At 38.6% G+C, this 72,089-nt stretch overlaps 3 protein-coding genes and 1 pseudogene across 3 annotated transcripts; 1 reads left to right on the top strand and 3 right to left on the bottom strand.

The window, feature by feature from the left end:
• LOC148205236 (uncharacterized) overlaps positions 1–11,928 on the top strand; it is a 15,781-nt pseudogene extending 3,853 nt beyond the window's left edge.
• A 10,795-nt stretch (positions 11,929–22,723) lies between these two features.
• On the bottom strand, positions 22,724–29,485 carry LOC148205235 (uncharacterized). The gene is made up of 7 exons (XM_088103981.1): positions 29,291–29,485; positions 28,645–28,936; positions 28,253–28,382; positions 28,036–28,093; positions 27,705–27,936; positions 27,137–27,533; positions 22,724–23,189 (listed from the first exon to the last, which is right to left on the bottom strand). The coding sequence occupies exons 1-7, from the start codon at positions 29,483–29,485 to the stop codon at positions 22,724–22,726; spliced, it is 1,770 nt and encodes a 589-aa protein (XP_087960107.1).
• Positions 29,486–31,420: 1,935 nt separating this feature from the next.
• LOC148205234 (uncharacterized) lies at positions 31,421–33,264 on the bottom strand. The gene is made up of 2 exons (XM_088103973.1): positions 31,716–33,264; positions 31,421–31,626 (listed from the first exon to the last, which is right to left on the bottom strand). The coding sequence occupies exons 1-2, from the start codon at positions 33,262–33,264 to the stop codon at positions 31,421–31,423; spliced, it is 1,755 nt and encodes a 584-aa protein (XP_087960099.1).
• Positions 33,265–33,336: 72 nt separating this feature from the next.
• Positions 33,337–34,215, bottom strand: LOC148205233 (uncharacterized). The gene has a single exon (XM_088103968.1). It carries the CDS (start codon positions 34,213–34,215, stop codon positions 33,337–33,339), a length of 879 nt encoding a protein of 292 aa, XP_087960094.1.
• Positions 34,216–72,089: the final 37,874 nt, after the last annotated feature.

The raw sequence follows: 72,089 nt of genomic DNA, 5'->3' as shown, positions 1-72,089 counted from the left end.
AAATCTCCTTTCCACTCCCTTTCTCACTAGTTTTCCATCTAAGTTTGGGGTTGGGAGAGAGCATCATTGTTCTTCACAAGTTGAAAGCATTCTCTACTCATTTAGCATCTCCACCCAAGTAAGTCAAGCATTTTTCATTCTAGGGTTCTTGAGCATGAATTTGATTGTTGAAGCATGAAATTTTTAGGGGTTTTTATTCCTATGCATGATTTGATGAATTAATTGATATTTGAACCGATTAAACTGATTGATTTTGATCTGGAAGCATGAAAATTGTATGTGGGTGGAGTTAGGAAAGGTCAAAAGATTTTTTTCAAAAATCTGTAGAATCACCGCACATGGGTAAATTGCCGTTGAGCGGCACTCTGACAGACTTGGAACTTTTGCTGAATTGTGTACTGGATTGATGCACTGGTGGCGCTGAGGGGTGATTTTGACCCTCAACGGTGGTTTAGCATGGATTTAGGATGTTGTTTTTGGTTTCCTAATAATTAACAATATGTCTTGTGGTTTTGTAATATGTGTTTGATGTAGGAATGGCATCCTCTTTAGGCAAAAGAGTGAAGACCATGGCATCGAAAAGGAAAGAAAAGGAACCAGAACAACCCCACTCTAGTAGGTTCCTATCTCGCAAACATGAGAAGCATTTCAAGGTGGTCCAAGATAGGAGGCTTCTTATGGAGAGGAAAGATGGAATGATACCTAACTTTGCTCCTCAATTTGGAGAGCAACTGCTGGGAAGTGATTGGGGGAAGCTAGCCACATACCTTGCACCAGCCAATATAGCTGTGGTGAAAGAATTTTACACCAATGCAAGGAAGATTGGTGATTATCCGGCTGAGGATTACCTAGGCTATGACAAAGGCCACACTATTAGGTATGATCCTGACTCTATTAACAGCTTCTTGGGTACTATATGGGCTGGTGAGTAGTGCCAGTTTGCTCTATGTATGGAAGAAGGCATTGATTTTGATGATGTGGAGAGTGTTCTGTGTGTACCTAGAGGACATTTTCAGAGGAACAGAACTGGTTTTGTGGTGAACATTAGGAGGACTGACTTGAATCCTCTTGCAAAGTATTGGATGGCATTTTCTCATGCCAACATTCAGCCATGTTCTCATGTTTCAGACATCACTCTTAGAAGGGCACTCCTCCTTTACTGCGCGATCAGGAACTTGAATGTCAATATTGGACAGGTAATAGCTAATGAGATAAGGGTGTGTGCTAACACAACAAACAGCAAAGCACCCTTAGGACATCCGTCTTTGATCACACACCTATGCAAGATAGCTGGGGTGGATACTTCTGCTCCACCATTTGAGAGGCCAAGGAAAGCAATTGATGAGGCCTATTACAAACAACACTGTGGAGGTGAGGAGGCAGCTCAGCCAGTTCCACCACGCCGTACTCGTAGAGAAAGAGGACAAGCACAGAGTCAGGCATCTGCCGAGACACATGAAGCAGAGCCCTTCCAAATGAGGGACATGTATACGTCTCTTATAGGTGCACAGTTGCAGTCTATCCACAAAGAGTAGGTGGCCACACCTGAGATGATTGTTGGAATGTATGATACACCTCCAGCACACAGGTGGACTATGGATGAATTCCATAATGTGGTAGCTTGGCCAGAGGAGCAGGCCCAAGGCAACAGAGATGGAGCAGCTGAAGCTTCAGCCATGGATGAAGATGTTGCTGATGATGCTGAGGATGACGCATTTGAGTATGCTGAAGATGAGGAAGAGGAGGAGTTGAGATAGCATTTACTGATGGATGCTATCAGCACTAGAGCAGGATTTGTTTTTATCTTCTGTTTTGTTCTGAACTTATTTGCTTCTGTTTTTAGAATAGGGTTTGATGTACTCAATTGAAAACTTTGTCTGTTATGATGGTTTGATAAGTAATGCTTGATGATGCTTTGATATTGATTGATGTTGAGATTGTGCACATTATATGCTTATACAGGTGATTCAAAAGCTTTGTGAACAAATGCATGATGTTGTGATTATGATTATGATACTAAGCAGGATGTGTATATGTGGAATGTGAATGAGCTTATATGTGAGGTTTTGAGCTCCAGAGTTTTTGAGATTGAATGCTATTACTTTGAAAGCATGAATGATTTTGCCCAGGTTTTCTATGATTGAATCAATTGCTTGTTTGCATCATATGATCAAGGCCATTTGTTGGTAACCCTTTTATTAGCCAAATGCATGATTTTAGCCCACAAAAGAGAGCACTATGTGTTCTATCCTTTGAACCCTTAGCCTTGAACCTAATTTGAAAACCCTTTGTGAAAAGTTTTACCTTGAGTTAAGTAGAAAATATGTTGTGGTATTGATAAATGTTCAAGTGTGGGGTTGTTGAAAAGTTATGAAAGGGAAATTGAAAACATTGAGCTAAGAGCTTAGATATATGAAAAAGAAAAGAAAAAGAATAAAGAAAGAAAAGAAGAAAAAGCAAAGCTCAATGCAAAAGAAAGTTGGGAATAAATAAGAATGATTGTGTCTATATGATTCTCTTAACTCAAGGGTTTTGTGATCTAGAAAAACCAATGTTCTTGTTAGCCCAGCCACATTATAAGCCATTGAAAAGTCCTTGTGATGATGCATGTTTGTGAATGTATTTGATTATGGTTAAATGAAAGGCAAAGTCTATTCATGTAACATTGTGATAGTAGAATGAATGAGTGATGACCTCTTATACACTTGTGTTTGAGTGAAACACTTTATCTAGTGAGGAAAGATTCCATGAGCACATGAACATCCATACTTAGTTGATTGATCATTCATGAAAAGAAGCATTTGTTGGATACTAGGTGATTATATGAACACTAAAGCATGTGCATGTCTTGATTGAAGTTGTTGTCATCAGCTTAACTGAAGTACTTACTTATCTTGAAAAGAGGATTTTTGAATGGAGTGAACCATTGTATTGATTGGTAGAAGATTGAGTTACATCTTGTTTGCTTGACGACAAGCAAAGTTCTAAGTTTGGGGTTGTGATAACAATTGAAAAACTATTATTTTTATGCTTAAAATTGATACTAAAAACAACCTTTAACACTTAGAAACTAGCTTGAAATCATGCTTTTGTTTATATTTTTGGAAATAAGAGAGGTGGATAGGTTTATGCTTGATTTCAGTGTTTTATGCAGGTTTTAAGGTGAATTTGATGAAAAAAGTGAAGAAGGATAGAGATGGAATCAGAAAAGAACTCAAAAAGTGCAAAAGAAGAGAAGTCGCAAGTACTGCTCAGCGCCAGTTTACCACTGAGCGGCATTGATGAACTACCGTTGGCTCCACTGAGGGGTAAAAATGCCGCTGAGGGGAAGAGTCAACTCATGCACCTACCGTTGAGCGGTAGTTTGCCGCTGAGCGGCACTATTAAGGGCTTAGGCCCACTTTTCTGTAATATTTCTAATAGTATATAAGCTTTAGGACTTCCTAGGGTTTGTATCTTTGGCAGAGTACGAAGCAAACACTCACCTTTCCACCCCTTGGAGGAAGATTTTGGATGCTAAGGCTACCTACTCAACTTTCTAGGGTTCTATCTTTCATTCTTTCATTATTTGAGATACATGCTTTCTTTATTCATTAGTTAGGGTTTTTCCTCTTTGCTCAAAGCATGCATTGTTTAACTCATTCGATGTCATGATTATTGACTTTGTTGATATGGGAACATACGGGGAAATCTAGATCTGGGGAAATTCTCCCAATAGCATATTTCCTAGACATAGGGATGTGAGGATTGGTTGCCTTTAAGCTTCTGTGCTTCAGAATTTATTATTAGGGATGCCAGGAATTGTATGAACTCGTAATTAAGGATAGGCTTTCTTGCAAGGAGATTTAGAGAGTGGCATTAACATTGATGAAAAGAATGATGAATTCCTAAAATATATGAGAGTGGATAAGATGAAATTGATTACCCCAACAACATACTCATCCATCTAATTCGTTCAAGTGTTTGTGTTCCTCTTTTCCATTGATCAAAACTCATGCATACATGTTTACTTATTGTCTTTTGCATTTGGAACCTCAAGAATTTGTTCACAAGTCTTAAATAATCAAGAAATCATATAACTAACTAGGCCGTGAGTCCTTTAGGAGAACGATACTTGGTCTTACCATTCGACGTTTTCTCTTAAAACAGTGCGCCTTTTTTATTTATTTTATCTTATAAATTGGAAAGGTTACGTCCAATTTGAAGGGGCTTGGACGTAGTATTGGAAGCCACAAGTTTATACCTTTTTATTTCTTTTTAGTTGTTTCTTTTAAACACGAGGGCATTAACAGAACGTCGAGTTCTGTTGGAATTCGACGTTTTGTTCTTCTGCCTAAAAGTACCATACTTTCGGATCTTTTTTTTCTTTTCTGCCCTCCCATAGAACGTCGTAGGCTGCCGGGCTGGGACGTGAAGGGAATTGAAGTACTTACGAGCATTAATTGTGTGCTTAATAGAACGTCATATTCGATGGGGCTTCGACGTTTTATTCTTCCGACAATAGCAAAATGTGGCGCTCTTATGATTCTTTTTTCTTTAAAATCAGACATGAAATTTTTTCTTTTTACTTCTTCCTTAATCGATTCAAGTTAGCAGTGTACTGAAATTTGAACTTTTAAACCAGTGATCAATTTTTGATCAATATCAGAACAGCATAATCTTCTCTTTTCAACTGGATTGAGGGTTAGTCCACATAACAATGCAATCAACATTCACAATTCACATATCGTTTACTAAAATAAATCTTTAATTCATTTCAAAATAAAACCGAAGCAGTACATAAAACCAGAGGTGACTTAATGCCATGATTACAAAATATATAAAAAAAATCCACATAGAAAAGTAATCCTTATTCTTACGAAGAAGATTCCATTCAATCTTCAAAGCCAATGCCATTCTTGTTTCCCTTCTTCTGCCATCTGAAAAGAGTATCTTCAACTCTCTCATCCCTTTTTGACTTCTTCCTAAATTGATCAACAACATATTTCTCAAAATCAGTTTCTAGAATGAAGGCAATATGATCTACAGTAGGAGTAGGTGTACTTCCAACAGTTAGCTCATCTCTGAAGAACCATCCATTTACAGTCCTTTCTAGCCCAATAGAAAACAAACTTAGTATACCAATTTCTTGTGACTTGTTGCACATAAGTCTGACTTCTTGAGATACATCTACTCCTTGGAGTATCAACATCAGGCTGATAAATACTCCATATGGCAATTTGTGTGCATATTTATGACCTACAACGATCATACGGTCTTATAATACCGCAACCCAATTGGTTGGGATTCTAGTCTTGATAGCATTCAACAGAAATACATCTTATGTTGACATTCTGTCCTCGTTCAATCTTCCATGCAGCAGTAGCCAAGTTAGGACATAAGCAATCATTTTCTCCTCCTTGTTTAAGCCATCATGTAGGTACTGCTTATCCACCTTGTACCTTCCTGGATATCTTAAGCAGTTTATATATATAGCTCTCTTTGTTAGCCATCTGTTTGACTCAGAATCACGGATATGAGAATCGAAACCTTCAGCTTTCAGTCCAACAATATCTAACCAAACATTATCATTAATAGTAATGTTAACACCTTTGACCCTTGAGTGAATGACCACATTTACAACCCTCAGGTTTGTGTAGAAAACCTCAACCAAATATGGATAGAAATGTCCTTTCATCTGCACAAAATCAGTAAGCCCTTGATATGCAATCCATTCTTAAAAAAGGAACCCTTCTTTCTTGAACAATTGCAGGTCTAGATACTTGTGAGGAACTACTTTTTTATATCTTTCCAGTATAAAAAATTTGCTCACATGGCTCGATCACTTATCCATCCAGATGGGGTTGCGTTTCTTCTAACCCGGGAAACCTTCTCTTTTCCTCTTGATGATGGCGATGGAGAAGTCATTTCTGAATAGAATTCTAGGAACGTCTTTCACAATCTCGACTTCTTAACTTCATAACTTCTCTTCTTAAAATATATCAAGGAGACATTGAATTATAGAGGTCATCCACGTACTAATTGTCAGTCATAAGACAAAGAGTTAGAAAAAGACGTCGAAGTTTAGGGTATTCGACATTTTCTTCTTCATCCTCCCGCATCCTATTTTTCTTTTTTCCTTTATAAAACCACTCATGACCTCCCATTACCATTATATTTCAATATAATATTTACATTTTAAGATAACCTCCCATTAGAAATGCAACGTTATTGATATTCGAGGTTTTCTTCTTTTTCTGTGCTTTCGTCGCTGAAATTTAAAGAAAATAAAATTTTATTTGTTTAAAATATTAATTTAATTTCATATGAAAAATAATAATAATAATATTTTATGAGAATTGAATTTAGTTATAGATCACAATAATTAAAATCGTAATAAATATTATTATATTATTTAAAGTAATTTGAAATGAATGTTTTAGGTTAAATATAAGTATGATTATACTAAAAGACTTTGATTCATTTTTAAATTATAATACCTTAAGTTTGAGAAAAAAATAAGTTGACCGATAAACTAAAGGTGTTAAGATAGAATATTTTGGACAAAAATGAAGATAGGTCAGTTAGAAAAAAATGTTGTTAAAAAAATGTTGTCAAAGTATAATTATCCAAAAATATTTAGACAAGTTAACAACAAAGATGCATCATACCAGGTCAAATATCGAGAAGAGACCGTGTGTATGGGGAGTAGTTAGACAGATCTAGACCAAAAATTAAGCATAATGGGTTGGGTCAAAAATTAAGGCAGATTAAGTTTGACGGTGGAGACTAGTTGACCCAAAATGAATGTTCGGAGAATAAGAATAAAGGTGCCATAAACATTTAAGGTTTGTTAAGGACTTGGCAATGTTGAGAGAGGATTCTTTTGGTTCTTGGTTCTCTGATTCTTATCAAAGATTAACATCTTTGTGGCACATATTTAATTTAGGGTTTCTTAGGTGCCTTAAACATTTATACCTATATTGTGGCGTTTCCATCATTGTCTTATGAACCATAAGTAAAATTTAAAAAAAGGTTGAGACGGACGACAAGGTCATCAAAGAGATTTGTCAGAATTCTAGGAACAACAAAAATTTTCTTAGGGACCAACGATATGTTAACAAAAATAAATTGTATTTTTCTTATCAAAGATTAACATCTTTGTGGAGAATCTTTCTTTTAGGGTTTCTTAGGGTCCTTAAACATTTATACCTACAAATAGGGACACCAAATACATATGTAGACATTTTGGAAGTCATAAATTTGCATTTGCAATGTTGAGAGAGGATTCTTTTGGTTCTTGGTTCTCTGATTCTTATCAAAGATTAACATCTTTGTGGCAAATATTTAATTTAGGGTTTCTTAGGTGCCTTAAACATTTATACCTATATTGTGGCGTTTCCATCATTGTCTTATGAACCATAAGTAAAATTTAAAAAAGGTCGAGACGGACGGCAAGGTCATCAAAGAGATTTGTCAGAATTCTAGGAACAACAAAAATTTTCTTAGGGACCAACAATATGTTAACAAAAATAAATTGTCTTTTTCTTATCAAAGATTAACATCTTTGTGGAGAATCTTTCTTTTAGGGTTTCTTAGGGTCCTTAAACATTTATACCTACAAATAGGGACACCAAATACATATGTAGACATTTTGGAAGTCATAAATTTGCATTTGCAATGTTGAGAGAGGATTCTTTTGGTTCTTGGTTCTCTGATTCTTATCAAAGATTAACATCTTTGTGGCAAATATTTCTTGTAGGGTTGCTTAATTGGGTGCCTTAAAAATTTATACCTATATTGTGGCGTTTCCATCTTTGTCTTATGAACCATAAGTAAAATTTAAAAAAGTCAAGACGGACGAGCAAGGTCATGAAAGAGATTTGTCAGAATTCTAGGAAAAACAAAATTTTTTTAGGAACCAACTATATGTTAACAACTTTTTTGACAATATACTATGTGACTATTTTATTGGTCTGTACATTTGAAATGGAGTGATCACGACTCCCACATAAGCTTCTATAAAAAAACTCGAATTTAAAAGCGACGACGATCAAAGATCAAACGAACTCTCAGAACAACTTTTATTTGTCACATTGAGATAAATTATTCTGAATAATTTAATAATTAGTTATTAGTATAAATGATTATGATATAAAAAAATAGTCTGAATAACATTATTAGGAAAATATTATGAATAACATTCTTTGCATTTCTTAATTTATAACGCTTTGAATCGATTCTTTATTACTTAGAATCGATTATATTAACTTAGCAAAATTGAGAATGGAATTATATGAATATAGAGGGGCACATCAAACTTTTTAACTTCAAGCCCTCTAAATCTCACCTTCTTCGCGGATGATTCAAAAGTAGACAATTTTTGGGGAGCGGGACATCATTTTGTTTTTGAATGAATCAAACTAAATTTATTGAATGATGTTTGAACATCAAATTCGGCGGGGCTTCGATGTTCATACAAGAAGGTGGAGTGTGGCAGTTACTAAGCATAATTACACGATGTACGTCATAAGTTCATTTGTAAATATAGCTTGAATTTCACATAATCCCTGCCTCCTGTTTCCGTATTTGACATATTATGATTCATGTTTTTTATCTCCTTTCCATTTTCTTTTCCATAGATATCTGAACATGTATGTTCTTTAAATTGCAATTTGCTTAGTTGAATTTCAAAGTGCCTCATTCATGTCTCAGTTCATATGAAGGTGGCCTTTGATATTCAAGTGAACAAAATGCTTTTTACAGTAAAGAAATGATTAAGTTATCTTACTGAAAGGAAAGTGCTTGGGAAAAAGAAATATGGCTCACAATATGTTTAATGGTGAAACTATTTTATGATCTAAAATAATTATATAAAGAAGATGTTCAACTTCAACATTGAACTATGTATGAATCGGTTTTTAAATTGTCTTGGAGTTGTCTTCTACCATTAGATTTCAGAGCTATTTGATTTCTTATGGTTGAAACAACTCCAAAACAAATTATATTTATTATGTTCAAGTCGAATGTTGAGTGCATTCGATGCGAAAAACTATTGATGTTTGAACGTCGAATTCAGAGGGGCCTTGACGTTTAGACAAGATAGTCAGTAAGCATAATTACACGATGTACGTCATCGGTTCATCTATAAATATTGCATCCATCACGTAATCCCTGGCTTCCAGTTTCCGTATTGAACATATTAGGATTCATGTTTTTTATCTCCTTGGCCTTTTGCTATCCATAGATTTCAAAATATGTTTGTTCTTTAAATTGCAATTTTCTCGCTTGTATGTCAAAGTGCCTCATTCATGTCTCAGTTCATATGAAGGTGGCCTTTGATATTCAAGTGAACAAAATGAATTTTACAGTAAAGAAATGATTAAGTTATCTTACTGAAAGGAAAGTGGTTGGGAAAAAGAAATATGGTTCACAATATGTTTAATGCTGAAATGATTTTATGATCTAAAATAGTTATATAAAGAAGATGTTCAACATCAACATTGAACTATGTATGAATCATTTTTTAAATTGTCTTGGAGTTGTCTTCTACCATTAGATTCCAAAGCTATTTGATTTCTTATGGTGAAAACAACTCCAAGACAAATTAAATTTATAAATTTGACGTCGAATGTTGAGTGCATTGGATGCGAAAGACTGCTCAATGACATGTCTACGTTTAGTCAGCAAGGAGTTCATAAGAATCCAAAGAGATTTTTTACTTTTTCAATGAATGATGATTGAACGTCGAATTCGATAGGGCTTCGACATTCAGAAAGTTAATGTCAAATATTTGTGGTTGAGGACATCCTATATCATTACTCATCATAGAAATATCTACGTTTAATCAGCAAGGAATTCTTAAGAATCCAAAGAGATTTTTTACTTTTTCAGTGAATGATGTTTGAACGTCGAATTGTGCGGGGCTTCGACGTTCAGGATATTAATGTCAAATATTTATGCTCGAGGACGTCCTATATCATTATTCATCATAGTAATGTCTACGTTTAGTCAGCAAGGAGTTCTTAAGAATCCAAAGAGATTTATACTTTTTTAGTGAATGATGTTTGAACGTCGAATTGTGCGGGGCTTCCACGTTCAGGATATTAATCATGTGTACTGCTTTTAAAATGATTTAGTTTTGCTACGCGGATCATCTAATTTTTAGTATTTTTTTCTTTTTATTTTTTAATCATAAAATGGCACGTCCGACTCTGTGGAGCAGTGGGACATTAATGGTGTGCATTTTCCAACGATATTTTTAACGTCTTTTGTTGGGGGCTGGACGTCAATTAGTTCTTATGGTGGAAAAAACTACAATATAAATTAAATTTATACGATTAATGTCGAGTGGTGACTGCAATCGATGCAAAGTTATGGAGATTGTGTCAAATATTTGTGATCAATGACGTCCTATATCATTATTTATCATAGAAATGTCTTCGTTTAGTCAGCAAGGAGATAATATCAGAATCCAAAGAGATTTTTTACTTTTTCAGTGAATGATGTTTGAACGTCGAATTTGGCGGGACTTCGACGTTCATACAGTATCAGAATCCAAAGAGATTTTTTTCTTTTTCAGTGAATGATGTTTGAACGTTGAATTTGGCGGGCTTCGACGTTCATACAATGTGGCAGTTTCTAATCATAATTACACGATGTACTGTTTTTATAATGATGTTTGAACGTCGTCATTTCATCTATAAATATAGGTTAAATTTCGTGTAATCCCTGACATCATGTTTCTCTGTTGAACATATTAGGGTTCATGTTTTTTATATCCTTTGTGTTTTTTTTTCTTAGATTTCGAAGCATTTATGTTCCTCAAATTGCAATATGCTCACTTGAATTTCAAAGTGCCACATTCAGGTCTCAGTTCATATGAAGGTGGCCTTTGAAATTCAAGTCAACAAAATGCTTTTTATAGTACACAAATGATTAAATTATCTTACTGAAAGGGAAACGCTTAGGAAAAAGAATAATGGTTCACAATATGTTTAATGCTAAAACAATTTCATGATCTAAAATAATTATATAAAGAAGATGTTCAACTTCATCATTCACCAATGTATGAATCATTTTTTAAATTGTCTTGGAGTTGTCTTCTACCATTAGATTTCAGAGCTATTTGATTTCCTATGGTGGAAACAACTCCAAGACAAGTTAAATTTATAAAGTTGACGTCGAATATTGAGTGTGTTGGACGCAAAGGCCTAGTGATTGACGTCTTCTTTTTGGGATCACCGACGTCCTATAACTTAGAGGATTTGAAAAGGAAATCTCCTCTTACAAAACACTTAATCTAAAATGAAGACCAAAGATGATGGAAGACATTATAACCAAAACCAGGAAGTAAAAAAAACAAAGGAAAAAGTTAACATGAATTTGGTTGCGGAAGTAATGTAGGATAGGTTTTGAAAGGGTCTACTTGAAATTCATAAGTGTTAACTTTTTCCTGTGTTTTCCCCCATGCCTTCATGGTTAACAAAGAAATGTCTTCGTTTAGTAAAGGAAAAGAAGGAAAACACAAGAAAAAAGTTAACATGAATTTGATTACCGAAGTTATGTGGAACCAAACATGCACGACATCTACCATATGCTGTGTTTATCAACAACATCCTGACCCTTCAAGGTGTGGATGTTAGTGGTGAAAAGAAATGCTCTTGTAACTGCTCAAATGTGATAAATCGAAACACCTTGACTTCCATTGGCCTTGTGAAGACCACAAAGGAATGGTGCTTCAAGGATGAAGAGAATATGGTTCAAACTGGAAGCACACCTGTACTAAATGAAGACCGCACCAACTTCGTCCCTGAAACCAATTTTGAAAGATTTGTTGTTGAAAAACTCAGGAGACTCGAACAGACGATAGACGCTCTCCATGAGAAAAAGAATAAAAATGATTCTCCAACTGAATATTCAAGTGAAGAGTCTAGTGAGGAGGATTAAATGGAAATATTCTGAATTAGAATAGAGGCTTAGAATTTTAGTATGGAGTCGATTTTGTGTTTTTGTTTTATTTCTGAAATTGAACTACTTGAAACGAAATCCAAATCTGTTAACTTATTTCTTATGTCTCCTATAGCTCTTTCATGCGTCACCCTAACTTTTGTGACCTTGGAAGAGCTATGAGGAACCATAAAAAATATGATATCAAATGACAAGTTATGACTAAATTTTATGAGTGGAGGACTAGATCAAGGATGCGCAAGTGTATTTATAAAAATGGACTTGATCTTTGACGTCAACTTTTACAATATGCGACGTAACATTCATTTTTTCCTATTTTTTAAAAAAACCCATAATAACATTAAATAACGGAAAAATATGAAAATATAACCACGAAAAATATATATTAAAATTTCAAATAGGGTTCAAACATACAAAAATATACTAAAATATATTAAAAAATTACATTAATTTTAGAAAAATAAACTAAATGGACTCTTCTTCCTAATCTGATTCAGATGTAGCCATAGACTCAACTTCTGTTGTGTCGTCTTTATCATCAGATGCACTTGCTGAGGGAGTTATGAGAGCATTGTCTTCATCTTATTTCTTGTGAATCATGATCAGAGATTTTTCAACTTTTGAAATTCTTGTTGAAAGCATTCGAAATTGATCCACAACAAATCTTTCAAACTCAGTCTATGGAGTGAAGGTAGAAGGACTTTCGTCAACATCCTTGAACACCCAACCATCTTTTGTTTTCTTTAGACCATTATGTCTCAATACCGCTTTTCCTATTTCATTTTATTCGGTGCACCAAATTGTTTTTTCACCAGTAAGATCAACTTGATGATGCTTCAATACACGGCTGATAAAAATACCATATGGCAGAATATGTCCATGACTACTTGCAATTTCAATCATGTGCTCACTCATGACAGCAACCCAGTTGGTTGGTATCCTGGTTTTTATGGCATGAACCAAAAATAAATCTGCAGTAGTTAGACGATCACGTAAACATCTTCTAGGTAGTATTACCCAAGTAAGTACAAAAGCACACATTTTTTTCTTCCATTTTCAAACCATCAAGTAGATACGGCTTGTATACCTTTAGCCTTGTTGGACTTCTCAGATATTCCTTATAAATTTTCTTCTTGTTGATCCATTGGTTAAGTTCAGAATTTCTTTCATGAGACATGAAGCCTTCTGCTTTGAGATCAGTAAAAGATCCATATTTCGTCATCAATTTTAATATCGACACCTTTCACCAGAGAGCATATAACACCATCGACAACCTTCAGATTGTGGTAGAAGACCTGTACCAGGTCATGATAGCAATCACCAGTCATTTCTACAAATTTTAGAAGACCAACAACATCCACAAGCCATTCTTGAAAGATAAACCCCTTCCTTCTGAATAATTCCACATCCAAGAACTTGTGAGGGACCACCTTGAAGAGTTTTCTATAACATCCAAATTTGTATCGTTCTTCGTCATCATTGATCCACCCATTTGGACTAGCATTTCTTAGAAGGTGTGCAGCCTTCTTTCCACGCCGTGAAGATGAAGAAGCCATCTAAGAACAGGATTTAAACATTTATAGGAAGGGTTTAAGAATTTTGTTTCTGACAATGATACATGATAGATTTAATCAAACTATATGACGGTTTATTTGCTTGTAGAAGTATTCATTTTTAAACCTTGAAGTTTATTAACTTTTAATTTCCCTGTTAAAGTTTGTCGTCAAATTCGATTTCTATTCGACGTCCTATATCTATTACTTGAATAAGAAAATGTTGGGAGCCACTAATGCGCCCCACTACTCCAGTGCCCATCAAGTCAATTCTTATTTTGTCATAGTTCAATTTCAACCGCATAATAAAATGTCGAACCCTTTAGAAAGTCGTCGCCCATCAAGACAATCCTTATATTGTCAGAGTTCAACTTCAACCGCATAATAAAACGTCGAACCCTTTTGACATTCGTCGTTCATGAAATTATTTTAATGGGATATATAAAATTAAAAATTTTAGTTGGGCCTGAAACTGATAAGAAGTGAGTGAAGAGTTACAAACCCTAGAAATGTGAAAGACATTCCAGAATCTGATCAGAAATGGCTTCTTCATCATCATCAAGAAGAAAATGGAAGGTTGCCCGAATTGCAAGGAATGCTAATCCTACAGGTTGGATTAGTCATGAAGACATTCGACGAAAGCTTTTTAGTCTAAGGAAGATTAAAATCATGGTTTCTCACAGATATCTGAAACTGGTGAGCGTGTTCTACTCCAACTTAAAGATGAGTGATGAAACATTTTGTAACAAAGTCAAGGGGGTTGATATGAAGCTGATCAAAGAGATTTGGATTGGGATTGTCGTTTATCAATCGATCAGCAAAGAAGGCTTTCTCTTTCAAATTTGGATTGGTCATCAAGGACATTCTGGATTCACCAAGATAAAAAATGATGATCATCAGCAAGTCTATCCCATATCTGATTCTTGGAGTGCAAACTAAACAGATTCGACAAAAATTGAAGAAGATGAGTGGGCTAGATGGTTATGCGGTGAAAATAGATTATATGTCAGAATCGCTCAAAAAGATTCTTTGGCTCAAGTAAATTGAAAGCTGACTGCAACAAAAGAATATGGATTTTCATTCTTTGATTTTAATTTTGTAATCAGTGACTTCTTAATCCATTTTTTGTTTTGCTGGTTGTAATCACCTTTTCTATGTCAGCATTGCTAAAAAGATTCTTGGGGCTCAAGTAAATTGAAAGTTGACATAATCATTGACAAAAGACTCTAAGGATTGAAAAATCACCGACAAAATGGAAAGGAAGGTGATGTGAACAACCAGAAAGGGATCAACAATAATTCTGCGACAAAAGAATATGGATTTTCATTGTTTAATTTTAATTTTGTAATCAGTGGCTTCTTAAGCCATCTTTTGTTTTGGTGGTTGTAATCATCTTTTGAATATTAATAAAATTCTCTTCTGGCAATAACATTAGTGAATGGTGATTGAATTGTTTAAATTGATTAAATCACTTGTATGATTGTAATTGAAATTTTTAATGTTACATCATTACATTGAATATACAATTGCACTAATTTTGAATGTTTATTCTTTTAGAACACCAATAGTACGTCGATTAGTAAAGCTACCCGACGTAATATTAATAGAAAAGTTATGACACGAAGAGGTTAACGTCATTCTTCAAACTTCGACGTATTATTGTCAGCCAGATTACTCCCTTTCTATTTCTTTTTCATTTAAACCAACAATAAACGTCCAATTTCTTGGGCATGTGACGTATTATTCGATAACCAAACCCAAAGATCGCTCCCTTTTTCTATTTATCCTTTTTAAATTCAAGTAGAACGTCCAACTTTATATGGGAAAATGCAGTTGGTTGGGCTTGATAAATGTTGTGTTAGAAACGAAGAGATCCACGTCATATACTTACACCACTCGATGTCCAGGTATATGGGAAAAGTCTGTTGGTAGGGCATGATAAATGCTACGTTAAAATAAAGAGATACACGTCCAATATTGACACCACTCGATGTCCACGTTGTTTGGGAAATACATAGGGACGTCATTTTGCCTTCACTATTCGACGTAAAATTATTTGAAGAATTTCTAAAAGAAATCCATTATTACGTAGGTTATAAATGGAAACGAAACAAAGGAAAAACATAATAACACTAAACATACGAAAAAAATGAAAATCAAACCACGAAAAGATCTGCAGGATTGTTAAAATGTAGAAGGATTTTGTTGAATGGAGGTTATAGCGTTTTGAAAGGGTGCAAAATCCAAATCTTTCAACCTTTTTCTTTGTTAAAATGAAGAAGGATTTTTTTGAATAGAGTCTGTTTTAAATTCATAAGTGTTAACATTTTCCTCTGGTTTGCTACCATGCCTTCATCATTAACAAAGAAATTTCTTCGTTTAGTAGCAGAATCGACAACAAACCAACGGAAAAAGTTAACATGAATTTGTTAAAGAAAGTTTTGTAGTTTAGTGAAGGAGGAGTAGCGTTTTGAAAGGATGCGAAATCCAAATCTATCAACCTTTTCGTTTGGTTTTCTATACTCCTTCAAGCTTTTTTGTGTCCTTGAAGGAGATAACAGAACACACAAAGAAAAAAATTAACACATGGAGTTCATAGCACAAATTTTATAAATGGATTTCTACATGTTATCTAAGGCTCCGAAACTGTATTTATAGAAAAAAAGAATGATTGTTGGGAAAGGCCTGATGTGGGGTGACCTTTGGCTTCAATAATAAAAGGTAGTCCCAAGGCAAAGGTTGCTCCTTTTTTTCTTTTTCCTTATTAAATTCTCATAGAATGTTGAACTCTAGGGACTTCGACGTGAAAGGTTTGTGAGTATTCATTTTTTGCTGTTACCCAAGGTTTTGCATTGACTCTATAAATATAATGCTTAAATCTATACACATCCACACTTTGATCGTTTTTGAATAATTCATTTGTTAAGTTTTCTTGAAGTTGTTTTGTCGGATGGTTTGAAAGAAAAAATTAAAAACATAATTTATGGCAAAAAATACGTCATTATACGCCTGACGTTGGTTGCTCCTTTTTTTTTTCTTTTTATCTTTCTTTATTTTCCTTTTTAACCTCCAATAACACGTTTATTTTGAAAATATTTGACGTCCCCTGTAGAGTTTGTTTTTGAAATGATTTGAAGGAGTTTATGAATTTTATGAATGTTGTAGCGTTTTGAAAGGCCTTGGAGTTGTTACAAGTTAACACAAAGAAACCTTGGAGTTGTTAAAAGAAATTTTATAAATGGATGCCTACATAAATAATTACTATTGGGAAAGGCCTGATGTGGGCCTGAAATGGGCTTCAATAATAAAAGAGAGACTACGTAAATGATATATGTCAATTTCTTCAGACTTCCAAAGTTTCTTTTTGGTTTAATTCTTTTTTTTTAATACAACAATAATCGTCGGATTCCTTGGACATCTGATGTATTATTCGTTATCAAAAGGAAAAGGTCGCTCTATTTTTTCTTTTTCCCTTTTATATTCCCATAGAACGTCTGACTCTAGGGGGCTTCGACGTGAAAGGCATTGGAGTCGTTGTGAGCATTAATTTTGTGCTGTTACCAGAGGGACATCCATGTTAATTGGGAATAACATAGGGATGTCTTTTCCTTCAGTATTCAGAGTAAATTTATTTGAAGGATTTCTAAAAGAAATCCATTATTACATAGGTTATAAATGGAAACGAAACAAAGGAAAAACATAATAACACTAAACATACGAAAACAATGAAAATCAAACCACGAAAAGATCCGCAGAATTGTTCAAATGTAGAAGGATTTTTGTGAATGGAGGTTGTAGCGTTTTGAAAGGGTGCAAAATCCAAATCTTTCAACCTTTTTCTTTGTTAAAATGAAGAAGGATTTTTTTGAATACAGTCTGTTTTAAATTCATAAGTGTTAACATTTTCCTCTGGTTTGCTACCATGCCTTCATCGTTAACAAAGAATTTCTTCATTCAGTAACAGAATCGACAACAAACCAACGAAAAAAGTTAACATGAATTTGTTAAAGGAAGTTTTGTAGTTTAGTGAAGGAGGAGCAGTGTTTTGAAAGGATGCAAAATCCAAATCTATCAACCTTTTCCTTTGTTTTTCTATACTCCTTCAAGCTCTTTTGTGTCCTTGAAGGAGATAACAGAAAGCACAAAGAAAAAAATTAACACATGGAGTTCATAGCACAAATTTTATAAATGGATGTCTACAGGTTATCTAAGGCTCAGAAACATTATTTATAGAAAAATAGAATGAATGAGGTTATTTGTGGCCAAAAATCATCGAATTGGTGAAAGAGTTCGACATTCTTTGGTTGGTTTAAAAGAAAAAAGAAAAAAAAGATGGACTGGGTTATTGTTAACGTTGTCTGTTCTGTTATGGAATGTTGAACTTTGACGTTATATGCGAGTACACATCAAAGCCAAATCCCCCCATAAATTAAAAAACATAATTTCTAGAAAATACAACGTCCAACGCGTAGAAGAACTCGACGTTATATGGTTGGTTTAAAAGAAAAAGAAAAAATAATAAAAAAAGGAACTAAATAACAAAACCTCTAAGCCAGTATAAAACTGACATTTTATGGGTTGATTTAAATGAAAAATAAACAAATAACTGGTAGTTGTAATATACAACGTCCTTCTCTTGTTACGGTTGACGTCATATTAATTAAATCGATATTTAGTATTTATTTATTTTGTACTGGACGTCGACTGCTTCACTTATTGACGTTATGTGATTACGACCATCACGTCAACCCCATAAAGTTTGGGACGTTATGTTTGGTTTATAAGAGAAAAGAAATAAAGAATAAAAAAGGGATTTACACTTTGGCTTCATGGTGGCATATAAAACGTCGAATATTTGACATGGTTGACGTCAAATGTGGGTAGGAGTGCTATTATTGGATGCAAACCACTATTTTGTTATTTTTTTTATTTTAAGTTGAACGTCAAATGTTTCTTAAGTTGATGTTATGTGATTCTAAGGTCATTGTTTTACGTCGATATTGGCCTTATTTAACGTTAATACATTTTAGATTACGTCAATATGTTTCTTGTTTGACATTAATACATTTTAGATTACGTCAATATGTTTCTTGTTTGACATTAATACATTTTAGACGGCGCACTATTTGAGTAATTGACGTGGAGCGAATCAATTTATTTACGAAAATGCCACCGGTCATTTTTAACGTTGCATATTTAGTGCTACGACGTTGAATGCGTGACGTTATACGTTGTTTTTGCAGTACTGGGGGTTTCTCAAAGGGATGAAGACGGCAGGAGAGGGCACATCTTGTTGTTGGTCTTTGTGTGTTGTATGCCTATATTTTGATTAAAGGATTGGAGAGGTGTTTCATATTTTTGACGTGGAGGTCTCTATAAAATCCTTGTTGTAAAATCCTTGATCATTATAGTGTATTTGCTTCCTGTTGAGGAAGGACACTGAATTTAGGCTTGGCCGAACCAGTCTAAAGAATAGTGTTTGATTTTTCTATCCCTACACTTTTACTTAATTGACTCTGTACTGCGTTTAAACAACTTTATTTCCGCTGCACTTAAAAATCTTTTTCTTTGTGTTTCAAGAAAACTTTTAAAGTCATCTACTTTGTGAAAAAGATTTAAAGAAAACATTGTTTTTGTATTTCACCAATTCACCCTCCCCCCCCTTCTTGGTGTTGAAAATTAAGCGATTTTATTTTAACAATCTTCATAATTCCCTATGGATAATTTGACCATCACTTGTTGATTAACTTCCATTTGCTTGTCCTTATTGATTTATTGAAGTTTATAAGGTTGAGGATGAGGAAAAGTAGTTAATCCAAGCTTGTTAATTAACCTAATGCTACAATAATTTGAACATAAGCCACTATCTTTTCGTGTGAGCTCTTGTGAACTAGGTTGATTATGGAGAATCCTTCTTATCATAAGAAGTTCTCCCTCACAAGGATGGGATCCTCACTTGCGCCAACTCTTCCACTCTCACTTTCACTTTCTTCATCTTGGCTACTATATTCATCCACACCCCTTAGGATCATGTCCCTTTTGGTGGGGCATTGTGATGCAATGTGACCTCTACTGTCGCAACCGGAATCGCGACGGGACGACGATCCAAAAAGAAACGGGTTTTGTAAAGAGATTTTGGAGTCGCCACCATAGTTTATTATGGAAAACTACGGAAAAAACCATAAAATGATAAGGCATGGTCTACAAGAACCAGATTCTAGGCTCGGGAGTCGGTTACGTGTAGGGAAGGTATTAGTACCCTACAACGCCTGCCCTAAGGCAATACCTTTAACTAAATACGCGAATATGATGTGGTTTTCAAAATGTTTAACTATCCCCTAAAATAAAACTCTAAAGAAGCAAAATATATTTTTTAGTTTTTTGGGCCCGACAAGGATTGACCTTGCTCCTACGTATTCTCATTCAAAATGAGAAATCAGGGTTACGTAGTTCTTTTGAATCTGTTTGAGAAATTTGTTTGGAAATTGTTTGAAAATTTGTTTTGAAAATGATTTTGGATTTTTAGGAAGTGAACCTGACAAGGACTAACCTTGCTCCTACGTATCTCCACTTTTGATGGAGAATCAAGGATAACGTAGTTCTGGCTAGAAATTGTTGATGTTTTTAGTTTCTGAAGATTTTATATTTTTTGATATTTTTATAAAATAAACGGAAAACGTATTTAGCACAAGGACGATGCGTGCGATCACACGTGTGCTGAACCTTTAAAATATTTTTTGTAATTTTATTTAAGAAAGAAGAAAAGGTTTTAGCACAAGGACGACGCGAGCGGTCACACGTGTGCTTAACCTTCAAAACGTATTTTTTGTAATTTTATAAGGAAGAAGAAAAGGTTTTTAGCACAAGGACGACGCGAGCGGTCACACGTGCGCTTAAACCTTTAAACGTATTTTTTGTAATTTTTATAAGAAAGAAGAAAAGGTTTTTAGCATAAGGACGACGCGAGCGGTCACACGTGTGCTTAAACCTTTAAACGTATTTTTTGTAATTTTTATAAGAAAGAAGAAAAGGTTTTTAGCACAAGGACGACGCGAGCGGTCACACGTGTGCTTAAACCTTTAAACGTATTTTTGTAATTTTTTAGAAAGAATAAAAGGTTTTTAGCACAAGGACGACGCGAGCGGTCACACGTGTGCTTTAACCTTTAAGCGTATTTTGTAATTTTCTATAAGAAAGAAGAAAAGGTTTTTAGCACAAGGACGACGCGAGCGGTCATACGTGTGCTTAAACCTTTAAACGTATTTTTTGTAATTTTTTTTATATATAAATATTTTATTTTTTATGTATTTTAAAATAAATAGATATTTAGAATAAAATAAAAACAATAAATAACCATAACAACAATAAAAAAACAAATAGAAAAAAACAAATGAAGGAACAAAATAAATAAAGAAAAGCAAATAAATAAATAAGTAATAAAAATAAAACAAATGGTGAGGAAGCCCACATGAAAAAAAAAATTGGGTGTCTAAACTAATTTTCCTTCTATAAACAGATGAAGCCTAAGCCCAAACTGAAAGGGGGTGAGGAAGTGAGAATAGGGGGTGCAGGCAAGAAAAAGAATCTTATTTCTTTTGTTATTATTTTTTAAGAACAGGATGGGCCTGAACCCAGGTCAAGAGAACGTATGGGGGTGCGTGGGTGAAAAACGAGGGTTGCGCGAAGGAGAAAGCGTTTTTATTTGTTAGGAACAGAACGGGCCTGAGCCCAAGGTAGGGGATGGACGTATGGGTGCAAGGGTGAGAGATGGGATGCGCGTAGTAAAGAAAAGAGTCCTTTTTTGTTTCTAAAACTATTTGGATCGGGCCCAAGGTTTTTTTTTTTGTTTCAAGCAGAGGCATTAGGGGTTCTGCCACTCTTCTTCCCATTCCAACATTCAGAAAACAGAGACCTAGAGCCCCTCTCCCGAACGAGGCAGGACCTCTGCCCGTTCGCGCACACGCGCCACCGCCTCCGCCAAAACGGCCGCCGTCGTCCACAAAACCAGGACACCACCAGTGCGCCGATCGCCACCACAGACCCTGTCGGTTGCCACCTCCGAACCAAACCGGCCCCTGCGACGAAGATGGCCACCGCGTCACTGCCTCCGCCAAAACGGCCGCCGCCGTCCACAAAACCAGGACACCACCAGTGCGCCGATCGCCACCACAGACCCTGCCGGTTGCCAACTCCGAACCAAACCGGCCCCCGCGACGATGATGGCCACCGCGCCACTGCCAGAGCCCATGTCGGCCCCAAGCTCCAATCAGCTCCTTCTCTTCTCCACCTCTTCGCGTGCGAGAGAGGGACTCTCGCCCCTCCGTGCCATGCCGACATCACCCCCAGCGAGGCCAATCACTGCGAGCCGCCGCGGCGTCACTCTCCTCCTCCCACTCTTCTTTTCTTTTTTTTTTTATTTTTGGTTGGTTTCAGTATTGTCTGATATTTTAGGCTTTGTGTATTGATTTGGGGTTGATGATGATGGCTGTTGGAGGTTATCACGGGTGCTGGAGATGTTGTTGTTGTTATTGTAGAAGAACATGATGTTGAGGAGAAGTTCAAGGAAGGGGTTAGGTTTGTAATATTATTGTTGAGGCCCGTGTTAATCACGTACTTGCTTGGAGAGGATTCAAAATCCTGATCAGATTAGAAGGAGAAGGTAGTGTGAGGAAGTGTGAATGATGATTGTGTTAGAAAACGTGGTGGAGGCAGAGGTTAGGAAAATGAGTGAATGAGGATGAAGGTTGGGGGATGGTAGGTTTCTGTGATGTAAGGAAATTCTGAAGAGGTGAATGCTCTGAGTGTATTGGCATGAAGCTGGGACTCGGTCTGTTTATTTCGTTTGCTAACAGTGCTATTTGTTAACAATGCTATCTCCGTTTGCTTTTTATTACATGTTTTCTGAATGCTAAGGGTATTGAGGCTTTGATGTTGGGGAGTATATGCTTTTTTTTTTTTTATAAATACTCGATGAGTCTCGCAGGTATCGAAATCACATTTAGAATGCAGTTTGATCCAAAGACAATGCCACAAAGAAAACCAACATGACTATGAACATTTAATCAAACATCACGCGCATAAAGGAGGCACATATAAGAGCAAAACCAAAGAGTCTAGGCATATGAAGACTTACCTTTGTCGCTTCCAAGAAAATGTTTTCTTTTGGTTTTAGTCTCCCTTCTCCCCTCCAGTAATGTTCTCCTTCTTAGTTGTCTCCGGAGCTAGTGGCTGGGATATGGTCGTGAGCTCTCTCCTGTTCTATGATGGTGAGGTGTTAGAGATCCTGGGAGTCTCAAAGTTGTATTTGGTTGTGGTCCTCTGGAGCCCGATAGGTGGAAGGCAACCACAGATGAATTCTTCACAGCTTTCAGAAACTTCTCCTTTGGGTTCGGTTTTCTTTTCCTCTTTGCTCTCTTCGATTTTTTAGTTTCGCCTCCTGGGCACCAAAGCTCACAATCCGATGAAGGCAAAGGCCATTCCCCCTTTTTTCTCTCACCCGAGGTCTTCCCTTTGAATGAACGTGATTCCCCCATTTTGAAAACTACCAAGCTCTTTTTCTGCTGCACTACTTCTGGGAGCTCTGGCCTGACCTGAGATCTTCCTTTGTCTTTTTTCTTTTTTCGTGTCTCCATTTTGCAGATGGCAGATACTCTTTCAAAAATCTTTCCCTTCCATGTATGGCTGCTGCTGCTTAAGAAATTTCGGCAAGAAAAACAAATACCTTTTTCAAGCTACCACCGTGTAAACATATTTTAAGCATTCTCTATGCTTGATCAGTGTAACGGATGGCTTCAGGAGGAGGGAACCTAGTTGACTTCTTTTTCTTGTGTCAGCAGTGCAAATATTTATAAAAAGAGTAACCTTTTCTTGAAAAAAATAAAATAAAATAAACTAAAATAAAAAATAAAAACAACTTTAAAAAGGGAAACCGCAAAATAAAAATAAAAATATAAAATATAAAAATGAGTAAACCTAAAAAGAGAAAATAAAATGAAATAACGTAAAGCAAAAGTGGAATAACATAAAATAAAGATGAAACAAAGAAATAAGAAGTAATAAGATAAAATAAAACAAAAAAATAAAAATAAAAATAAAAATAAAAATAAAACCAAATAAAATGAAGTAAAAATAAAAATAAAATAAAATATAAACAGGAAGGGAAATAAATGAAAACGAAACAAAGCAAAAATCAGGAATAAAAATAATAAAAAAAGGAAAACGGAATAAAATCATTTTTTAGACCTCGTATTATCTTGACCCGTTTATTTTATTTTATTATCTCTTGTTAACTCTAGATATTTTTTTAACTATCCGGACGAAATTGGGTATTAACAGCTGCCCCTCTTTACTTAGATTTTACTGGATAATATGACAAACAAAGTTTTTATATTATTAGAGTAAAAGATAAGTAAAGAAAGAAACACTAATTTCGTCCGGATTTCAAAATGAATGAGGAACAACAGAGAAGTTTAAACAAAAAAGAACAGGGCAAAGAGAATTGAGGTGTGCAAACCTCATGGAGAGTGTCATAAATCTATGGGTGAATAAGTGAGGTGTAACAACCTCGTGGAGGGTGTAACAACCCTATGGATGAATGAATGAGGTGTAACAACCTCGTGGAGGGTGTAACAACCCTATGGATGAGTGAATGAGGTGTAACAACCTCGTGGAGGGTGTATCAACCCTATGGATGAATGAATGAGGTGTAACAACCTCGTGGAGGGTGTAACAACCCTATGAACAAGTGAATGAATGAGGTGTAACAACCTCGTGGAGGGTGTAACAACCCTATGGATGAGTGGATGAGGTGTAACAACCTCGTGGAGGGTGTAACAACCCTATGGATGAATGAATGAGGTGTAACAACCTCGTGGAAGGTGTAACAACCCTATGGATGAATGAATGAGGTGTAACAACCTCGTGGAGGGTGTAACAACCCTATGCACAAGTGAATGAATGAGGTGTAACAACCTCGTGGAGGGTGTAACAACCCTATGGACAAGTGAATGAGGTGTAACAACCTCGTGGAGGGTGTAACAACCCTATGGATGAGTGGATGAGGTGTAACAACCTCGTGGAGGGTGTAACAACCCTATGGATGAATGAATGAGGTGTAACAACCTCGTGGAAGGTGTAACAACCCTATGGATGAATGAATGAGGTGTAACAACCTCGTGGAGGGTGTAACAACCCTATGGATGAATGAATGAGGTGTAACAACCTCGTGGAGGGTGTAACAACCCTATGGATGAATGAATGAGGTGTAACAACCTCGTGGAGGGTGTAACAACCCTATGGATGAATGAATGAGGTGTAATAACCTCTTGGAGGGTGTAACAACCCTATGGATAAGGAATGAATGAGGTGTAATAACCTCTTGGAGGGTGTAATAACCCTATGGATAAGGAATGAGGTGTAACAACCTCGTGGAGGGTGTAACAACCCTATGGATAAATGAATGAGGTGTAATAACCTCATGGAGGGTGTAACAACCCTATGGATAAATGAATGAGGTGTAATAACCTCGTGGAGGGTGTAACGACCCTATGGATGAATGAATGAGAGTGATCATAGGTTCGACAATTGTCCTACAGAGGAGCGCCGTCGTAGAAGGAAAACTTGTATTCAAATTTTTGAAACATTGGTAGATACTGAGCCGAACATTGAAGAGACTTAGAAGCAAAGGTTGTGTTAAACTTTTCACAACTTCTCTTTCCCCTTAAGGATTATTCACACATTTTTCCTTGCTTCTCATGAAATGTATGATGTAATGTCACGAGGGTGCATGAATGCATAAACACATGAGACCTTTATTTCGTTCTCTTCTCTTGCTCTCCTCCTTCTTTTCTTTCTTTCCGTTTTTTCATTATTTGTTATTATTTTTTTTTTGAAAATTCCGTGTTTGGAACCCGTTGTCAATATTGTCATCAAATTCGATGTACATTCAAAATGCATTTACTAAAAATAATGTCGGGAATTGGTGAGTCCTTTGATGAAAAGGAAAAGAGTGTAACTATTAGTTCAGATTCCCTTTATCGCTTTTTGCAATCCAAACTAGCTTGAACCCGAGAAAGTGTGAGAAATGGTTATGAAAAGTGTATGGCTGAGTGATGGTTTGTGAATGATGGTTTGGGGGAAACATTAACTTTCGTGCTCTCCCCATCCGCGGGGGTGTCGTTAATATTTCAACGATCAAGGCTTACAAGCCTGCCCCAACTTTGTTGTGCACAATAAGTGTGATTTGGAGAGGTGGACAGGTCTGGGTAGGAAGGAATGCCCCAGTTTGACGGTTCTCTCTTGACGGGGAGACTTCACATTATATTTTTCATTTTTCCTTTATGATGCTTTTCTTTTCTTCTAGCGATCGTGTCATTCGCCACATCGTTTCGTTCAAGAGTTAAGTTCATGAGAAAGATCAGGACAAACATTCTTCAGTCGGCGTGGACTTTAATTGGCTTGTACCGTGGTTAAAGGTCAAAGGGTTTTGAAAGAAACGGATAATGAAGGCCCAAATAAGTGTTTGACGGTCGAATTGTCTTAACAAGAATCATCTGCAAGGTGTCGAGTCAACTGTCTCTAGGAGTTTGGAACTTCGGACGTCCTTTTATTTTTCATTCATTTTTTTTTTGTTTTTGTCGTTGTTTTTTGTTGTTTTTTTTTCTTTGGTTTTTTTTTTCTTCATTCGTCTCGTTGCCTCTACTGTGACCCTTTTTGAAACTTTTCTTTTTTCATTTATCTTTTTCCACAAATCTTCTCCTTGACTTGGATGCCCTTGACGTTCCTTTGGATTGACATCGATATGCTAATGATTCTTGTTGAGGGTGATGAAGAAAAACAGTTATAACTTACGGCTCAAAGGGGGTGCAACTGGATAAATTTCTTTTATCACTTGAGTGAAGAAAAATGGCCACACGTCATTCTGAAGCTTGCTCGCCCTACTTCCCCCAACCTTAAACCTGAAGTGAAACTCTGCAGCGATTGACAAATCAACTTAATTTTCTTTTTCTTTTTTTCTTTTTTCTTTCTTTTTTTTTTTATTTTTCTCCCCGATCGACGAATCATTGGGTATGCGTATCCTGATGAAAACTGCCCCAGTATTATATTCATGACAATCCTCTATTTTAAAGGGGAACGAGAAAGCTAGGGGTTCAAGTAGTATGAATGCAGATGCTTCAGTAGGAAAAGAACACTAGTTACTATGAATCAGGAAAAGACTCAACACTAGCATTTTTCAAAACTTTGTTTGCTTTTGCTTTTCGAAAGTACTATGCCCTCGGCAGACTTTATTGACAACGAATTCAACATGTGTCTTTTTTTTTTATTATTATTTTTTTTTTTTACGACATCCCTCAGGAACGAGTTTGTGCTCGATGGATATACCTGTGATGCTTTAATTATTATCACTTTCTTTTTTCCTTACTTTACTTTAAAACCCAGTGCGACATGAATCGTGTCGAAAGAAAAATCGTAAAAGTTGAATAATGGATAAAACCGTATGGTATTTATTGAATGAAGTAACACAGAATACAACATAATTCAAAAACAGTGTTAATATCCCTTAGTGGCATCCCCTATCGCGGAATCATCATGCGTAAAACTTTTTTACCGCATCAGAATTAACCGGTAAAGGTAACTCCTCTCCATCCATCCTTGTGAGGATTAGTGCCCCTCCAGAGAATGCCCTTTTTACTACAAATGGTCCTTCATAATTTGGGGTCCACTTGCCTCTGTGATCCTTTTGTATAGGCAAAATCTTCTTTAACACCAGTTCGCCTTCGTGGAACTCCCTTGGGCGCACCTTTTTGTCGAAAGCCTTTTTCATTCTTCTTTGGTACAATTGTCCGTGGCACACCGCTGTTAGTCTCTTTTCTTCGATGAGATTGAGCTGGTCAAACCGAGTTTGAACCCACTCAGCTTCCTCCAATTGGGTTTCCATTAAAACTCGTAGAGATGGGATTTCCACCTCAAATGGAAGTACCGCTTCCATGCCATACACAAGCGAGAAAGGTGTTGCCCCAATTGACGTTCGTACTGATGTACGATATCCATGCAAAGCAAAAGGAAGCATTTCGTGCCAATCTTTATAGGTGACTACCATCTTTTGCACAATTTTCTTGATATTTTTATTAGCAGCCTCTACTGCCCCATTCATCTTTGGACGGTAAGGGGAAGAATTGAGATGATGAATTTTGAACTCCTCACATAACTCCGCCATCATCTGGTTGTTTAGGTTGGTGGCATTATCAGTGATAATCTGGTTAGGTAACCCGTATCTGCAGATCAAATCCTTTTTTATGAATTTGGTCACCACTTTTCTAGTCACGTTGGCATAAGAAGCAGCCTCAACCCACTTGGTAAAGTAATCGATCGTGACTAGTATGAAACGGTGTCCATTTGACGCTTTTGGCTCTATAGCTCCGATAACATCTATTCCCTACATTGAAAATGGCCACGGTGCAGACAACACGTTCAAGGTCGTGGGCGGCACATTGATATTGTCTGCATACATTTGACATTTCTCGCACTTCCTCACGTGTGTACAACAATCATTTTCCATGGTCAACCAGAAGTAACCAGCTCTCAAGATCTTCCTGGCCATTGAATGCCCATTCATATGTGTGCCAAAGGTACCTTCGTGCACTTCTTTCAGTATCATCTCGGCTTCCTTTGCATCCATGCATCTGAGGAGAACCATGTCATGATTTCTCTTGTATAAAATATCCCCATTTAAAATAAAGCTGCCAGCCAACCTCCTTAACGACCTTTTATCGTTTTCAGATGCCTTCTCAGGATATTCTCGGGTCTTAAGATAGTGCTTGATATCAAAATACCAAGGTTTACCATCTACCTCCTCGTCGATGAAATGGCAATATGCTGGCTCTGCATGGCACTTCATTTCAATCATTGGTAATTCTGCATCTTGGTCAACTTCAAACATCGAAGACAAAGTAGCCAAAGCGTCTGCTAATTGATTATCTTCTCGCGGTATGTGGTTAAATGTGATGGCGTCGAAATACTCCATTAATCCCCTGATGTAAGCTTGGTAAGGAATTAATTTCTCCCTTTAACTGGTGGATGACTAAGGCTGAATCTCCATATACATCCAGAATTTTCACTTTGGACTCTATTGCCGCCCAAATACCCATAGCGCAGGCCTCATATTCTGCAATGTTATTTGTGCAATTAAAGCATAATCTTGCCGTCATAGGTATGTACTGATGCTCTAGAGAGATGAGAACTGCCCCTATGCCATGCCCCATCACATTCGAGGCTCCGTCGAATAATAACACCCACGTTTCTTCGTCTCGGTTTTTTCTGCCTTCTTCTAATAGAGCCATGATATCTTCATCGGGAAATTCGGGTTGCATTGGCTGATAATCGCCGATGGGCTGATGAGCCAGGTATTTTGCTAACGCACTACCCTTGACGGATTTCTGAGTAACATACACGATGTCATATTCTGACAATAGCATCTGCCACCGAGCTATCCTTCCAGTAAGAGCAGGCTTTTCAAAAATGAACTTGATAGGGTCCACCTTGGATATCAACCAGGTTGAGTGACTCAACATGTATTGCCTTAAGCGATGAGTAGCCCACGCCAATGCACAACAAGTTCGTTCTAACGACGAATATCTTTGTTCGCAGTCTGTGAATTTCTTGCTCAAGTAGTATATGGCGTGCTCTTTCTTCCCAGCTTCATCGTGTTGACCCAACACACAACCCATCGACTTATCCAACACAGTCAAATACAAAATAAGTGGTCTTCCTGGCTCAGGTGGACGTAATACGGGAGGGTCTTGCAGGTATCGTTTGATTTTTTCAAAAGCGGCTTGACAGTCCTCGTTCCAAACCACAGCTTGATCCTTTCGTAACAACTTGAACATTGGTTCACACGTAGCGGTTAATTGGGAGATGAATCTAGCAATGTAGTTCAGTCTACCCAAAAAACCTCGAACCTCCTTTTCTGTTCTAGGCGCAGGCATTTCTATTATCGCTCGCGCCTTATCAGGATCCACTTTCTATCCCCTTTTGGCTAACCACAAAACCCAACAATTTCCCAGATTTCACTCCAAACGTGCATTTGGCGGGGTTTAACCTGAGTTTATACTTTCTCAATCTCTCAAATAATTTTTTCAAGTTGAGAACGTGCTCTTCTTCCGATTCAGACTTTGCAATCATGTCATCCACGTAAACTTCGATTTCCTTGTGCATCATGTCATGAAAAAGTGCCACCATCACCCTTTGATATGTTGCCCCGGCATTCTTGAGCCCAAAGGACATCACCTTATAACAAAAAGTTCCCCACAGCGTGATAAAGGTTGTCTTTTCCATATCTTCTGGCGCCATTTTGATCTGATTATATCCTGAGAAACCATCCATGAATGAAAATAGCGAAAACTTGGCTGTATTATCGACTAAAGTGTCGATGTGCGGTAGTGGGAAATTGTCTTTTGGACTTGCACGATTCAAATCACGGTAGTCAACGCACATTCGAACTTTACCATCTTTCTTGGGTACTGGTACGATATTCGCCACCCATTGCGGGTATTTCGCCACAGCCAAAAATCCTGCATCAAATTGTTTCTGCACCTCTTCCTTGATTTTCAAAGACATCTCAGGCTTCATTCTCCTTAGTTTCTGTTTGACCGGGAGGCATTCCGGCTTAAGAGGGAGTTTATGTTGCACGATATCGGTATCCAAACCGGGCATATCATTGTACGACCAAGCAAACACGTCCTTAAATTCCTTCAATAGGACACGCAACCTTTCTCTTACTTCCTCTTTCATGGTTGTGCCGATCTTGACTTCTTTTATCTCGTCTTTCTCACCCAAGTTGACTATTTCGACATCTTCCTGATAGGGTTTTATTTCTTTAGACTCTTGTTCCACTAACCTCATTAGTTCTGGAGAGGGTTCCGAACCATCTTCATAATCATCTTCCGTATCATCGACAGGGTGCTCCAGATTAGGGATATCGACATTGTTATTTTCAAAATATTCATTGTCATATCTGCATTATTTAAGTTTTTGAAAAAAGAATAAATAAACAAAAAAAACGATGGAGGAGGCTAAATGAGGATAAACACGATTCAAATATCACACTGAAAGCAAAATAAAAGCGTCAACCCGTAAGTCATGAATCCTAAAGCTCCGGGTAAAGCGATAGGATCAATTAATATATTACATTTCGTTCGAATTAAACATCACAGGTAAATCCACAGTCTTCCAATTGCTGAGTCGCGCATCTGGTGAGCAAGCCCACACGAAGTTCGAGCTTTCGGATCCAGCTTCCTCTTCCAAGACCGCTATAAGGCTAGTGTTCACCCATCCAGCGCTGCGAAAACTCTCCTTGATATCACAAATGTGAATCTTCCTCGTCCTTGGTTCCCGTCGTTCTATCCGAGCCAGACTACGCTCCCCCCTTTCCTCGATCAGCCTCTTCTTATCCCCCTTGCTGGGCTTGTACCCTAGGCCATACCTGCTTTTGTTCTCGACCACCTCCAATGGGAATGTCCGCCCCTGTCCGTGCTTGCCTAAACCGCTCCCGTACTTATAGCCTTCTTTCAGCATGACCTTGGCCGCCATGATAGAGGCACATGACAGATATGGGTTTACTGGAAATGGTTCCACATAGGTGTTTCCCACGATCTCCAATGATTGGAAAGCTGTCTCGAGAGCTTCCTCGGCTGCCTCTATATAACGGGCAGAGGATGGCCCACTCACAAGGAGATCCTCCTCTCCAGAAACTATCACTAGCTTATCTCCCATGACATATTTCAGTTTCTGGTGCAGTGTGGAAGGTACAACTCCCGCAGAATGGATCCATGGGCGACCCAATAAACAATTATAGGCTGGGAGGATATCCATGACCTGGAAGGTTATTTGAAACACACATGGGCCAATCTGGACCGGCAACTCTATTTCGCCCATGACTTCCCTCTTGCTCCGTCAAACGCCCTCACAATCATTGAGCTTGGCCTCATATGCATTCCGTCACAGGGTAGCTTCTCCAATGTTGACTTTGGCATGACGTTCAAAGAGGAGCCATTGTCCACCAAGACACGCGCTATGACGTGATCCAGGCATTTCACAGAGACATGAAGAGCCTTGTTATGCCCTCTGCCTTCAGTAGGTATCTCCTCATCGGTAAAGGTGAGGTAATTATTAGCAACGATATTGCCAACAATGCCCGCAAACTTGTTCAGAGAATACCTTGCTCCACATGGGCCTCACTAAGTATCTTCATTAACAACTTCCTGTGAGATGCAGAATGCATGAGCAGTTCTAGCAGGGAGATCCGGGCAGGCATGCGGTTTAGTTGTTCCACCACCTTGTACTCGCTCTGTTGTATGAACTTTAAAAACTCGCAAGCCTCTTCTTCGGATATCTCTCTCTTCTCTCCTTCGTCAGGGGTCTCTTTTTCTTGTACACCCTTCCCTTTCAAGAACTCCTTAGCTTTTGCGGCCATTGTTGCTTCCTTATTGTTGGCTCCCTCTCTTGTCAGCTCTGGTGGTGTAAAGATTCGACCACTTCTCGTCATTCCCCCGATGCCTGATATGTTTTCAATGGCTGGGTCAGCACCCTTTCCTTCTCCTAACGCAAATGCCCCATATCTCCAAGGGACAACTTTCTCATTTTTGTAAGGAAAGGGGGATGGGACACAGATAACCACAGACGGTTTTTCTTCAGTCATCGGTGCAGGAGTGGTTCTAGTGAAATGTATCACCAGCGGTTCCGGTAGAGTTACATCAGATTCCCCACCAGTTTGTGCAAACACTTCTTCCTCTTTATCCTCGCGGCATACTTGCATCAAACTTCTGTCAAGCAGGTCTTGCAGAATATCTTCTAATTCAACACATTCTTCAATAGAGTGCTCAGCATCTGGATGAAGTGCACATGATGTACCCATATCATAATCACCTTTCACTAGGCCCACTTTTAACAACGCCTCGAAAATAAACCTCCTAGAACTCCGGATTTCACTCACATCCCTTATCAACTCCTGTTTTTCGGCCTCGATGGCGTTTGTCGAGGTACTCCCATGCCCGGACAATGGGTTATCCTCGATGCTAGGCTTATCTTCTTGAAACTTTAGCCAACCAGAGTCGATTAGAGCCTGTATCTTATACTTGAAAGCCACACACCGCTCGGTTGAGTGACCAATGCCTCCTCCATGGTAACTACACTTGGCATCTGCATCATAACCCCTTGGGTATGGAGGTTGTACAGGCTTCATTGGGCAAATGGCAACCAAACCCTTTTTTACAAGTTGAGGCAACAACTCCGTGTAAGTCATAGGGATGGGGGTGAAATTAACAAATTGATTCCTTCTCGGGTTGGTGTTTTGACCCGCATTGATATTTGGACCCGCGTTTGCCCCGGCCCTCCACGCTTCAGTTGGGACTCGCGGTGGTTGATAATACCCTTGTTGTTGTTGTGGCCTAGTTTGATGATCGAACGAGGCGTTAGCTGCATAGGGGGGTTGGCCTAAGTATGGTCGATAACTATGAGTGGGAGCCTGACCTCTCCACGCAGGCATTATCGAGGCTGCATGCACCTCCCCTTCCTTCTTCTTTCCCGGATTGAAACCGGGTTTTTTGTAGTTTGTAGCTGCGGGCGGGCCATACACAATTTTCCCGTTTTTCAGCCCAATTTCTATCCTTTCGCCAATTATGATGACATCCGCGAAATTGACGGACACGTTCCCCACCATATGTTCATAAAACGGCGGCTGAAGAGTATTTACAAACATTGCCACCATCTCTCTATCAAACAAAGGTGGCTCAACTTGCGCAACCAATTCTCTCCACCGTTGGGCATATTCCTTGAAAGTTTAATTGTCTCTCTTCCCCATATTTTGCAACTGCAGACGGTCCGGTGCAACATGCGTGTTGTATACGTATTGTTTCACAAAAGCGTCAGCTAGATCCGCCCAACAACGAATTCTAGAGGGCTCTAAATGGGTATACCAGTTTAACGCCACCCCAGCCAAACTGTCTTGGAAAACGTGGATGAGTAGCGGGACATCATAGGCGTACGCAGCCATCTTTCTACAATACATGGTCAGATGGCTTTTAGGGCATGTACTACCCTTGTACTTCTCAAACTCCGGCGCCTTGAACTTATGCGGTATTTTCACACCAGGGGCCAAGCTTAGTCTTGCAACATCTCCAAAGCCGTAGCTTTCCACCCCTTCAATGGCCCTCAATCTTTCCTCAAGAATCTCCAGCCTACCTTTAGCTCCTTCAAGGTCACTGATTCTCCCATGCACTGCGGTTTGCGATGCGGCCCTAGCTGAAGATTCATGATTAGCGACCACGTACGGCATTGCAGTTACTCGTGTTCCTTCAACTGTGTTTGTTTCGTTCACCCGTGCACTCACCATGGGAGCTGACACGGAGACGGGTCCCTGAGTGCTGATTGGCGGTACATTGACAGTTGTGGGAAAGGAGAAAGATGCATGCTCTGTTTCTAAGTACTCTCCTACGGGAGGAGTGTAACCTGGGGGTAACCCATATGGCGGGAAAGGTATCGATTGGCTGGCGGTGTTCAACAACGGGGGATAAAAATGGGCATTTCCTCCGATCTGTGCGGACGAAGACTCTACAGTAGTCTTCAAGGATTCAAGGGCAGCCAAGATCTGGCCAACCTGGTCTTTCAACTGGCTAACTTCGGCTTTGATGGATTCTTGCGACTCCTCCCAGCTTTCCATGATCCTTGAATTGGCTCGAGTCCTGTAGGGATGTCGCGGAAAATTGGCCGTTGTTTTCCTCACTTGTACTGTTTTATTATTTGATTAACTTTAAATTAGATGAGAACGAAATAAAGAAAACATGATGCATGTTGGTAACAGGTGGAAATCACAAGATCACGATGACATTACTGATGGAAATCAATACAAGTTGATACCAGACAAACCTTCCATATCTTTCATTAAAATACTCAGTTCAATACATCGCATAAAGAAAACGAGACACAAGGATCTCAAAATACATCACGCTCGAGCTCGAGCGATAAAGGATTTCATCTCGCCTACCAACCATTTACAATGATTAATAAAAAGTTTTATCTCTTCCGGCGGGCTATAAAAATGAATACTCGCTTCGGCGTCCAACACCATCTTGGGGATGTCTTCAATTGCTTCGTTTGCCAAGGCTGCCAATTGGGAGAAACTTTCCTTCCAATGTCTCACAACCACTTCCTGCTCGGCGATGTGATCCTCCATTCGCTTTACCAAAGCCTGATGCCTTTCTTCGAACTCCGTCGACCTCCACCTTTCCTCTTGCTCCTCAATGTACTCCTCCATTTGTTTTATCATGGTTCGATACTCTTCTTCTACTTCTGCTAGCTTCCAACGCTCCTGGCTCATATCTGACTCACAAGACACGGCCATTTCTTTCATTTCGTGCCCCGCTTTTTCTACCTGAACCTGCGCTTCTCTTAGTCTTTTCAGGGCCTCTCGCTTATCTCTTTTGGCTTCTTTGTAGAGGTGCTTCCACTGTTTTCCCTCTTCTAACGCCGCATTCTTCTCCTTCACTCTCATGGCGAGCTCCTTGCTTGCAGCTGCAAGATCTTGTTTCAGTCGGAATGTATAATCTCTTTCGGCTTTCTGACTTCTGACAATTTCTTCATAGGCCTGTGCTTTTTCTTCTTTATCATTCCTCATATCAACGAAATCGTTGCGCACAGCTTGTAATTCCTTTCTCAACCTAGCATTCTTCTCCCTCAGTTTTTCCATCTCTATTTTCAACCCCTTCACCTCTCCGCTCTCTAGGTCTTGGGAGGACCCTTCATTAACCGGCTGATCGCTGATTGGCTTGAAAGGCAGTTTGACTTCCTTTACCCTTTCCAGGATCCAGGTATGATAACTAACTTTGCCGTCCACCACTCCCAACCTTAAATCCTTTTCAACTCGCTTAACGTTTTCCCAAGCACTTCTAACTTTCCTCAATGTTTCGGTGAGGTGCCCATCCTCATAATAGACGAACAATGTTGTAAGGTAGTCCGGTGAAGGTGCCCCTTTCATGGGATTTCCGAATTGCCTTTGAACCAAGACAGGGTTATAATTGATGCAATATCGGGTACCTATGAGGGGTACATTGGGAAAGTTGCCACAATGATGGATGGAGGGCTTAATCCCAAGCCAAGGAAGACGCCATTTTACTTTTCCACCATTCAAGCCAGCAAAGAATTGGGCCCACTCGTTTCCTCCTTTGTCCTTGGGCCCTTGGTGTGAAGGATCTTCCGATAGACACCTGACACTAACCGCCCCCTTACATACGCGCGCAGTCATCCACTCATACAGTGCCGGCAAACAACAAAGAATTTTCTTCCCCTTTCTTTCATGGCAAAAACTCATGGTCCCATAAACATCTGCGAGGACTGCTGTCACAGGGTTTTCTGATCTTGTCTTTCTTGCCACGAAGACATCTATCGCGGCATAATCCACAAAGTCCTCTACTTTGGGAAACAACATGACGCCATACACGGTAAGGGCTAACACGTCCATAAAAGTCTCCCACTCTTCCCCATCAGCTAGATGGTGCAAGTACTGTTCCAAATATCCTTGCGTCAGTTCGTGCACTTGATTCCTAGTCACCAACCTGTCTTCAAGTTCCTTGGGATGTACCTTCATTATGGCGGCGATGGTAGGGATGGAGGCGTGATGCTCCAAGTGTTGATACGGAGTGGTACCCTCTAGCGGCAATCTCAGGATGTGCTCAAACTCCTCTATAGTTGGCGCCAGCTGAAAATCTTGAAAGGTGAAGCATCTTATCGGAGAGTCGTAATACTGTGCCAGGGCTGTGATAGCAGGCAACTGTACTTCTACCTCCATTAAATCCAACAGATTCCCATACTTCTTGAAGTTTTCTCTCTTTATGGTCTTTAACCTTTTGCCTAAGTCTATCAACCCTGTCAAGTTCCCACTATGAGTCCTCAGGCGAGATTTTTTTCTTAACACGGCAGAGTCGGTCTGTTGTGTAGCACCAGATCCTGCATCAACTTCCATCTTGTACGAGATCAAGCGAATGCCTGTGATTTCCCCCTAAAACCAGCATGTTACCAAATGACGAATGAACATGATGCATGAAAATATAGTGAAGTAAAACAACATGACTAACAAAAATGTATGCATGGTATGAGAATGCAAAGTCATTATTTTCAAAAAAAGAACAAACAGAGTGAGGGTTACAGGAATGCACATTTCTCCCTTTGTGCCCTAATAAAGGTTCAGCGCTTCAGATTGAAAGTCAAGTACATGCAACCTCACAAGAATGGCTCTCTGAACCTAAAGGTCGATGGTCACTAGAGCTATGGCCCTTTTCATTGCTTCTCCACAACAGTCAGAGTAATCAACTAGATGTGGAGACACAAATGAAGAGAACAGACTCTAGCTGGAGTTCTCACGATAGCCAGACAGGAAGTACATCCTAGAATGACACCGCTACACAACTCCTCTAATTCTAAGTTACGCTCAGACCCGGGTATAGGGCACCACTCATGATATGCACAAAGTGTGTGTGTGAAGGGAGAATGCAATGCATACCCAAACCCTCACCTGCAAAACAACCAGAAAAATTCCCAGGCAGATATAAACATGTTTTCTACCCTAGGGTTCCATATTCAACAATTCACATGTAGTTATTCCAACTATCAAACACAGATAAAGAAAAAAAAAACAGGGAAAGAAAAACATAAAGAAAACATGTCAAATTCGCGCATCTAATTAAATGGCCTGACTCTCGACGTCCACAGTGGAGTCGCCATCTGTCGCAACCGGAATCGCGACGGGACGACGATCCAAAAAGAAACGGGTTTTGTAAAGAGATTTTGGAGTCGTCACCATAGTTTATTATGGAAAACTACGGAAAAAACCATAAAATGATAAGGCATGGTCTACAAGAACCAGATTCTAGGCTCGGGAGTCGGTTACGTGTAGGGAAGGTATTAGCACCCTACAACGCCTGCCCTAAGGCAGTACCTTTAACTAAATACGCGAATATGATGTGGTTTTCAAAATGTTTAACTATCCCCTAAAATAAAACTCTAAAGAAGCAAAATATATTTTTTAGTTTTTTGGGCCCGACAAGGATTGACCTTGCTCCTACGTATTCTCATTCAAAATGAGAAATCAGGGTTACGTAGATCTTTTGAATCTGTTTGAGAAATTTGTTTGGAAATTGTTTGAAAATTTGTTTTGAAAATGATTTTGGATTTTTGGGAAGTGAACCTGACAAGGACTAACCTTGCTCCTACGTATCTCCACTTTTGATGGAGAATCAAGGATAACGTAGTTCTGGCTAGAAATTGTTGATGTTTTTAGTTTCTGAAGATTTTATATTTTTTGATATTTTTATAAAATAAACGGAAAACGTATTTAGCACAAGGACGATGCGTGCGATCACACGTGTGCTGAACCTTTAAAATATTTTTTGTAATTTTATTTAAGAAAGAAGAAAAGGTTTTAGCACAAGGACGACGCGAGCGGTCACACGTGTGCTTAACCTTCAAAACGTATTTTTTGTAATTTTATAAGGAAGAAGAAAAGGTTTTTAGCACAAGGACGACGCGAGCGGTCACACGTGCGCTTAAACCTTTAAACGTATTTTTTGTAATTCTTATAAGAAAGAAGAAAAGGTTTTTAGCATAAGGACGACGCGAGCGGTCACACGTGTGCTTAAACCTTTAAACGTATTTTTTGTAATTTTTATAAGAAAGAAGAAAAGGTTTTTAGCACAAGGACGACGCGAGCGGTCACACGTGTGCTTAAACCTTTAAACGTATTTTTGTAATTTTTTAGAAAGAATAAAAGGTTTTTAGCACAAGGATGACGCGAGCGGTCACACGTGTGCTTTAACCTTTAAGCGTATTTTGTAATTTTCTATAAGAAAGAAGAAAAGGTTTTTAGCACAAGGACGACGCGAGCGGTCATACGTGTGCTTAAACCTTTAAACGTATTTTTTGTAATTTTTTTTTATATATAAATATTTTATTTTTTATGTATTTTAAAATAAATAGATATTTAGAATAAAATAAAAACAATAAATAACCATAACAACAATAAAAAAACAAATAGAATAAAACAAATGAAGGAACAAAATAAGTAAAGAAAAGCAAATAAATAAATAAGTAATAAAAATAAAACAAATGGTGAGGAAGCCCACATGAAAAAAAAAAATTGGGTGTCTAAACTAATTTTCCTTCTATAAACAGATGAAGCCTAAGCCCAAACTGAAAGGGGGTGAGGAAGTGAGAATAGGGGGTGCAGGCAAGAAAAAGAATCTTATTTCTTTTGTTATTATTTTTTAAGAACAGGATGGGCCTGAACCCAGGTCAAGAGAACGTATGGGGGTGCGTGGGTGAAAAACGAGGGCTGCGCGAAGGAGAAAGCGTTTTTATTTGTTAGGAACAGAACGGGCCTGAGCCCAAGGTTGGGGATGGACGTATGGGTGCAAGGGTGAGAGATCGGATGCGCGTAGTAAAGAAAAGAGTCCTTTTTTGTTTCTAAAACTATTTGGATCGGGCCCAAGGTTTTTTTTTTTGTTTCAAGCAGAGGCATTAGGGGTTCTGCCACTCTTCTTCCCATTCCAACATTCAGAAAACAGAGACCTAGAGCCCCTCTCCCGAACGAGGCAGGACCTCCGCCCGTTCGCGCACACGCGCCACCGCCTCCGCCAAAACGGCCGCCGCCGTCCACAAAACCAGGACACCACCAGTGCGCCGATCGCCACCACAGACCCTGCCGGTTGCCACCTCCGAACCAAACCAACCCCTGCGACGAAGATGGCCACCACGTCACTGCCTCCGCCAAAACGGCCGCTGCCGTCCACAAAACCAGGACACCACCAGTGCGCCGATCGCCACCACAGACCCTGCCGGTTGCCACCTCCGAACCAAACCGGCCCCCGCGACGAAGATGGCCACCGCGTCACTGCCAGAGCCCGTGTCGGCCCCAAGCTCCAATCAGCTCCTTCTCTTCTCCACCTCTTCGCGTGCGAGAGAGGGACTCTCGCCCCTCCGTGCCATGCCGACATCACCCCCAGCGAGGCCAATCACTGCGAGCCGCCGCGGCGTCACTCTCCTCCTCCCACTCTTCTTTTCTTTTTTTTTTATTTTTGGTTGGTTTCAGCATTGTCTGATATTTTAGGCTTTGTGTATTGATTTGGGGTTGATGATGATGGCTGTTGGAGGTTATCACGGGTGCTGGAGATGTTGTTGCTGTTATTGTAGAAGAACATGATGTTGAGGAGAAGTTCAAGGAAGGGGTTAGGTTTGTAATATTATTGTTGAGGCCCGTGTTAATCACGTACTTGCTTGGAGAGGATTCAAAATCCTGATCAGATTAGAAGGAGAAGGTAGTGTGAGGAAGTGTGAATGATGATTGTGTTAGAAAACGTGGTGGAGGCAGAGGTTAGGAAAATGAGTGAATGAGGATGAAGGTTGGGGGATGGTAGGTTTCTGTGATGTAAGGAAATTCTGAAGAGGTGAATGCTCTGAGTGTATTGGCATGAAGCTGTGACTCGGTCTGTTTATTTCGTTTGCTAACAGTGCTATTTGTTAACAGTGCTATCTCCATTTGCTTTTTATTACATGTTTTCTGAATGCTAAGGGTATTGAGGCTTTGATGTTGGGGAGTATATGCTTTTTTTTTATAAATACTCGATGAGTCTCGCAGGTATCGAAATCACATTTAGAGTGCAGTTTGATCCAAAGACAATGCCACAAAGAAAACCAACATGACTATGAACATTTAATCAAACATCACGCGCATAAAGGAGGCACATATAAGAGCAAAACCAAAGAGTCTAGGCATATGAAGACTTACCTTTGTCGCTTCCAAGAAAATGTTTTCTTTTGGTTTTAGTCTCCCTTCTCCCCTCCAGTAATGTTCTCCTTCTTAGTTGTCTCCGGAGCTAGTGGCTGGGATATGGTCGTGAGCTCTCTCCTGTTCTGTGATGGTGAGGTGTTATAGATCCTGGGAGTCTCAAAGTTGTATTTGGCTGTGGTCCTCTGGAGCCCGATAGGTGGAAGGCAACCACAGATGAATTCTTCACAGCTTTCAGAAACTTCTCCTTTGGGTTCGGTTTTCTTTTCCTCTTTGCTCTCTTCGATTTTTTAGTTTCGCCTCCTGGGCACCAAAGCTCACAATCCGATGAAGGCAAAGGCCATTCCCCCTTTTTTCTCTCACCCGAGGTCTTCCCTTTGAATGAACGTGATTCCCCCATTTTGAAAACTACCAAGCTCTTTTTCTGCTGCACTACTTCTGGGAGCTCTGGCCTGACCTGAGATCTTCCTTTGTCTTTTTTCTTTTTTCGTGTCTCCATTTTGCAGATGGCAGATACTCTTTCAAAAATCTTTCCCTTCCATGTATGGCTGCTGCTGCTTAAGAAATTTCGGCAAGAAAAACAAATACCTTTTTCAAGCTACCACCGTGTAAACATATTTTAAGCATTCTCTATGCTTGATCAGTGTAACGGATGGCTTCAGGAGGAGGGAACCTAGTTGACTTCTTTTTCTTGTGTCAGCAGTGCAAATATTTATAAAAAGAGTAACCTTTTCTTGAAAAAAATAAAATAAAATAAAATAAAATAAAATAAAATAAAAAATAAAAACAACTTTAAAAAGGGAAACCGCAAAATAAAAATAAAAATATAAAATATAAAAATGAGTAAACCTAAAAAGAGAAAATAAAATGAAATAACGTAAAGCAAAAGTGGAATAACATAAAATAAAGATGAAACAAAGAAATAAGAAGTAATAAGATAAAATAAAACAAAAAAAAAATAAAAATAAAAATAAAAATAAAACCAAATAAAATGAAGTAAAAATAAAAATAAAATAAAATATAAACAGGAAGGGAAATAAATGAAAACGAAACAAAGCAAAAATCAGGAATAAAAATAATAAAAAAAGGAAAACAGAATAAAATCATTTTTTGGACCTCGTATTATCTTGGCCCGTTTATTTTATTTTATTATCTCTTGTTAACTCTAGATATTTTTTTAACTACCCGGACGAAATTGGGTATTAAAATCTACCAAGACACTTAAAACATTTAATCTCACTAGTGTTAGTTTTAGATAATGTTCCCATCCCTGGCTTCTCTTTTTCTTCTCTTTTTTCTCTCTTTAGATTCCTAAAGGGTTCTACTTCTTCTAATTATTTGTCCTCCCTCTTATAGTTTTTCTTAATATTAGAGCTAGAGTGAAGCTTGCTTCTCAAAAGTTATTGTTCCACTTTGATGCTCAATTGTACCAAATCATTCAAATCTTGATAAGGTAGCAACTTCATTTTATCTCTAATTTCAAGTTTAAGACCACTAAGAAACCTATAGGTGGTGATTTTATTCTCCTCTTTAATTTCTATCTTTATGGTATAAAGCTCCATCTTTTGCCTATATTGTGCTACACTTAGATCTCCTTATTGGAGCCTTTGGATTTTATCCATTACCTCACGGTTGTAGTAGGAGGGAATGTGCCTTCTTCTCATGACACTCTTGAGCTCATTCCAATATTGAATTGGAGGGAAATTAGAGAGTTTTCTTTCTCTAACTAAGGAAGCCCACAAATGTAAGGCATTCACTTGAAAACTTAGGGTGGCTAGGGAGACCTTTCTTTCCTTACTAACTTGGTGACATTCAAAGAGTTGTTCTACCTTCATCTCCCAATCTAGATATGCTTCTACATCTTCTCTTACATGAAAATGGGGAAGATCCACCCTAATCTCTCTAGGAAGGTTCTCAATTTCACACTGGTGGTGGTTGATATTATTGGTTAAGAATCCTACTACCTACCTCATGGTGTGGGAGAGTGTGTGTAATTTGAGTTGGAATTCTTGAACTCGTCCTAGTATGACTTCTACTTCTACTCTTGCTCTTTCTTATTTCTTCTTGTGTTTTCTCTTGTTTAGCATTAAGAATTCTAAGCTCCTCATCTAATTTAGCAAGATATTCTTCTCTTTCCATCTTTTCTTTTTCCTTCAAAATAGTTTCTTGCTTTTGCAAATTTTAGTGACTTTAGTTCTTTGGCTAAGTTTTTCAAAGTAGGTTTGACCTCTTCACTAGAGTCACTACCAATTTCATAAGATGCGGTCTTAGACATTAAGTTTTTTAAAATATTCAATGCAACAAAAAAACTTGAATTCCAAATAGGTTTCTTTAAGAGATTTAAGGAAGCAAAAGAGACTTAAGTTCACTTCCACAAAAGAGAGGTGAATCACAATGGATTGCTTAAAACCCAAGTCTTTCCTAGCCAAAGTTTACCTCAAGTTCCTGTGCACCAAACTTCTCAAAGGGACTCAAGCTTGTACAATAAGTAAACAAACACTAAGCTACCACAATTAAGGAAAGCAATTAAATATACAATATGCGGCTTAATGATGAATTAGAATGAACTTTGGTTTCCTCTAATCAAAAACTACAAATAACACTTAAAATTAAGTGTCCAATGTTCTTATTAGGACAAACCCATAACAAGCCAAATTATATAAACCAAAAGAGAAATCAAAGACAATCTTAGAATGCAAAGAAAATACAATTAAATCACTCTCCCTCACCAAATGTATACTATCTCTACTTCTTGTTTTCAACCAAGACTTCAAGCTCTTCCCAATGCCTTCTTCACCTAACAGGCTACCTTAAATGATGTTGTCTCACCATAAGGCCATAAATCTACACCATAAAAGCGCCAATGAGAAAAGAAAGAAAATGTCAAAATAAACAAGGCTATCTCAATGGAATTTTTAGGTGACAAAACCAAGCTTAGCAAGGAGACAAGTGATAACAGTTGAATTTACCGTTCTTTGATACTTAATTTTGATACTAAAAACAACCTTTTTTACTTCGAAAGTAGCTTGAAATCATAGTTTTGTGTGAATAAGAGAGTTGAAGGTGAATTTAATGATTCAATGCTAGATTTCCTTATTTTCAACAGGAATTGAGATGATTTGGAAGAAGAGTTGAAGTAGTAAGGAGTTGGAACTCAGGAAAAGCTGGAAAAGCATCAGAAAGGAGGAACGTAGTAACACTAACTCACGCTTGGCTGCCCTTTTTCTAGAGCCCTCACCATAGGAAGTCCCTGTCTCGCGCCTGGGCGTCCTTTTTGGGGCGCTGAGCACCACTTCCTCGAGTCGCCCCCCGCTCAACCTTTTTGGGGCGTAGAAACACACCCTTTGAGCCCTCGGAGGCGGATTTGGATGCGAAAGCTCTTATCTTCAACTTCTAGGGTTTTATCTTTCATTCTTTTTCCATTATTCATCTAGTTTCACCATGTCAATGGTGAACTAAATTCTATTTGTTGTTGGGGAATGATGTAAACCTTTGTGAACTCTCATGTATTGAATTGATTCTTAATTTTATATTCTTCTTTCATTAATTTTATCTTTCATTCGTTTTCCATTATTCATCTAGATTCACCATGTCAATGTGAACTAAACTATATTTGTTGTTGGGGAATGATGTAAACCTTTGTGAACTCTCATGTATTGAATTGATTATTAATTATATATTCTTCTTTCATTAATTGTTAGGAAAACCCTAAAAAACTAGATGTCACCAAATCCGCCTCCAGAGAGTGAAAGAGTGTGCTGCTGCGCTCCTCCTGCCAAAGATAGAAAACCTAGGACGTCTGGGTCCTTTAAATAAAGCGAAAACAAAACAGAAACAAAGTCTGGTCCATGTTGTTGGCGCTCAAGTGCCCTAAGTGGGGTGCCCGGGCGTTGAACGGTACTTTCTGGCGCTTAAGTGCCCAAAAGGGGCGCCCAGGCGGTGTGTGGTACACTTTTGGCGCTCAACCCCCCCTGAGGGGCGCCCAAGCCTCGCGAATTTTTTCAGTACTGCGTTTTTTTCTCTTTTTCTACAGTTCTGCTCGCTCCTTCAGTTTCGACTCCTTCATACTTTGATTCTTATTCCAAATCACTTCATTAACCTACTAAAACAAGGGAATTTAGTCATAAAATCATTAAGTTCAACCTCAACCCTCTTATTCACACAACTTAACAGAAAATCATGATTTCAAGCAAGTTTCTAAGCAGAAAAAGGTGCATTTAGTATCAAAATTGCATCACAAATAACGGTATTTTAAACCGTTATCACAACCCCAAACTTAGAACTTTGTTTTTCCTCAAGCAAAACATATTGTAACTCAGCTTTTCAGAACAATTACTACAATGATTCAACGTTTTTCAAAAGCTTTTTCTTCCAGGACAAGAAATCACTTTTATCAACTTAGTATAAGGATGTCAGTCAAGATGAGCAGATGCTTTAATCCAATCAAAATCAATGTGATGCTCATATAATTCAACAGATGCTATCCTTAAGAATGATTAATCAACCAAACAAAGATGTAATCAGAAATTCAAAGAACTACTCCTTACCAAGGAAAGTGTTTCACTTAAGCACTCAAAAGTATATCACTCAAGCACTTAAAAGTGTATCTCTCAACTCACAGGTGTATAGTGAGGTGTTGGTGTCTTTTTCACTCTACTATCACCATGTCACACAAATTAACTTTGCCTTTCATTTAACCATAATCAAACATACTCACAAGCAAGTAGTTCAATCACAGAAAATTTGGGCAAAATCATTCATACTTCCAAAGTAATAACACTTATTCACAAAAACTCTAAAGCCCAAAACTCACATAGGTAAACTCTCAAGTCCTAGAATTTAGAAAAACACCCTGCTCAGTATCTCAATCAAATTTTACCTCAAGCACCTGTTTCATACACTGTGAGCCATCATCTGTATATCAGCACATCATGCATCATGTCAACATCAATCAATACACTAGAATATCACAAAGCAATACTCATCACAAAACACAATACAGTTGAATCAAAGCAGTGTAATTCATTCAAGCAGAGTACAATAGCAAAACAAATGATCAAAAGGAAAAGTTTAGAAAGCTAGGTTGCCTCCCAGGAAGTGCTTCTTTAACGTCACTAGCTTGACCCACTAAAGCTCAAGTTTGATTTTCAGTGTTGATGTGCTTCTTCCTTTCATGACACCAACATAATCTCAGCATCTTTCTTGTCACCAACTTGACTCTCCTAGAGTAAGGAACCTCAATCTCAAGAACTCCATTTGCCTTTATATCCTTGATAACCCATAACCTGTTCTTGAATTTCACTGGTTTGCCAAGGTAGGGTTCATTATTTTCCATCACAGAGTCAATGTGAACAAGTTTTTCTTCTTGATCTCCATCATCTTCCTTCAGCCTTGGAAAGCAACAACTATGATTCCTCTTGATCGTCTTGGCAGCTTTATCAGGTAAACTAGTCACTGATAGAACTTCGTCTTTAGCTTTAGGACTAGTCTTTGTTTCTTGTATTGGTTGCCCAGCTTCAAAGACATTGAAAGTCACCTCTTCATATTGGTCTTTCAACTTTATAACTCCATCATCCACTTGAATGACAACCTTAGTTGTCTTCATGAATGGCCTTCCAAGGATGAGCGGTATCTCTACATTTTCCTCCATGTCCATCACTACAAAGTCCACCAGAAATTTGAGTTTATCAATTTTAACCACCACGTCTTCTACCACACCATAAGGATGCTTAATCGACCTGTCTGTCATTTGCAAGATTGCTTTTGTAGGTTTGACCTCCAAACCACCAATCTTCTTAAGCATAAATAAGGGGATTAGATTGATATTAGCTCCTACGTCAACTAGAGCCTTCCCTATATCATGATTCCCAATGGTGTAAGGGATGGTGAAACTCCCCGGATCTTTGAATTTGGGAGGTAGCGTCTTCTGCAATATGGCACTACAATTACCCTACACTTCAATTGTTTCCTCATCTAGATATTTCTTCTTTTTGAGGAATTGCTTCATGTGCTTCGCATATGCAGGGATTTGCTGCAGTGCTTCGGTCAAGGGCATAGTAATCTCCAATTGCTTGAAAGTCTCCATGAAACGCCCATATTTCTTCTCTTTGTCATTCTTTGAAAAGCTCTTTGGATAAGGAAGGGGCTTCTAAAATATTTTTTCTTTTTCACTTTTTGCTTTCTCTTTTTCTTTTTCCTTCCCCTCATCTTTCTCTTTTCTTACCCTTTCTTTTCTCTCTTCATTCTCTTCTTCTACTTCACTTAACTTAGCTTTTTCTTTTCTCTCAACTTTTCTCTCATCTAACATCTTGTCACTTCTAGTCATAATGGCATTGCACTCCTCCTTAGGGTTAATTGCAATATTAACCCCAAAACTCCTGTCAAACATCTCCTCCAACTTTTTATCCAGTTGACCAACTTGTATCTCCAAGTTTCTAATGGCTGCTTTAGTGCTCTTCTGAGTAGAGACGGACACTTGCATGAATTGTTGAAGGGTGTCTTTCAGTTTTGTCATCTTTTCAGATAAAAAGGATTGTGGTTCTCACTGCTGCTATGGTGGTCTATTAATTTGCTCAGCTTTGTTGAAGGGTGTCTTTCAGTTTTGTCATCTTTTTAGATAAAAAGGATTGTGGTTCTCATTGCTGCTATGGTGGTCTATTAATTTGCTCAGCTTGCCCTTGACCCATGCTTGGGTGAGGTTTCCACCCTTGGTTGAAATTACCTAGGTGGTTCTGATTACCCATATAATTTACTTTTTCCTGGGTATTGGCTTGCATGGCACATTGTCCATTCACATGATCTCCACCACACAGCTCACAAAGTTGTTGTTGAACCTGTAAGACATTCTATCACTCCTTTGATGGCTGAGAAAGTTTCTTTGTCAAGACCTCCAATTGTTGAGTAATAATCTTGTTTTGAGCAAGTAGGGCATCATAAGACTGTAACTGTAGAACTCTCATAGGTTGTGATGGAGCTCCTTGATGAGTCAATATTTTGTTCACTTCACTTAGTTTATTGTGCTAGAATTAATCGGGGAATTGTGCTTAATTGTCCAGTATTTTCCCATTTTTACTAATTGTGCTTAATTTGACCAAAAATTCTAATTTTAATTAATTTGGATTATTTGAGCAAATTATTTGCATTATTAATTGCAGGGAGAATGTTGGAAATACAATTTGGAACATTTGGAGGTCAAAAGAAAATGCCACATCAATATACTTTAAACTAAAATGAGTGAGGAGGTGTGGATTTAAATTATGGGAGTGCACATGGAGATGGGCTTGATTGGAGAAGCTAAGAAGTGGTGCTGGAAGAAAAAGGGGGGCTCACGGGCTGAAGACCAAAAACAGCTGCCACGTCCACATGCTGCCACGTCCACACAGCACATCCAGCGGGTGTGCATGAAGGAATTCCACGCGGCCAGCCACAGTCCAGCAGGAGCAGATTGGTCACGGTCCAGTACCAGCTGCCACCGAGAGGGAGATCTTCATCCAACAGCTTGAGACGGCCCAACATGTTTCTTCATTTTTTTTCAGCAAGGCACACAAGTCCAGCGGAGATTGAGAGATGGAAGGTTACAAGATGGGCTGCATTTGGAGAGCACACAGGTTTGGCTTCCAACCACGGTCCAGCAGTAAGCGGTGCACACAGCAAAAAGAGAAGCCATCCAGCAATTAGGAAACACAGCACACAACTCTCGGTCCAGCACAGTAGCAGATAGCAAGGTCTTGGCTTCATTCATCACGCATCCAGCAGAGGGTAGCGCCCAACTTGCACAAGGTAGAAGCAGCAACACAGGGGGTGTACCCAGCAAGTGTCACGGTCTTCACGCGGACAGCAGCAGGAATCAACACGCGGTCCAGCATTCCACACTTGACTGCAACATCCAGCAAGTTTGGAGAGATTAGGAGGTGCATCCAGCAGCAGCGGGTGGTGTCCAGAGTGAAGCAAAGCGTGGAGCCTCCAGCAGCTGACGCGTCCAGCAAGCTATGGAGCATCACGGCCCAGAGAAAATTGGAGGTCTGGGCACGGGTTTTGCTGGCTGAAGCAAGGCACACGGGGACATTCATTTTTGGGCTGGTCCAGCAAGGCCCTTGAGGAGACACACGTCCAGCAGGCTGAAGGGAGTTTTAGCTTGGAGCAGCAGCAGTCGTGGGGGGATTTCAAATTATTTTTGGTAGCACGCTTGGATGGGAGGTTACGGGTGAGGGCTGAGGCACTAGGTCCAGCCGCCACTTGGGAAAGGAGGGAGAGAGGTGTTTCATTTTGGTTTTGATTCACGGCCTGGAGCTGGTGCAGCCGCACGGAGAGGAGAGAAGCACACTTTCATTTTGGTTTTGATTCTTTCACTTTTTTTATTTCAGCTTGGAGTAGTTTACTTGCTTAGTTTATTTTATTGGCTGCCACTTATTTGATTTTGATTCCTGGAGTGTTTACATTTTTCTTGTCTTTGCATTATTGCCGAATGAATGGCATTGATGACTGCTGCAAAATGACATTTTACTTCTAGCTCAAAAGTTGAATTCTAATAGCATTGAATGAGTTTTCTTGAAGTTAGTTCTCGCTACTTTAGTTTGGTTCAAGCATTATTTTATTGCATTAAATTTTGATTTCAGCTGTTGTGCTTCAAAACCGCAATCTACATTTTATTATTAGCTAGCACGTGCATTTTATGATTAAATGTATTTTCCTCGTTTAAAATTGGTTCAAGCGCTTTTTGCATATTTTCTTTTAGTTCCCGCGAGTTTGTGTTTTTAATGTTTTAATTTTTGCTTTTACGGTTTGCTTTCACTTCAACGCTTTTAAATCGGTTGTGTTTAATTTTCATTTTAAATTTAAATTTATCCGCATTCAAAAACACTTCCAAAATCCCCCCACTACGTGTTTGATCTAAGTCCCGAACCACATTTGGTCCTTGAGAGACGACCTAGGAGTCACTTCCTAGTCTATACTGCATTCTTTTATGCACAACTTTTGTTGGGAGGTGCGACCCTTTCATCAAAATGGCGCCGTTGCCGGGGACCAACGGTTCAGTCTTAGGTCTTTTTGTTGTGTTTGTGTGTGTTGTGTTTTGTCTTGTGTTGTGATGTGATGTGATGTTCTGTTTTGTGTGTGCGTGTTGCATGTATAAATGTGTTGTGTTTTATTTGTTTCGTGATTTTTAGTATTCTTCTTTTTCCATGTCTACCTATTTTGATTTCGTGAATACTGCTTATTCTGCCAGTGCCTCTGATTATGATTCTCCTTCTGCATGTTACTTTGATTGTGATTCATATTCTGCTGATTTTTATGCTGAGAACAATGTGGCTCATCCTCAAATTTCTGAGAGCTCTCTTTGGGAGCCGGTTCCACCTAATGAGGATGGTGATCATTTAGTTCTCACCACTGGACTGATGAATTTGTTGCCCAAGTTTTATGGTCTTGCAGGTGAATGCCCACATGAACATTTGGATAGGTTTTATCGAATTTGCTCTTTAATGAAACTTCCAAATGTCCCGGACGATCTAGTTTTCTTAAGAGCATTCCCGCACTCATTAGAAAGAGCACCAAAAGATTGGAAAGACTCTCTTCCTCCAGGATCCATTACCAGATGGGAAGATCTTGAGCATAAATTTCTGAGTAAATTCTCCCATGTGCAAGATGGATACGACAACGGTCTTGGATGGAATGACCCTACCTTGGGATGGTACAATGCTCCACAACATCAATATCAAGAACCACCATTCCAGAGTACCTTCATGCCTCCACCAGTCCAGCAATATCAGAGTCAGCAATATGATGCTTCTGCCGAAACAGCTCCTCAGCCTTCTACTTCTGAGCCTACATTGCAGGAGTTGTTGGAGCAGATGACCATGCAGAACCTTCAGTTTAGGCAAGAGAACATGCAGTTCCAGCAAGAAATAGGAGCTGCCATTCAGAGTATGACTGATCAGATAGGGCAGATGGCCACTCAACTCACTGAGGAACAGTCTCAAGATTCAGAGTTACCATTTCAGACTGTTCAGATTCCAGATGATGATGATAGTGGCATCAACATAGAAGATGGGGAGAAGAGTCATGAACTTACTATTGTGCCATCTACTTTCCCATCATCCTATGTCCCTACTCTTGCACCTGAGGAGAGTGATGAGTATTTTTAGGAGCAGGCAGAAATAAGCAGTAACCCTGAACCAGGTAGACCACCTTCATCTTCCCACACTTTAGCAATCTTCAAGGAAGAGGAGGTAAACATACCTCAATTTGATTATGTTGATGATTATATTGTTGAGGATTATGTTGATGATTATATTGTTGTTGAGTCTGATTTTAATTTCCCCTCTATGCATGATGAGAACCAATTTTTGCTGTCGCATCCGAATGTTTATTCTCCATGCATTGAACATGAATCTGAGTCTGTAGTTGATATTGCTTGTGATTTTGAAATTGATTCATGTTCTGAGGATGTATCTGAGGTTCAGTCTGATAAATTGGGATTGGGTGTTATACCTCTGCATGCCATTTCTTTGGAGCCACATTGCACTAACCATGTTGCAGGAGGTACACATGAATTTGACCAACATGCACCCACAGTGGAAAATAAAGGTGCTAACACTGGCAAAAGCTTCAAGATCAATAGGCACCAGCTGAACCTGCTCATCAACAATCACTTCTTCTTAGATCCAGCTGTGGATGATATTTTCCTGCTTGATCAAATCTGGAGGATGAAGCAATTCTTCCTCAAAACTTCCTTGCTGGATCCTGTGGTGGAAGACATCTCCCTGAAAGTCCAAAATTGGCAACTGCCACCATGATCAGGGGAGTTTTCTTTCTCTCTTCTCCCCCTTTTCCCTACTTTTATTGCACTTGTCCATGATCTGTTCACTGTTTTGATTTTCGATCTTATGCTTGTGACACATTGAGGACACTGTGTAGTTTAAGTGTGGTCTATTGGGGGAGATTTTTATTTGTCTTTGTTAGTTTTTGTTTTCTTGGGTAAATTTTTTCTTTTCTAGGTTATTTTTGTCGTGTCTTGTGTACAGTTTTACATGTTTCTCTTGATTTCTGGACTTTGTTTGGGTTGTAGACTTATCATTTCCTTCACTTGATTGATACTTATTTGTTTGAAATCCTTGCTTTTCTTTGCTTGGAAGATGATTATGATTTTTGAGAGGTTGAATTGATTGTGACAATTACCCTGTGTGAGATTTGAGCCACTTAATGTTCTTTCTTATGTGTGATATGTCTCTTGATTGCTTGCGCATATGTCTTGGCTTGACTCTTGTTGATAATTCTTGATTGATATGCATGTTTGGAGGTGATAAAGGCAGTTTTGTTCTTGAACCTCTCTGGCCAATTAAGCTTACCTTGTTTTAATCCTTTGATAACCCCCTTGAGCCTATACTTTTCCCCTGTTCTTTGTTTTCAAGCTCATTAATCACCCTTAAGTGAAAAACCATGATAACCTTAACCTTAGGGAATTTTGGAGCTTTGGAAGTGTCTTGGGAACAAGTGTGGTCTCCTTGGGGATTCTGATGAATTGGCTAGTTGGTTCCTCTTCTTGTTTTGTTTTTGTAAATATGTTGTGTATCTTGTCTCTTACAGTTGTGTCCTAAACAGAAAGAAAAGAAAAGAGACAAGATGAGAAATGAAAAAAAAATATATAGAGAAAAATGAGAAAAAAAATTGTGAATAATGGAGTCAAGAAGAGGATTGAATTAGAGGTTTTGGGTGTGAGTTGACTATGTTTACACTTGTTCCCCATTGCTCCTCTATTTCTTTTGGTTTGTAGCTTCTCATCCATATTTATCCTCCCTTGTCCTTGGTCCCATTACATCCATAAAAGACCTTTTGATTTGAACATGCATATATTTTGAGCATTGATATTAGAGGCTTGCCAAGTCTGTTGTGTTTGTTTTCTTGAGTGCATTGAGTTGACATTTCTTACCTTAGACACTAGAGAGAAACACTAATAGTGCATCTGTGAGGTTTTGTTACTTTTGATTCACCTCTTGAGCTGATTGATCATTTTGCCATGTCTTGAATTGCTTGGATGATTTCATGAGTATCTGCTTTCTCTGATTCATTCTGTGTTGGAATTGTCTACTTCTTTTCTCTGTCCAGATTTCTTGAGGACTGTGTAAATTCTGTTTGTTTCCTTGCGAGTCTTTGTTTTCTGTGTGCTAAGTTAGTGTCATACCCTGGATGTCCTTTGAACTATTCCCTGATCTGCGTCTTGATATTTTGCCCAGGAGTGCAAAAGACTAAGTGTGGTCTATTTTGATGAGTCAATATTTTGTTCACTTCACTTAGTTTATTGTGCTAGAATTAATCGGGGAATTGTGCTTAATTGTCCAGTATTTTCCCATTTTTACTAATTGTGCTTAATTTGACCAAAAATTCTAATTTTAATTAATTTGGATTATTTGAGCAAATTATTTGCATTATTAATTGCAGGGAGAATGTTGGAAATACAATTTGGAACATTTGGAGGTCAAAAGAAAATGCCACATCAATATACTTTAAACTAAAATGAGTGAGGAGGTGTGGATTTAAATTATGGGAGTGCACATGGAGATGGGCTTGATTGGAGAAGCTAAGAAGTGGTGCTGGAAGAAAAAGGGGGGCTCACGGGCTGAAGACCAAAAACAGCTGCCACGTCCACATGCTGCCACGTCCACACAGCACATCCAGCGGGTGTGCATGAAGGAATTCCACGCGGCCAGCCACAGTCCAGCAGGAGCAGATTGGTCACGGTCCAGTACCAGCTGCCACCGAGAGGGAGATCTTCATCCAACAGCTTGAGACGGCCCAACATGTTTCTTCATTTTTTTTCAGCAAGGCACACAAGTCCAGCGGAGATTGAGAGATGGAAGGTTACAAGATGGGCTGCATTTGGAGAGCACACAGGTTTGGCTTCCAACCACGGTCCAGCAGTAAGCGGTGCACACAGCAAAAAGAGAAGCCATCCAGCAATTAGGAAACACAGCACACAACTCTCGGTCCAGCACAGTAGCAGATAGCAAGGTCTTGGCTTCATTCATCACGCATCCAGCAGAGGGTAGCGCCCAACTTGCACAAGGTAGAAGCAGCAACACAGGGGGTGTACCCAGCAAGTGTCACGGTCTTCACGCGGACAGCAGCAGGAATCAACACGCGGTCCAGCATTCCACACTTGACTGCAACATCCAGCAAGTTTGGAGAGATTAGGAGGTGCATCCAGCAGCAGCGGGTGGTGTCCAGAGTGAAGCAAAGCGTGGAGCCTCCAGCAGCTGACGCGTCCAGCAAGCTATGGAGCATCACGGCCCAGAGAAAATTGGAGGTCTGGGCACGGGTTTTGCTGGCTGAAGCAAGGCACACGCGGACATTCATTTTTGGGCTGGTCCAGCAAGGCCCTTGAGGAGACACACGTCCAGCAGGCTGAAGGGAGTTTTAGCTTGGAGCAGCAGCAGTCGTGGGGGGATTTCAAATTATTTTTGGTAGCACGCTTGGATGGGAGGTTACGGGTGAGGGCTGAGGCACTAGGTCCAGCCGCCACTTGGGAAAGGAGGGAGAGAGGTGTTTCATTTTGGTTTTGATTCACGGCCTGGAGCTGGTGCAGCCGCACGGAGAGGAGAGAAGCACACTTTCATTTTGGTTTTGATTCTTTCACTTTTTTTTATTTCAGCTTGGAGTAGTTTACTTGCTTAGTTTATTTTATTGGCTGCCACTTATTTAATTTTGATTCCTGAAGTGTTTACATTTTTCTTGTCTTTGCATTATTGCCGAATGAATGGCATTGATGACTGCTGCAAAATGACATTTTACTTCTAGCTCAAAAGTTGAATTCTAATAGCATTGAATGAGTTTTCTTGAAGTTAGTTCTCGCTACTTTAGTTTGGTTCAAGCATTATTTTATTGCATTAAATTTTGATTTCAGCTGTTGTGCTTCAAAACCGCAATCTACATTTTATTATTAGCTAGCACGTGCATTTTATGATTAAATGTATTTTCCTCGTTTAAAATTGGTTCAAGCGCTTTTTGCATATTTTCTTTTAGTTCCCGCGAGTTTGTGTTTTTAATGTTTTAATTTTTGCTTTTACGGTTTGCTTTCACTTCAACGCTTTTAAATCGGTTGTGTTTAATTTTCATTTTAAATTTAAATTTATCCGCATTCAAAAACACTTCCAAAATCCCCCCACTACGTGTTTGATCTAAGTCCCGAACCACATTTGGTCCTTGAGAGACGACCTAGGAGTCACTTCCTAGTCTATACTGCATTCTTTTATGCACAACTTTTGTTGGGAGGTGCGACCCTTTCATCACTCCTCTTTCACTATGCATCTCATTGTCATTGGTAGCCTGATAACAGTTGAAAAACTGTTATTTTTATGATTAAAATTGACACTAAAAGCAACCTTCACACTTAGAAATTAGCTTGAAATCATGTTTTTCTTTATATTTTTAGAAATAAAATAGCTGGACAGGTTTATGCTTGATTTCAGTGTTTTTGTGCAGGTTTTAAGGTGAATTTGGGAAAAGAAGTGAAGAAGGAGAGAGATGAAATCAGAAAAGACAACAAAAAGTGCAAAAGGAGAAGCCGAAGTCACCGCTCAGCGGCAGTTTACCGCTGAGCGGCACTCAGGAGTTTGCGGGAGGTCCGCTGAGGGGCAAAATGGCCGCTGAGGGGAGAAAACAAGTCACGCACTCACCGCTGAGCGGTATTTTACCGCTGAGCGGTACTCTGGAAGTCACGGGAGATCCGCTGAGGGGCAAAATGGCCGCTGAGGGGAGAAAACAAGTCACGCAATCACCGCTAAGCGGTAGTTTACCGCTGAGCGGCACTTTAATGGGCTTGGACTTGACTTTTTATAATTTACGAATGATACATAAGCTTTAGGGTTTCCTAGGGTTAGGTATCTCTGGCTGGAACGAGGCAAACACTCTCTCTACCACCCCTTTGAAGGAGGATCTTGGATGCTGAGGCTTCCGCTTCACCTTTTTAGGGTTTATTCTTTCATTCTTTCATTGTAATTCATCTAGGTTCACCATGAATATGGTGAACTAACCTCTTTATGTTTGTTGGGGAATCAATGTAGTCTTGTGAAACTCTCATATATGGAATCTGTTTTTACATCTTTTAATTAAGACTTATGCTTTCTTTCATCATTAGTTAGGGTTTTTCCTCTTTGTTTAATGCTTGCATGGTTTAACTCATTCGATGCATGATTATTGGTTTTGTCGATACGGGCACGTACGGGGAAGTCTAGATCCGGGGAATTTCTCCCAATTTTATATTGGTTGTCGTTAAGCTCCTGCACTTATGAACTGATCATTAGGAATGCTAGGAATTGTATGAACTCGTGATTAGGGAGAAGCCTTCTGGAAAGGTACATTAGAGAGTGGCATTAACAATGATGATTTGATCGTTGAATTCCTAAAATATATGAGAGTGGATAAGATGAAATTGAACCCCAACAACATATCCATACATAAATTTCATTGAAAATGTTTATCTTTTGCTTTTTGCCATTGATCACAATTCATGCATACATGTTTATTTTCTGTCTTGCATTTTAAACCTCAATTAATTCGTTTGTAAGTCTTAGTTAATTAAGAAATCACATAACTAAACTAGGCCGTGAGTCCTTTGGGAAGAACGATACTTGGTCTTACCAAGTTTTATTACTTGAACGATTCGGTCATACTTGCCGATTGAAAACAAGTTTGTGACATCATAATTTGGTGTTCATAAATTTGTCCATCAAGTTTTTGGCGCCGTTGCCGGGGACTCGTGGTTTAACTGGTTAATTTGTGTGATTATTAATTATCTTTGACTTATTTTTTTTATTTTATTTTTAAATTTCGAATTTTTATTTTATTTTTCTGTTGTTTAATTTTTTTTTTTATTATTATTTTCTGAATCTTATATTTTCTTTTATATCTTTTTGTGCTAACCAAATTTTCTAGGGTTTTGTGTTCTTGTGTATGCAGGAGGCAATTCGAACTAGAAGCAAGAAAATAACAGAACCTCTGCTTGAAGGATTAGAAGACAGTAGACGGAGGAGAAGAATCAGAACATCTAGAGAACTTTTCCCTCCTCCGGAAACTCTGTTGCAACCATCACCACAAGGTTCTGACAATAGCACAGAAAATATGGAGAATAATAATATCAGAAGAACTCTTGCTGCTTACACCAATGTAACTGGACCTCAACATTTTAACAGCATAGCTAGACCTAGAGTCAATGCAGCCAATATGGAGGTCAAACCAGCATTGATCCAACTGGTGAAGAGTAATCAATTCAATGGGTTATCTCATGAAAGCCCATATGAGCACCTTACTACATTTAATGAAATTTGCAACACAGTGAAAATCAATGGGGTGCCAGACGAAGCAATCAAACTTAGTTTGTTTCCTTTCTCATTGGGAGGCAATGCTAAGCTTTGGTTGAACTCTTTTCCAGAAGGAAGTTTCACAGAGTGGGAAGCAGTGGTAACAAAGTTTTTGAACAAGTACTTTCCACAATCAAAGGTGACAAAAGGCAAGCAAGAGATATCTTCATTTAAGCAGGGCATGGAAGAATCACTGGGGCATGCATGGGATAGATACAAAAGTCTGCTAAGAAAAACACCCACGCATGGCTTTGAAGAACAGAAAGTAGTCTTAACTTTCCTTGGGGGGCTTGGTTCACAAACCAAGATGATGGTTGATACCTCAGCAGGAGGCAATATTAAATGGAAAACACCAGAGGAAGCTATAGAAATCATTGACAACATGGCTACTAGTGATAATGAGCTCAACAGTGAAAGAGGAGTTCCTATGCAACAAAAAGGGGTTCTCCAATTACAGACCCATGATGCCTTGCTAGCTCAAAATAAAATTCTAACTCAACAGCTGGAGACTCTGACTAAAACTCTTGCACAATTACCTAAAGAGTTGAAAACTGCTGCACAGGTACAAACCCAGTTGTGCGAATTATGTGGAGGTGATCATATCAATGGTCAATGTGCTTTTCCAGTGGAGGCCTTGGAGGATGTTAATTTCATGGCTAATCAATTTCCATACCGTCAAGGGAATTACAATCAAGGGTGGAAACCACATCCAAGCATTGGTCAAGGACAAACTGGGCAAGCAAATCAATATAATAAGCAGCAGCAGCAACCAACCTTTTGGCAACAGTTATCTATGCTTAATGAAAAATCAACAAGGTTGGAAGAAACTCTTCAGCAATTCATACAGAAAACCGAATCTTCTCAAAAGAGCACTGAAGCTGCTATAAAGAATTTGGACATTCAAATGGGTCAGATTACCAAGCAATTGGAAGAAAGGCCAAATAGAAATTTTGGGGCTAATACTGAGGTTAACCCTAGAGAAGAGTGCAAAGTGGTAAAGAGTGTGAATGAAGAGATAATTGAGTTAGAAGAAGGAGAAACAGAAGAAAGAAGAGAAATAGAGAGCAAAAACAATTTTCCTTTTCCAATAAATCAAGAGAAACAAATGGATTTCACAGAATTATTCAGAATGGTGGATAATAAAGCACCTTGGGAACAGATTTTACAGAAAATTGCAGTTTACACAAAATCTGATGAAGAAATTTCTACAAAGAAGAGACGTAGAGATGATGAGGCTAAAGAGTGTATAACTGTTAAGAAAGAGTCATTCCCTCCTAAAGCGTCAGATCCAGGTAGTTTTTCTATCCCTTGTACTATAGGGAAGAAAAAGGTAAAGAAAGCTCTCCTTGATTTAGGTTCAAGTGTTAACTTGATACCTTATTCTTTACTAGAGCAACTCGGCAATGTTAAAATGAAACATGCAAAGATTAAAATAGTAATGGCCGATGGATCTTCAAAGGAGCCATGTGGGATTGTAGAGGACATTATAGTTTGTGTTGGCAAACTTCAGTTCTTGGCAGACTTTGTGGTGATGAAGATGGAGACTGAGAAGATACCTATCATACTTGGAAGACCGTTTATGAAAACGGCCAGGGCTATCATAGATGTAAATGAAGGTATAGTGGTGCTCCAGGACAGAGAGGAGAGAGTGTTGGTAGATGTTTTCAAAGATGAGATGCAAGCAAAGGAGGAAGAAGCTAGTTATAAAGCTGCATTTCGAGATGCACCCATGACTAGCCGTAAAGCTGAAAATCTTGAGGTTTCAGGTAACCATTGTTTGTTGTTTCAGGTACCCAAGGTAGAAGAGATTGGAAGAGGAGTGATGGACAAATTTATGATCACCAAAATATGATGTCACAAACTTGTTTAACAATCGGCAAGTATGACCGAATCGTTTCAAGTAATAAACTCGGTAAGACCAAGTATCGTTCTCCCAAAGGACTCACGGCCTAGTTTAGTTATGTGATTTGTTGATTAGCTAAGACTTAAGAACAAAATAATTGGAGTTTAATATGCAAAAGACGAAAATAAACATGTATGCATGAGGTTGATCAATGGCTAAAACAAAAGACAAGCACTTTCAATGAAATATATTGATGAATATGTTGTTGGGGGTCAATTTCATCTTATCCACTCTCATATATTTTAGGAATTCAACATTCAAGTCATCATTGTTAATGCCACTCTCTAAATTACCTTTCAAGAAGGCTTCTCCCTGATTACGAGTTCATACAATTCCTAGCATTCCTAATAATTAGTTTTTTTAGCACAGGAGCTTAAGGCAACCAATATACTATTGGGAGAAATTCCCCGGATCTAGACTTCCCCGTACGTTCCCGTATCGAAAAAATCAATAATCATGCATTGAATGAGTTAAACAAAGCAAGCATTAAGCAAAGAGGAAAAACCCTAACTAATGATGAAAGAAAGCATAAATCTTAGATTAAGATGCAAGCACAAATTCCATATATGAGAGCTTCAAAAGATTACATTGATTCCCCAACAAACATACAAGGTTTAGTTCACCATATTCATGGTGAACCTAGATGAACAATAATGAAAGAATGAAAGAGATAGAAAAACCCGAGAAAGAGAAGAGGAGAGCTGTCACCATCTCACAATCTACCCCAAGGGGTGGAAGAGAGAGTGTTTGCTTCGTTTCTGCCAAAGATACAAACTCTAGGACGTCCTACAGCTTATATACTATTCCAAAAATACAGAAAAATTAGGCCCAAGCCCATAAAAGTGCCAAAAAACAGTCCAAGCCCATTTAGAATGGCGCTCAACGGTATTTTACCGCTGAGCGGTACTAGCGGTTGATCCATTTTGCCCCCCAACTGCTGTTTTGCCCCTCAGCGGTGATTTCGGCACCTGAAAACTGCCGCTCAGCGCCAAATTTCCGCTCAGCGCCACTCGGTCATACTTTTTCTGCGTTCTGGTTGGTTTTTCAGCATTCTGGTTGACTGGTTGACTTTTCTGGTTGACTGGTTGACTTTTCTGGTTGACTGGTTGACTTTTTTGGTTTCGGGTTGACTTTTCAGCACTCCAATCATTCGGTATTTCAATTCTTCTTTCAAATCATTCAATTAGCCTACAAAATGAAGGGAATCTTGCACAAAACCATTAAATGCACTTTCAACTCTCTTATTCTCAAAACTAAAGCAAAAATATGAGTTCAAGCTAGTTTCTAAGTCTTAAAGGTTGCTTTTGGTATCAAATTTAAGCATAAAAATAACGGTTTTTCAACCGTTATCACAACCCCAAACTTAAAACTTTGCTTGTCCTCAAGCAAACAAGATGTAACTCAATCTTCCATCAATCCATATAATGGTTCACCACATTCAAAAATCCTTCTTTCAAGATAAGTAAGTGCTCAATTCAGCTCATTTCAAAGATTTCAATCAAGACATGCACATGCTTTAATGTTCACACAATCACATACTATCCAACAAATGCTACCTTTCATGAATGATCAATCAACTAAGCAAAGATGTTCTTATATTTTCATGGAATCTTTCCTCACTAGATAAAGTGTTTCACTCAAACACACAAGTGTATAAGAGGTATTCACTCATTCACTCTACTATCACAATGTCACATGAATCAACTTTGCCTTTCATTTAACCACAATCAAAAACACTTATCAGCAAGCATCATCACAAGGACTTTTCTATGGCTTATAACGTGGCTGGGCTAACAAGAAAATTGGTTTTTCTAGATCACAAAACCCTTGAGTTAAGAGAAACATATAAACACAATCATTCTTATTTATTCCCAACTTTCTTTTGCATTGAGCTTTGCTTTTTCTTTTCTTTTCTTTCTCTTTTTCTTTTTCTTTTCACATACTTAATTCTTAGTTCTTAGCTCAATGCTTTCAATTTCCCTTTCTATTTTCCAACAACCCCAAACTTGAACATTTGTCAATACCACAAAATATTTTCTACTTAACTCAAGGTAAAGCTTTTCAACAAGGGTTTTCAAATCATGTTCAAGGCTAGAGGTTCAAAGGATATAACACATAGTGTTCTCTTTTAGTGGGCTCAATTTATGAATTTGGCTAATAGAAGGGTTATCAACAAATGGCCTTGATCATATGATGCAAACAAGCAAGTAATTCAATCATAGAAAACCTGGGCAAAGTCATTCATGCTTTCACAGTAATAGTATTCAACAATAACAACTCTGGAGCTCAAAACCTCACATATAAGCTCATTCACATTCCACATATAACATCCTGCTTAGAATCATAATCACAATCATACATCTTGCATTTGTTCATAATGCTTGTGAACCACCTGTATAAGCATATAATGTGCACATTCTCAACATCAATCAATATCAAAGCATCATCAGGCATTACTTATCAAACAACAATCCTAAGCAAACCATCATGACAGACAAAGTTTCCAATTGAGTACATCAAATCCTATTCTAAAAACAAAAGTGATTGATAAAACAAATCCTACTTTAGTGCTTTGAAAAACTCAGCCCCATCAATGATGCTCTCTCCCAACCCCAAACTTAGATGGAAAACTAGTGAGAAAGTGAGTGGAAGGGAGATTTTCTAAAGAGGAATGAAAGGAAAAATGTAGAGAACCTTTGGAAAAATGTTTAGGAGTGTGTGTGCAGAGAAGAATCTAAAAATAAAGGCCAAAGCGTGACTTAGGGTATAAAAATACCCTAATGGGCTCGGGTTCCGCTAAGGGGCAACCTAAGCCCCTTTTTCGATACCACCGCTCAGCGGCAATTTGCCGCTCAGCGGCACTTTTGTGTTGTGCTTTTCTTCTTCCTAGCTTACCCTAGGTGCCTTCTACTCATGCCCCTCACTTGCTCCCTGCAATTAATTTCTCAAATCACTCAAACATTCAATCCCTATCATGCAACTAAAGTAGAATCAAAATAAACAATACAGATAAAATCAATCAGTTGGGTTGCCTCCCAGGTAGCGCTTGTTTAACGTCACGAGCCTGACCCAAAATCCACCAACACCCATTAGTAGGTGTAACAAACTTACCAACACCCATCAGTAGGTGCAAAATTTTCTTACCAACACCCATCAGTAGGTGTTACAAACATAGTACCCTTCAGTAGATACTTAACCACCTAGCATCCTTCAGTAGATGCTATCTCTAACAAAATAGTTACAAAAATAAAGTCCACAAATTAAAAATTACAAAACCAAAATAAAAGCAAAAGTTCTTAAATCACTGGGTTGCCTCCCAGCAAGCGCTCTTTTAACGTCATTAGCTTGACCCAACCTCAAGTTCCTTCTTCTTTTTCTTCTTTCTACTGAACTTCTTCAGAAATTTGATCAAACCAGGAACCTGTTGCAATGTCTCAACCATAGGAACTTTAATCTCCAATTTCTTGAAGATTTCCATAAAGCACTTGAATTTCTTTTCCTTCCTATGATTCTTCTTTAGATGAGGATGTGATTTTTCATATGATTTCTTCTTCTTTCCTCTCATCTTTTTTTTCTTCCTTTTTCTCTCCCTAAATTTTCTCTTTTTCTTTTCTTTTATTTTTTTCTTCCCTTTTCTTTTTCTTTTCAACTTCTTTATTTCCACACAAATTTTCTTTCTCTCTTCTCTCTCAACCACTTCTTTCTCTTTTTCTTCATCTTTATTTCTCTCACTCAATTCTTCTTTTTCTTTTCTCTCTATCTTTTCCTCATCGCCCCCTATTTTTTTCTCATCAAGAATCTTGTCACTTTCAGTGATAATGGCTTGCCCTTCCTCCTTAGGGTTAACTTCAGTATTAACCTCATCATTCAATCTCTGACTAATGGAATGAAGCTGCATCTCCATCCTTTTACATGATTCTTCAATGCTTTTCTGAGTAGCGTCAGAATTTTTCAAAAATTGTTGAAGGGTGTCATCCAAACTTCCTGATAGAAAGGTTTGTTGTTGTTGCTTGTTAAATTGCCCAGTTTGTCCAGCTTGCCCACTTTGTTCCTGACCAATACTTGGGTGTGGTTTCCACCCTTGATTGTAGCTCCCTTGACGGTACTGATTGGTCATGTAGTTTACATCCTCTACGGCTTCAACTGGAAAGGCACATTGACCATTGATATGGTCACCTCCACACAATTCGCATAACTGGGATTGTACCTGTGCAACAGTCTTTAACTCTTGTGGCAATTGTTCAAGTATCTTTGAGAGATTCTCCAATTGTTGAGTTATTAACTTGTTCTGAGCTATCAAGGCATTATTGGATTGCAACTGTAGAACTCCTTTTTGTTGAATAGGAGCTCCTCTTTCACTGTTTAGTTCATTATCACTTGTAGCCATATTTTCAATGATTTCTGTAGCTTCCTCTGGAGTTTTCCATTTGATATTTCCTCCAGCTGAGGCGTCAAGCATCATCTTGGTTTGTGAACCAAGACCTCCAAGGAAGATTAGGACTACTTCCACTTCGTCAAATCCATGCGTGAGAGTCTTTCTTAATAGGCTTTTATATCTGTCTCATGCATGCCCCAGTGATTCTTCCATGCCTTGTCTAAATGAAGAGATCTCGTGCTTCCCTTTGTTGATTTTAAAGCTTTGTTGCTGCCATTGTTGTTGTGGTTGGTTCTCAAATTGTCCAGCAGCTTGCCAAAATTGGCTTTGATCCATGCTTGAGTCATGTTCCCACCAGTGGTTGAGATTACTTTGGTAGAATTGAGTGACCATATAGTTAAATTCTTGACCAAATTGCATTCTGCAGACATTAGGCACAAAACCCTAAAAACAATTGTTAGCACAAAAAGATAGAGAAAAAAAAATCAAAGGATATAATTGAAAAGATAAGAAGATAGGAAATAAAAACAGATAAAAATAAAAACAGAAAAATAAAATAAAATAAAATAAAAACAGAAAAATAAAATAAAATAAAATAAAATATAATCTAATCAAATAAAATAAAATCAAATAAAAACCGAAAAATAAAAAACAAAAAATAAAAACAGAAAACAGAAAAACAGAAAACAACAAAAAAAACAAAAAAATAAAATAAAATCAAATAAAATACAAACTGAAAAATATAAACAGAAAAATAAAATAAAATAAAATAAAAAATTCGAAATTTAAAAAAAATAAGTCAAAGATAATCAATAATCACACAAATTAACCAGTTAAACCACGAGTCCCCGGCAACGGCGCTGTCGCAACCGGAATCGCGACGGGACGACTATCCAAATAAGAAACGGGTTTTGAAAAGAGATTTGGAGTCGCCACCATAGTTTATTATGGAAAACTACGGAAAAAACCACAATACGATAAGACACAGTCCGCGAAAACCAGATTCTGGGTTCGGGAGTCGGTTACGTGTAGGGAAGGTATTAGCACCCTACAACGCCTGCCCTAAGGCAGTACCTTTAACTAAATACGCGAATTTGATGTGGGTTTCAAAATGTTTAACTATCCCTAAAATAAAAATAAAAATAAACAAAATATATTTTTTAGTTTTTTTTGGGCCCGACAAGGATTGACCTTGCTCCTACGTATTCTCATTCAAAATGAGAAATCAGGGTTACGTAGTTCTAGCTAAAAGATTGTTTGTTGTTTGGAAAAGCAGATGTTTTTAATTTTTGGAGATTTTATATTTTTAATATTTTCGAGAAAAAGAAGGTAACGAGTACTAGGCCGACGCGAACGGTCGCACGAGTACTCATTCCTTTAAAATGATATTTAAATACTTTTAATTATTTTTGAAAAGAGAGATAACGATATTAAGCACTAGGCCGATGCGAACGATCACACGAGCACTCATACCGTTATCTACTTATTTAGGAAAACTTAAGGGTATTGAGTGCTAGGCTGATGCGGACGATCGCACGAGCACACATACCATTATTTACTTATTTAGGAAAACTTGAGAGTATTGAGTGCTAGGCTGATGCGGACGATCGCACCAGCACTCATACCCTCGTTTAATATTACGTAAATAAGAGCGAAAAGTATTGAACACTAGGACGATGCGAACGATCACACGAGTGTTCAACCTTTAAACGTATTTTTGAAATTTTATTTAAGAAAAGAAGAAAAAGGTTTTTAGCACAAGGACAACGCGAGCGGTCACACGTGTACTTAACCTTCAAAACCTAATTTTTATGTAAATTTATTTAAGGAAGAAGAAAAAGGTTTTTAGCACAAGGAAGACGCGAGCGGTCACACGTGTGCTTAAACCTTTAAAACATATTTTTGTAAATTTTATTTAAAGAAGAAGAAAAAGGTTTTTAGCACAAGGAAGACGCGAGCAGTCACACGTGTGCTTAACCCTTTAAAACATATTTTTGTAAATTTTATTTAAAGAAGAAGAAAAGGTTTTTAGCACAAGGACGACGCGAGCGGTCACACGTGCGCTTAAACCTTTATATATTTTTGTAATATTATTTAAAGAAGAAGAAAAGGTTTTTAGCACAAGGACGACGCAAGCGGTCACACGTGCGCTTAAACCTTTATATATTTTTGTAAATTCTTTTTAATTAAACTATAAATATTGTATTATTAAATATATATTTTAAAATAAGTAGATATTTAAAATAAATAAATAGAATAAAATAAGACAATAAAGAAAAATAAAATAAACAAACAAAAAAAGAAATGGGAGAGGTTGAACGAACGTTGGGGACAGTATCAGAATAACGAGCGTTCGTTAGGTAAAGAACGAACGTTCGTTGGGGGAGAGGACGAACGTCCATTGGGGAACATAACGGACGGACGTTTAAAAATGTGCACTGAAACGACGAACGTTCGTTGCAAGAAACGAACGTTCGTTGGGGAAGATATCGGACGTTGTAAAGGGCACAAAATGACGAGCGTTCGCAAGGAGAGGACGAACGAACATTGTTGAAATGACGAGCGTTCGTTAAGAGACAAAACGAACGGACGTTGTTGAAATTACAAACGGACATTGGGAACGAAGGCTGAATGACGAGCGCTCGTTGTGGAAATGGCGAACGAACGCTTGGAACAAAAGATGTGGCGAACGGACGTTTTGAACGAAAGCAAAATAACGAGCGCTTGGATCGAAAGCAAAATAACGAGCGCTCATTGGTAAAGATAGTGAACGGACGTTCAAAAATGCAAGCTTAAGGACGAACGCTCGTTGTATGAAAAGACGAACGGACGTTCAAAAATTGAAGCTTAAGAATGAACGTTCGTTATTGAAATGGCGAACGGACGTTTAAAAATGGATGCTTAAGGACGAACGTTCGTTATTGTCATGACGAACGGACGTTCAAATGTGGAAGCTTAAGGACGAACGGTCGTTCGTTTGTATAACGAACGCTCGTTAGGTAGAAGCTGAGCGAACGGTCAAAAAAGCTTAAGTTTTAACGAACGCTCGTTTGTTTGGATAACGAGCGTTCGTTGTGGGGGAATGGTGAACGAACGCCAACTAACGAGCGCTCCAAAAAAGGCCCAATGCACCAGACGTACGCCCATTTCTGGGCTTGGCCCAGTCCAATGCTTTCTAACCTAGAATTTTCTAGGGGTTCAGGAGGTTCATCCTCATTCCCACTCCCCAGCTCACGTCTTCTCTGACCCAAGGTCCCCAGCTCTGCACCACGAACTCACCACCGCCTCTACCATAACCGGCCACCGTCACTTCAAACAGAACGCGCCTTAGCCTCGCCGGCGACACCTCGCGCCACCAGAACCACCACCAGCCACGACGTCACCGTCTCCGCCTTTCTCTTTTCGACAACAGCAATTCTCAGGGAGGGTCCTCCTCCGCGTTCATCTCCACGGCCACCAGATTCCCTTTCAACAGCCCGGGCTGCCGGGACTCAACGCCGTCGCGCCCCTAACCTCACCGGTGCCATCAACGCCACTCTTCTTCTTCCCCATTCGAGGATTTTCTCGAATGCCAAATGCTCCCCGCAACACCACTTTTCCTCTCTGCCTCTCCTAATCTTTATTGTTTATTGATTGATTTTAATGTTGATTGAATCTTGTCCATTTGGTATCGGAAACGATGAGTGCGTAGTGTGCATATGAGCATGAGTGGGATAGATGATTCTGTGACAATGGTATATGGGCTGGCGAGACAGGGGTGCATGGAGTTTATGCAGTAAGCATACATGATGAATCTGGATGCACAGGTGAAACAGAGACTTACCTGTAGTTATGGCCGCCGCTATCGCTCTGTATCCGATGACCTTCTCTAGCTTTTCGTCTTCTCTGCCTGTGCCAATGGTGAGTCTGAATGATGATTCCCCAATGATGGTCCTCGTGTGCTCTTTTTCCTTTTTTTCTCTCTCTGATCCAACCAAATCCTCTGCTCCCAAAATCTTGGAAAAATATTCTTTTCTAACAACCTGCCCCCCTCCTTCAGACACGCATCCCATACCATTTCCCACGTTTTCCTCTTTTTCTATTTTTTTTACTTTTTTATTTATTATTATTATTATTTTTTCAATTTTATTTTATTTTTTAATTATTTTTAATTTTAAGTTTATTTCTCAAATTTTTTTTACTATTTTGATTAATTGACTTTATTAAAACGAATTGCAGATAAGAAAAACAGAAATTGAATTAAAAGCAAAAATCTAAATACATAAAAATAGAATAAAACAAAAAGGTGAAATAAAATAAAAGAAAAATAATAAAAACATTTATTTACAACCCGGACAAAATTGAGTGTTGACAGCTGCCCCTCTTTACTTAGATATTACTAAATAATATGAAAATTTAATCTTTTCTTATTATTTAAGTAAAGCTAAGTAAAGATAAAAACACTAATTTTGTCCGGGTTTCAATCATGAAAGAAAACAGACAAAATGGTTCAAGTCCCGATGCCAAACGACCAATGTCAAGTAAAGTATCAGTAACAAAAAAAAACTGAAACCTGGATTTGACCATTGCCTCGCAGAGGGCCAAACTCGCAGAACATAAATTTAAATCCGACCATTGCCATGCAGAGGGTCGATAACAGAAAATTAAAACCTGGATTTGACCATTGCCTCGCAGAGGGCCAAACTCACAGAACAGAAATTTAAATCCGACCATTGCCATGCAGAGGGTCGATAACAGAAAATTAAAACCTGGATTTGACCATTGCCTCGCAGAGGGCCAAACTCACAGAACAGAAATTTAAATCCGACCATTGCCATGCAGAGGGCTGATAACAGAAAATTAAAACCTTGATTTGTAACTTTGAAAAGTTGATAAATGCCGAGTTAAACATGAAGATTTTGCAAACAATTCTCCTTGCTTTCTCTGAGATGATGTTATGTCATGATGGTGCATGAATGCATAGACACATGAGACTTTCATTTTGTTCTTTTCTTCTACTCTCGCTTCTCATCATCATTAAATTTTTTTTTTTTTTTTTTTTTGAAAGTTCCATGCTTGGAATCCATTGTTAATATTGTCATCAAACACGATGTACGTTCAAAACGAATTCCTTAAAAACAACGTTGATATGTATAAAACCCTTTGATGAGCAGGAAGAAAGCGTAACCCTGAGTTAAAATTCTTTTATCGCTTTTTGCAATCCAAATTAAATTGAACCCTGTGTGATGTGGAAGAATGGCTATGAAAAACAAATGAATAATGATTAACGTATGTGTGTCCCTCCTTTGGGGAAAAGTGCTATTAACATGTTGTGCTCCCATACTGCCCCAATTTTGCACAATGGAAAAGTGAAAAGATTTGGGTATGAAGGATTCCCCCAAATTGGATGATCTTCGATTGACAGGGAGACGTTTTTTTTTTTTTTTTTTTTTTTTTTTTTGAAAATAACACTGAATTGTGTCGTTCACCACATTATTCTGTTTCAAAGTTAAATTCGTGAGAAAGATTAGGACCAACAGTCTTCAGTCAGTGTGGACTTTTATTGGCTTGTACCGTGGCTAAAGGTCAAAGGGTTTTGAAAGAAAGGATAACAAAGGCCCAAATAAGTGTTTGACGGTTAAAGTCTTTAAACAAGAATCATTTGCAGGGTGCCCAGTCAATTGTCCTTAGGGATTTGAACTTCAAGCATATTTATTGTTGTTTTTTCTTTCATTCTTTTCATTGCCCCTGTTGTGGTCCTTTATGATACTTTCCTTTTCATTCTTTTTTTTTTTTTTTTCTTTGGATGCTTATGATGTACCCTTTTAAATTGACGTCGACCTGTTAATGATTCTTGTCTAGGGTGATGAAAACAATTATGCATTTTGGCTCAAAAGGGGTGCAATTGGATGAACTGTTTTTTGACGATTGGATAACGAAAAACGGTCACACGTCATTCCGAATCTTGTTTGTCTGACTTTCTCTTGAATTTAACCCTGAAACTAAACTATGTAGTGCTTGACACATCAACTTCATTTTTCCTTCTTTTTTTTTTTTATTTTTATCTCCCTGATCAACGGATTATCGGTAATATGTAACATAATGAAAACTGCCCAATTATTAGGTGTATGGCGAAATCCTTCATCTTATGGGAAGCGAAAACATTAGGGTTCAAGTAATGTGAATGCAGATGCTTTATCAAGAAAAGAACACCGATTACTCCCAAAACCTTGAATCAGGGAAGTATTCACCAACGGTATTTTTCAAAACTGTTTTCGAAAATACTGTCTTTGACAACTTTATTAACAACAAACTCAACATGTAACCCCCTTTTTTTTCTTTTTTTTTTCCTTTTCGACATCCTCCAGGACCGAGCTCGCCAACCTGATATACCTGTGATGCTTTTATCAACACGCGTTTACTTATTTTCGTTTTCATTTCCCCTTTACTACTTAACAGCTCAGCGTGACATGCAATATTTCAGATGGAATGCAAACAACCAAAATATGAATGAACTCATGTGAAATTTATTTAGTGAATAAAACACAGAGTACAATAAGCGTTAAAGACAATATCAACATCCCTTTAATAGCAACCACTATCACGGAATCATCATGCGTAAAACTTTTTTACTGCATCAGAATTAACTGGCAATGGTAACTCCTCTCCGTCCATTCTTGTGAGAATTAGTGCCCCACCAGAAAATGCTTTCTTCACTACAAATGGCCCTTCATAATTTGGAGTCCATTTGCCTCTATGATCCTTCTGTATGGGTAGAATCTTCTTCAACACCAGCTCACCTTCACGAAATTCTCTTGGGTGTACCTTTTTGTCAAATGCCTTCTTCATTCTTCTTTGATACAATTGTCCATGGCATACTGTTGTTAGTCTCTTTTCATCAATGAGATTGAGTTGGTCGAAACGAGCTTGGACCCACTCCGCCTCTTCTAATTGAGTTTCCATTAAAACTCGTAAGGACGGAATTTCCACTTCAAACGGAAGTACTGCCTCCATTCCATATACAAGCGAGAAAGGCGTTGCCCCAGTCGATGTTCGTACCGAAGTGCGATAACCATGTAAAGCAAAAGGAAGCATTTCATGCCAATCCTTATACGTGACCACCATTTTCTGCACAATCTTCTTGATATTTTTGTTAGCAGCCTCTACTGCCCCATTCATCTTTGGACGATAAGGAGAAGAATTAAGATGGTGAATTTTGAACTCCTCACATAACTCTGTCATCATCTGGTTATTCAAGTTAGTGGCATTATCAGTGATGATCCTGTTAGGGATCCCGTATCTGCAAATCAACTCCCTTTTTTATGAACTTGGTCACTACCTTTCTAGTCACATTAGCATAAGAAGCGGCCTCAACCCATTTTGTGAAGTAATCGATTGCAACTAATATGAAACGGTGTCCATTTGATGCCTTTGGCTCTATAGCTCCGATGACATCTATTCCCCACATCGAAAAGGGCCATGGTGCAGACAACACGTTCAAGGTCGTGGGTGGAACATTGATATTACTTGCGTATACCTGGCATTTCTCACACTTCCTCACATGTGTACAACAATCATTTTCCATAGTCAACCAAAAATACCCCGCTCTCAGTATCTTCCTGGCCATTGAGTGCCCATTCATGTGCGTGCCAAATGTACCCTCGTGTACTTCTTTTAGTATCAGCTCGGCTTCTTTTGCATCTACGCATCTAAGGAGAACCATGTCATGGTTCCTCTTATATAGAATATCCCCACTCAAAATGAAACCGCCAACCAACCTCCTTAACGCCCTTTTGTCGTTTTCTGATGCCTTCTCTGGATATTCTCGGGTCCTAAGATAATGCTTGATATCAAAGTACCAGGGTTTACCATCTACCTCCTCTTCGATGAAATGACAATACGCTGGCTTCGCATGACTCTTCATTTCAATCCTTGGCAATTCTGCATCTTGATCAACTTCAAACATCGATGACAAGGTAGCCAATGCGTCTGCTAATTGATTATCTTCTCGCGGTATATGATTAAACGTAATGGAATCGAAATACTCAATTAATCCCCTAATGTAAGCTTGGTAGGGAATTAATTTAGTATCCCTAGTCTCCCATTCTCCCTTCAATTGATGGATGACCAAAGCTGAATCTCCATATACATCTAGAATTTTTGCTTTAGACTCTATAGCTGCTCGAATTCCCATGGCACAGGCTTCATATTCTGCGATATTATTCGTGCAATTAAAACACAACCTTGCCGTCATTGGAATGTATTGATTCTTAGGAGAGATAAGCACTGCCCCTATTCCATGCCCCATTAGATTCGAGGCCCCATCGAATAATACCGTCCACGCTTTTTCATTTTTGTCCTCTTTATTCTCAGCAAATAAAGCCATGATATCTTCATCAGGAAATTCAGGTTGCATTGGCTGATAATCACTAATGGGTTGATGGGCTAAATATTCCGCTAAAGCGCTACCCTTGATAGATTTCTGAATAACATATACAATGTCGTACTCTGACAATAGCATCTGCCATCGAGCTATCCTTCCAGTGAGAGCAGGCTTTTCGAAAATATACTTGATAGGATCCATCTTGGATATCAACCAAGTAGAGTGGCTCAACATGTATTGCCTTAGACGATGAGTAGCCCACGCCAGTGCACAACAAGTTCGCTCTAACGACGAATATCGTTGTTCGCAATCTGTGAATCTTTTGCTCAAGTAATATATAGCATGCTCTCTTTTCCCGTCTTCATCATGCTGACCCAATACACAACCCATGGAATTATCCAATACGGTCAAATACAAAATGAGCGGCCTTCCTGGCATAGGTGGACGCAATACAGGAGGGTCCTGCAGGTATTGTTTGACTTTTTCAAAAGCAACTTGACAATCTTCATTCCAGACTACGGCCTGGTTTTTCCGTAGTAACTTGAACATTGGTTCACAAGTATCAGTTAATTGGGAGATGAACCTAGCAATGTAATTCAATCTTCCCAAAAACCCTCGAACCTCCTTTTCTGTTCTGGGCGCAGGCATTTCCGTTATCGCTTTTACTTTGTCCGGATCAACTTCTATCCCTCTTTGACTAACAATGAAGCCCAACAATTTTCCAGACTTTACTCCAAACGTGCATTTGGCAGGATTTAACCTGAGTTTGTA

Source organism: Vigna umbellata, chromosome 1 (assembly GCF_029865625.1).
Source record: "Vigna umbellata cultivar VRB3 chromosome 1, Vumbellata_1.0, whole genome shotgun sequence".
Taxonomy (NCBI): Eukaryota; Viridiplantae; Streptophyta; class Magnoliopsida; order Fabales; family Fabaceae; genus Vigna; species Vigna umbellata.
Note: the sequence above shows the minus strand (reverse complement) of the source record. Positions and strands in the feature narration are given on the sequence as shown.

What these genes read in the sequence shown, in the direction of transcription:
- LOC148205235 (XM_088103981.1), bottom strand. Translation starts at nt 29,485, where the DNA reads ATGCCTGCGCCTAGAACAGAAAAGGAGGTTCGAGGTTTTTTGGGTAGA. An exon ending in GATACCTGCAAGACCCTCCC is followed by an intron (nt 28,937 to 29,290) that starts GTATTACGTCCA and finishes TATGTTACTCAG; the next exon opens with AAATCCGTCAAGGGTAGTGC. An exon ending in ATATGAGGCCTGCGCTATGG is followed by an intron (nt 28,383 to 28,644) that starts GTATTTGGGCGG and finishes AGTGCCATGCAG; the next exon opens with AGCCAGCATATTGCCATTTC.
- LOC148205234 (XM_088103973.1), bottom strand. Translation starts at nt 33,264, where the DNA reads ATGGTGGCAATGTTTGTAAATACTCTTCAGCCGCCGTTTTATGAACAT. An exon ending in TGAGGCCCATGTGGAGCAAG is followed by an intron (nt 31,627 to 31,715) that starts GTATTCTCTGAA and finishes TACCTACTGAAG; the next exon opens with GCAGAGGGCATAACAAGGCT.
- LOC148205233 (XM_088103968.1), bottom strand. Translation starts at nt 34,215, where the DNA reads ATGGAAAGCTGGGAGGAGTCGCAAGAATCCATCAAAGCCGAAGTTAGC.